General features: G+C 42.5%; 3 gene segments (V, D, J or C); all 3 read right to left on the bottom strand.

Annotated features, from left to right (window-relative positions):
* Positions 1 to 14,448: 14,448 nt before the first annotated feature.
* On the bottom strand, positions 14,449 to 14,935 carry LOC130022791 (immunoglobulin lambda variable 9-49-like). The segment is given in 2 exon segments: positions 14,449 to 14,774; positions 14,887 to 14,935. Coding segments are annotated over 2 exon segments (375 nt in total).
* A 13,329-nt stretch (positions 14,936 to 28,264) lies between these two features.
* On the bottom strand, positions 28,265 to 28,739 carry LOC130022877 (immunoglobulin lambda variable 9-49-like). The segment is given in 2 exon segments: positions 28,265 to 28,578; positions 28,691 to 28,739. Coding segments are annotated over 2 exon segments (363 nt in total).
* Positions 28,740 to 57,693: 28,954 nt separating this feature from the next.
* On the bottom strand, positions 57,694 to 60,104 carry LOC130022793 (immunoglobulin lambda variable 5-39-like; the record flags this gene model as incomplete). The annotated part of the segment is given in 3 exon segments: positions 57,694 to 57,704; positions 59,639 to 59,944; positions 60,053 to 60,104. Coding segments are annotated over 3 exon segments (363 nt in total), but the record flags the coding sequence as incomplete, so codon positions are not given.
* Between the last annotated feature and the right edge of the window lie 11,985 nt (positions 60,105 to 72,089).

A 72,089-nucleotide genomic window follows, 5' to 3' on the forward strand; every position in this document is an offset into this window, starting at 1 on the left:
GTCTCCAATGGAGATGTTACTGGGCCCGCTCGAGCAAATCGATGATCAATGGGAGGGCCTTTACTTTACTTTACTTTACTTCCCAAATACCTAACTTTTGGCTGTTTACTTTATTGGTAAAATTTGCCCCAAGTTTTTGGTGTCTGGCCAAAGGCACAGCAGCAATTTTAGGGTATCTGGAAGTCTGAAGGTGCCATCAGGCTGCTGATGCACTCACCTCACAGGTACTGATTGACCTGCTGGCGGCACCATACCCCCATATGGGGTTCTTTTTAAAAAAATTTTATTTATTTTGTAAGGTGGTTCACAATATTTGATTATAGCTAATATTCAAACAGCAATTCCATCACCATTACACCTTCCCACCACCAAATTTGGGATGTTTTCATCCTAAGCCCCAGTCCCTGTTCCAAAGCAGGGATATATTTTGTATTGTTTGTTATGGAAAATAGCTGAAAATGCTAAAAAAATAGTTTCCATAAAGGAGACACTGTGAAGATTGTTCTATTTTGGCAGGGGCCATTAAGACATTGTTTAGAATATCAGTTACATGTTGTTAAAGGTTGAGTGATGTGAGCTTTCATATATATATTTTAAACTATGTATATTTGCATATATATTTACCTCCATGATTGGTTGCCTACTATTTGAACCCCATTAGGTGTGGTGTGGTACTTATGGAGAATGGATAGGGTGTGTCTTATGACATGTCCACCATCCACGAATGAGGCCACGCAGCCCAGGAATACGTTCACTTTTACATGAGGCTCATCCAGAGCGTGTGGGGAACAACATTGCATGTGGTGGAGGTTGGGTTGTGGAGGTTTTCGGCTGCTGAGGCTGAATCCCATGGGGCGGGGAGGCCTCTCACTCACCCCCCTCTGGGGAACCTACAGGGTTCTTTTCAATACGATTGAAGAGTCCACAATGAACTCATTTGAAACCCCGCCCTTGTCTTTTCATTGCTCAAGCTGAATGTGTCTTGCAAGTTCCCTATAACTTGCTGAGACCAGGGAAACTGTTGGATTTTAAGTCTCACATAGAAACTTCTCTGGAGCAGTGTGAGCCCTGAGGCTCCATTTCCATGCTGTACAGTAATAATCAGTCTTATCCTTAGGTCTGAGCCCAGAGATTATCAGGGTGGCCACATGGTCTGATCTGGAACTTGAGAAACTTTCGGAAATCCTAGAGGGTCCGTGGTTGTCTGTGGATATCACAGCTTTGGGTGTGTCGCTGGGTGTTGCTGCACCCATACTGTTCTGTGATATCCAAAAGTGTTGCTGTTCCCAGTGTTGGTGAGCATGGCCATCTGTCCAAGGGTCTGTGTTGGCTGTTGGCTGCTGAGTCTGTTCTGTCTAGACCATGAACCCTGAGGGGAACAGAGGAGAGTATGCATGCGGGACCCCAGATGAGTCTAATGAGATGGGTGGTGCTCACCAGAATTGGGTATTGATGGTTTTCCACAGGTAAAGTCAACACTTACCTATGCAGGAAGTAAGGAAGGTGAGGAAGAAAGGAGCCCAGGTCTTGGAGAAGATGTAGACTCTGAAGGCTAAAGCTTTGTTTTGGAGATGAAAGAGTTGCCTCAATTCTCTCCATATCTTCCTATTCTGCATGGGGTAGAGTTGGGGCATTCAAATAAGCACCTGGGACTAAGAATATGATGAACAAAGAGGATTGGTGACCTGATTCAGGGATTACATTACCTGATCATGTGACCAGTGAAACTTGTGAATAAACAACATACCATGCAGGTTGGGTGGGATCTATGCAGGCAAGGTGCATCTCAGGAGTGTGCCAACTGTCCTCAATCCAAATATTCTCAGAACATCTAAGCACTTCATCAAATTGACTTGTGTCCTGTTCATCATTTTTAAGCTTCCTGAAATGACAGATGTACCCAGAGAACCATGTACAATAGTTTGGCAAACCTGTGGCTCTTTCTCTTCATAGACACTTACTCAAAATAGCTTGTCTCTCTGCTGAATCTACATAGCATGTTCTGTTCATTCATGTGGCAGGTGATTACTATAGCCTCCCATAAGAACAAGTGGAGTCCGTTTTCTCTTTCAGAATGTTGGAGACTCTGGATTAGAAATAAAACACTGCTGGTTTCTTAACCTCGTTATCCAAAGTGAAATTTCTTATTATTCCCAAGGTTGCTATGCTTCATGGGGTAGTTTATATATGTCCATGACAATCTAACAAGCATGAAACATCCTATCCTTGCATCAACATTATTTTTCTGTAAAAATTTTTGCGCTAGTTCTTTGTGGAGCTTTCTCCCATAAGGATTAGAACTGGTACAGTCTGGTGTGAGAATTAATCCATCTGAAATCTGTATGGTATTAGAGATGGGGACTTTTTCAGATAGTCGCCATGGATTAAATTTACACCTGATACTGGTGTTAGGGGTGAAAACCAGCAGAAGAGAGAGTGGTGAGTCAGGAGCTCAGGAATTCCTCCTGGGCACAAAGCATATGTGTGCTTTGAGTCTCTTCTATGATGCGGAACATGATAACCATGCCCTTGGCCTGGGCCCATGTAGTATTCTCAGGAATCAACAATATTGGGAACAATCATTATTCAAACCCGGGACTTCGCTTTCCCCAAGTATGCGTCCCAGGCATCCTCTAGGACTCTGGGATGCCTACCATCCCTGAGCCTCTTCCTGTTTGTCCCCAAAGCTGTGCCCAGTCTTCTCCTCCCAGGTCAGTCATTATTCTAACCCAGGACTTTGCTTTCCCCACGTACGCACCCCAGGCCTCCTCTAGGATCCTGGGCTGCCTACCATCCTTGAGCCTCTTCCTGTTCATACACAAAGCTGTGCCCGGTTTTCTTCTCCTCCCAGGTTTTACCCCCACCCCCACACCAGGTATTTGTAGGGAGCATGATCTCTGCAGAAGTGGGCGTGGCCTCTGTATAAGTGGGCATGGCCTAATTTTGGACCAGCAGCTACTCATGTGACCACAGGTAAATTCCTCATACCCAACAATCTCATCTAACATCTCAGTCTGCATACCACCACACCAACATGAAGAAATAATACAAATCCCCACCATGAGGAGAGGATGATGAAAAGAGCCCAGAAGCCTCATTAGGTGTTGCTCACTTAAGGGAGCTCTCTGAGAAAGAATTCAGATATGAAGTAATGAAGATGTTCAATGAACTTAATGAAACACTGAGACATATATCCGGTAAATTAAAGGAGGATATGGAAGAAACAATCGAGAAAATACAGGAAGAAATGAGAGCAGAAATTGGAAAGCTTCGCATAGAAATGTCACAAATAAAAGATTCGGTAGATGAAATAAAAAACTCAGTGTGTGCCCTCAAGAGTAGAATGGCTACAGCTGAGACAGAATCAGTGAGCTGTAAGATGAGCTGCAGGAAGCCTAAAGGCAACAACAAACAATGGCAAGAGACCTCAAAAATAGTGTGAATCAGAGTTCTAGGGGATGATTCCAAGAGGAAAAACGTTAGAATCACTGGAGTACCAGAAGGTTAGGGAAACAGTCCCAATGAAAAAGCCACGGTTAAACAAATCATTGCTAAAATGTTCCCAGAGCTGGACAATGTAGGCATCCAGGTTCAAGGAGCCCGAAGAGAGCCAGCTAAAAGAGACCATAACAAAAACACTCCAAGACATATTATAGTTAGAATGATCAATGCCATGGATAAAGACACAATACTGCAAGCATCAAGGTCAAAGAAGGAAATCACATACAAAGGAGCACCCTTTAGATTCACAGCAGACCTATCAGAGGAAACCCTCCAAGCCAGAAGACAATGGTGGCATAGTGAAAAAACTCAGTGAAATGAATGCTTCACCAAGAATACTTTATCCGGCTAAACTCTCACTCAAACTCGAGGGAATGGTAAACTATTTTCTGGATAAATAATAGCTTAGGGACTTCATACACTCAAAACCAAACCCAAAAGAAGTGCTAAAGGGGCTACTATAAGACAAGACAAACCCCTACAAGTACAACAAACCCTTACAGAAAGATGATTAAAAAACTCCTTAACAACAATCTCTCTCAACATCAAAGTTTCTTTAATCAGTCATCTATTCTCAGGGTACTCGGGTTTTTTACCAAATTTTGGCTATTGTGAACAGTGCAGCAATGAACTTACAAGTGCAAATGACTTACAAGCAGTCAACATGGCGGACGCGAGTTCAATTCCTCCACCCCTCTGGGAAAGCCCGGTAAGCTACCGAGAGTATCGAGCCCACATGGCAGAGCCTGGCAAGCTACCCGTGATGTATTCTATATGCCAAAACACAGTAACAACAAAGTCTCCAATGGAGATGTTACTGGGCCCACTTGAGCAAATCGATGAACAATGGGAGGACAGTGACAGTGACAGTAAAATTGTAGGCTATAAAATCAATACCGAAAAGTCCATGACTTTCCTATATGCAAATAATGAGAGAGAAGAAAGCAACATGAAAAAAACAATCCCGTTCACAATTGTGCCCCAGAAAATCAAGTACCTAGGAATCAGCTTAACTAAGGAAGTAAAGGACCTGTACAAAGAAAACTACAAAACGCTACTTCAGGAAATAAAAGAGGACATGAGAAAATGGAAATATATCCTCTGCTCATGGATCGGGAGAATTAACATTGTCAAAATAGCAATACTCCCCAAAGGATTGTACAAATTCAACGTAATCCCTATAACAATACCCAGGACATTATTCAAAGAAATGGACCAAACACTCCTTAAATTCATATGGAACAATAAGCATCCACAAATAGCTAAAGCAATTCTTGGGAAAAAGAAAATGGGAGGAATCAACCTCCCCAACGTCAAATTCTACTACAAAGCAGTAATAATTTGAATAGCATGGTATTGGAACAAAGGCAGAGCCACGATGGTAATCAAAGTTGTTGACCAATGGAACAGGGTTGAATATACTGACAACTCCCACCAAACATATGATCATCTAATCTTTGAAAAGGGAGCTAGAAATGTGAAGTGGAGCAAGAAAATCCTCTTCAACAAATTGTGCTGGCAAAATTGGACATCTACATGCAAAACTATGGGCTCAGATCTCTACCTAACACCATGTACAAAAGTCAGATCAAAATAGATTAAAGACCTCAACATCAGACCGGAATTCAGAAGGTACTTTGAAGACAAGGTTGGCAAAACCCTTCACGACATTGAAGCGAACGATATCTTCAAAGATGACACACCACTAGCCAAGAAAGTGAAGATAGAGATAGACAAATAGGACTATTTTAAACTAAGAAGCTTCTGCATCTCAAAAGAAACAGTGACCAAAATACAAAGAGAGTCTACAGAATGGGAAAGGATATTCGCCCAATACCCATACAAGAAGGGGTTGATATCAAGGATATACAAAGCACTGCTTGAACTCCATAAGAAGAAAACATCCAACCCCATACAAAAATGGGGCAACAAAATGAACAGAAACTTTCTCAAAGATGAAATCCGAATTCAAAAAGGCACATGAGAAAATGCTGTACATCACTAATCATCAGGGAGATGCAGATAAAAAAAACAATAAGATACCATCTCACATCACAAAGGCTGGCCCACATCCAAAAGAACAAAAGCAACCTGTGTTGGCATGGATGTGGCGAGAAAGGGACCCTCCTTCACTGTTGGTGGGAATGCCGACTGGTACAGCCCTTTTGGAAAACAGTATGGATGATTCTCAAAAAATTAGAAATTGAGCTCCCGTTTGACCCAGCAATACCACCCCTGAGAATATGTTCCAGCGAGACCAAAAAGTACAGTCGAAATGACATCTGCACTTCTATGTTCATTGCTGCACTGTTCACAATAGCCAAAATTTTGGAAAAAAACCCAAGTGCCCTGAGAACAGATGACTGCTTAAAGAAACTTTGGTATATCTACACAATGGAATACTATGCAGCTGTTAGAAAAGATGAAGTCGAGAAATTTACATACAAGTGTTACTACATGGAAAGTATCAAGCTCAGTGAAATGAGTCAGAAAGAGTGGGACAGACATAGAAAGATTGCATTCATCTGGGAATTATAAAGTAACAAAATAGGAGACTAATATACAAGAATAGTCGAGACAAGTACCAGGAGGTTGTTGACTCCATGGCTTGAAGGTCAGCTGCACACACTAGTGGAAAAGGCAGCTCAGATAGAGAAGGGAACACCAAGTAAAGGATGTTGAGAGGATCCTCCCAGGATGGGAAATGCACCTGAATGTAGACTATAGACCGAACAAGATTGCCATTCAATGCCCCTTTTGCAAACCTCAGCATCCAAAAGGAGAGCAAGAACAAAAGGGAATGCTCTGCCACAGAGGCGGAATGGGTTGGGGAAGATGGATGTGGGAGGGATACTGGGATCATTGGTGGTGGAGAATGGGCACTGGTGGACGGTTTGAGGGTTCTCAATCCTTGTATAACTGAAACCTAAGAACGAAAGCTTGTAAGTCTAGTGTACCTAATGATGTTTCACTAGTAAATAATAATCATTCACTGTCACTGTCCTCCTGTTGTTCATCGATTTGCTCGAGCGGTCCCAGTAATATTTTGATACTTGTTACCGTGTTTTGATATGTTTGGCATGTCGAATACATCACAGGTAGCTTGCCAGGCTTTACTGTGAGGGCGACATACTCTCGGTAGTTTTTCGGTCTCTCTGATAGGTGCGGAGGAATTTGGGTAGGCCATAAATAATAAAAATAACAATAATAATAAATGAATAAACACATGATTCAAAATTTTAGAGTATGACAATATTGTCTAAGCTAAATGGGAGGATTGCCCATTGCTTTTTTAAAAAGCTATTTATTTAAAAAATATATTGGGGATTTAGTTGAAACACGTTTTTTTTTATTTTATTTTATTTTTTTTTTATTTATTGAATCACTGTGGGAAAGGTTACAAAGCTTTCAGGTTTATGTCTCAGTCATGCAAATATCAAACACATTTCCCTTTACCAATACTTATTTTTTACCATGAAGAACCCCAATAAAACCCCACCCCCCACCCCTCCCCGTCCCTGTGAGGCAGATGAATTCTAGTTAACACTCTATCTGCTTTGATTAGATTCATTGTTTCAATAAAAGATTCACCACTATTATTTAGAGTTTACCCCCCCCCCCAAATCAGACATGCTGAAAAAGCATTGTGAAGTGATTTGCTTTCTACAGCTGGGTTCAAGAATTAAATGTTGGTTTTGGATTTCTGCTATTTTACCTATTGATCCTGGAAGTATTTCTACTGAAAGTCAGATAGTTAAGAAATTGGTTTCTGTGTTCTGGAGTCGTGGCCTTGCTGGAAAGCCGCTCGCGGGGGGCAACTGGTGGCCTCGGTAGGGCGTGAAGGGCGGAGCGAAACGCCCCCCTTCCCATGAGGTTTTAGTCGCCCCCACACTCCCGGCTCATACCTGCTGTCCACAAGGCTCCCATGTGGCCGCCATCTTTCTTTCCAGAGGGAGGAGGGCGGAAGGGAGCAACACCCTTTCCCCTCTGGGCAGAAATGATTGCCTGGATTAACGCATAGTCCTTTCACTTTTCTGCTCCAAGCTGCTGGGTTCTGCATTAGGTCATTGTGCTTCTGGGGCTGTGGCCGTGCTGGAGAGCCGCTCGTGGGGGCAACTGGTGGCCTCGGTAGGGTGTGAAGGGCGGACCTAAACGCCCCCCTTCCCATGAGGTTTTAGTCGCCCCCACACTCCCGGCTCATACCTGCTGTCCACAAGGCTCCCATGTGGCCGCCATCTTTCTTTCCAGAGAGGAGAGGGCGAATGGGGCAACCCCCTTTCCCCTCCGGCAGACTTGATGGCCTGGATCAATGCATAGTCCGTTCACTTTTCTGCTCCAAGCTGCTGGGTTCTGCATTAAGTCCTTGTGCTTCTGGGGCCGTGGCTGTGCTGGAGAGCCGCTCGTGGGGGGCAACTGGTGACCTCGGTAGGGCGTGAAGGACGGACCGAAACGCCCCCCTTCCCATGAGGTTTTAGTCGCCCCCACACTCCCGGCTCATACCTGCTGTCCACAAGGCTCCCATGTGGCTGCCATCTTTCTTTCCAGAGAGGAGAGGGCGAATGGGGCAACACCCTTTCCCCTCTGGCAGACTTGATGGCCTGGATCAACGCATAGTCCGTTCACTTTTCTGCTCCAAGCTGCTGGGTTCTGCATTAAGTCCTTGTGCTTCTGGGGCCATGGCTGTGCTGGAGAGCCGCTCGTGGGGGGTGACTGGTGACCTCGGTAGGGCGTGAAGGACAGACTGGAACGCCCCCCTTCCCATGAGGTTTTAGTTGCCCCCACACCCCCGGCTCATACCTGCTGTCCACAAGGCTCCCATGTGGCCGCCATCTTTCTTTCCAGAGGGAGGAGGGCGGAAGGGAGCAACACCCTTTCCCCTCTGGGCAGAAATGATTGCCTGGATTAACGCATAGTCCTTTCACTTTTCTGCTCCAAGCTGCCGGGTTCTGCATTAAGTCCTTGTGCTTCTGGGACTGTGGCCGTGCTGGGGAGCCGCTCGTGGGGGGCAACTGTTGACCTCGGTAGGGCGTGAAGGACGGACCGGAACGCCCCCCTTCTCGTGAGGTTTTAGTCGCCCCCCACACCCCCGGCTCATACCTGCTGTCCACAAGGCTCCCATGTGGCCGCCATCCTTCTTTCCAGAGAAGAGAGGGCGAATGGGGCAACACCCTTTCCCCTCTGGGCAGAAATGATGGCCTGGGTTAACTCATCGTCCGTTCACTTTTCTGCTCTAAGCTGCTGGGTTCTGCATTAAGTCCTTGTGTTTCTGGGGCTGTGGCCGTGCTCCAAACTTAACTCTGATTTTCAGGGAGAAAGATTGGGTGGTTTACTTCTCATTGATCACTTTGTATATAGAGAGATGTCGCGCGGCCACATAAGCGGCCGCGCGGTTTTGAGAAAAAGTCCTCGTTCCCGCATACTCGAGCTGTGTTTGTAGAGGCTTCTGGTCACCGGGGTTCCATGTGGGGGAGGCGGGATGCGGCGCCTACTCCATCTGGAACTTGCCGGTGATCTCGGCTCTTTTTGGAACCTGTTTTTTCTTTTTTTTTTCCCTCCGGGATCCCGCACCCTCCATGTGTTCCTTCTCTTATGCTGAACGCTTCAAAGATGGCACTGGGGGGCGGGCTGTGGGCGTGACTTCTGGAATCAGAGGTTACCTGGGAGGTGTAGTCCGGCAGATTTGAGAAAAAGTCCTCGTTCCCGCATACTCGAGCTGTGTTTGTAGAGGCTTCTGGTCACCGGGGTTCCATGTGGGGGAGGCGGGATGCGGCGCCTACTCCATCTGGAACTTGCAGGTGATCTCGGCTCTTTTTGGAACCTGTTTTTTCTTTTTTTTTCCTCCGGGATCCCGCACCCTCCATGTGTTCCTTCTCTTATGCTGAACGCTTCAAAGATGGCACTGGGGGGCGGGCTGTGGGCGTGACTTCCGGAATCAGAGGTTACCTGGGAGGTGTAGTCCGGCAGATTTGAGAAAAAGTCCTCGTTCCCGCATACTCGAGCTGTGTTTGTAGAGGCTTCTGGTCACCGGGGTTCCATGTGGGGGAGGCAGGATGCGACGCCTACTCCATCTGGAACTTGCCGGTGATCTCGGCTCTTTTTGGAACCTGTTTTTTCTTTTTTTTTTTTCCTCCGGGATCCCGCACCCTCCATGTGTTCCTTCTCTTATGCTGAACGCTTCCTGAAACACGTTTTAGAGCACGAACCATCCCACAATATTAGATTCCATTATTCTTGATTCTTCTAGCGCAGGAAATGGAGATATCTTGCTCCAGAACACCAGAAAGTGATTATGAATGGGTGAGTAGAGCCAGTGTCTGGACCATTACCCAAAATAGGATCATACAGATGGAGACTTAGGGCTCTAACCACTAGGCACACAGAGCTCTGAGGAGAAAGAAACATCCATGTTCTTTGGAGAGACTCTCTAGAGAAATCCAAGCAGTTAGGAGGAAGCAAAGCACAGGCTATATGGTCAGCGTAGGGACCTTGCAGACCTTTCTCTTTTTTAGAATAACACATTTACCAGGATTTCTTCTCTGGTTGAACAAGAATGAAGTCCTAAATATGCCCCACCCACTCTTTCTATCCTGCCCTGAGTAAAGAATCATGATTCAGTTGTTTCCTACTTTATAGTTTGTTGAAAACAAATGCAAAAACACTTAGTGTGACTCTCACTGGTATGGGAGACTAAAGCTGCTGGGTTCAAGGAAGCAATATGTAGAATCCTGGCACCAGCTAAGCAAGCACCAGGTTGTTTAGCTGTTGGAGTCAAAGCTGTGGAGTCAAAGATGTGGGCACACCACATGTGGTCAAATAGGTACAGAGACCCCTTCTTGCCGTGGTGAATTGTAACCACTGAGTTGTCTTCCAGTATCCCAGCTGTTCTCAAGGTTTCTGTGTGAATGTTAGTGCTCCCACGGTCATGCATGCCCACACACAGCTTCTCTCTCTCTCTCTCTCTCTCTCTCTCTCTCTCTCTCTCTCTCTCTCTCTCTTTCTCTCTCTCTCTCTCTCCCCTCCTCCTTCCCCTCTTCCTCCTCCCTTGATCTCTTAAGAGGTATACACACAGATCACAGGGCAAAGTCAAATAAACCAAGTGTTTTCTAATGCTCATCAGGTCAAATTTTCTACTCATACACCTCTTCTCTGATCTCTTGGAAGATTGTTGCAATATACTCTATGTGATGCCCATGTTCCTAACTCCCGGAGGAGTACTTATAGATGCTAACTGTAAAAAAAAAAATCTAATTAAGGTGTCACAAACACCTAAGATGATTATCTATTTAGGAAAATGTTTAGTGTTTTTCAAGACCACAGTTTTGAGTATATTTAGGTCATTTTTCAAAAAAAATAGAATTTTTTAAAGTTGAGCAAGGTAAGTATAGCTGCAAAAGCTACCAACTCAACACTCTTTTGAATTCATCAACAGTTTTAAGTATTTGGTAGAATCAACCATGAATAATGATCCAGGAAAAACAAAAAGATTAGGTAGTCTGCTCGAGCGGGCTCAGTAACGTCTCCATTGGAGACTTTGTTGTTACTGTGTCTGGCATATCGAATCTGTCACGGGGAGCTTGCCAGGCTCTGCCGTGCAGGCGAGATACTCTCGGTAGCTTGCCGGGCTCTCCGAGAGGGGCGGAGGAATCGAACTCGGGTCGGCCATGTTGGCTGCATGCAAGGCAAATGCCCTATCGCTGTGCTATCGCTCTGACTACTTATCTGAGTCTTAAGACACATATCTTTATGTTTTGTGATAAAGTTTCCCTTTGCTTATTATTTCTTTGTTCTCTGTGCAAATATATTTTGGAGTTTTATTTGAGTTTTGCTTAGTTGCTAGATAAGTTGTTCACTTTGAAAATAGTTGATTATTGGCCATATCTTTTCACTCATTATTTTAGTTTAGGAAAAGTTCATGTGATATTTTAGAATTTTTTTCATATGACTGAAATTTTTTTTAACCAAATGTAGACACATTTAATTGTGCAGACACCAACTGTCTAAAATCACACAAACCTTTACATTACTTAAAATATTGTTCTTTTCCTTGGCCTCTATGTGCTCAAATTTCCCAGAGGGTTGTTTTATTTTCAAATCATGTGAGTAACCAGCTGACTCAACTTCTTTAAAGAGTCTGGGACACATAAAATTGATATCACTCATATGTGACATAGCACTGTAGCACTGTAGCACTGTAGCACTCTCCTCCATTGTTGTTTGATTTGCTCGAGTGGGCCCAGTAACATCTCCATTGTGATACTTGTTGTTACTGTGTTTGGCATATCAGATACGTCATGGGGAATTTGCCAGGCTTTGCCGTGTGGGTGAGATAATCTCGGTAGCTTGCTGGGCTCTCTGAGAGGGGCGGAGAAATAGAACCTGGGTAGGCCGGGTCGGCCACATGCAAGGCAAACACATACCAGAGCAAGGACAGACCTCAGAGGGGGAGAGAACACGACCCCGGCCCCGGCCCTGGCCCCCACCTGGATATGTGACATATACAGAATAAATAAGGATATGAGCAATGTCCATTGATAAGAAACCATGGACACTGGATTAAAGATATGAGAGGGAAGGGTGGAGGGGAGAGAAGGAGTTGTGAAGACACAAGGGGGCAAATGTGTTGGACATAAACACATAAGGGGTGGCCAAGGGAGCATCAGTATGCACCCAACCCATCATTGTCAACCAACAAGGAATGTGTATATGGGTGAGGTGGAGGGATTGTTGAAACAGAGGTGATAGTGGGTCACAGAGAGTTTGATGGTGGTGCTGTTTGGTAAATTATACACTAGGATCATAAATTTAATAACCACTGTAACCTAACCCTACTACTTAAAATATAAAAATGGTAATTAAAGGAAGCAGAATAAATTTAAGAAAACAATAAAATCACAGATATACATACACTAAGATTCAATTACAATATACAGAAATTATGAACATACATTACTGACTAAAGCAAATGAACAAACATTTCAAAGAATATCATCAAAGAAAATGATGATACCAATGTTTCCATAGATTTACCACATAAAGAATCTAAAAATAACTACAGCAAGGAGGAAAATCTTTAAAATTTACACCATGAGGCATTATGCTTAGTTGTAATTTAGGGTTCTCAAGGGCTCTCCTTGATTTACAGGTGGTTTGAATAGATGCTGGGGTAGTCAGTGGGCAGAATCTGTGGCTGACAAGGCGTTTTCACTGGCTTGCATCTAATATTGTCACTGACGAGCATCAGTTGCCTAATGGGAAGAAAGGTCATCCTGTTACTCTGTAGGTTTCCAACTTGGAGCCACTGTTCCTCACATTTCTTTCTCTTTTTTTGTGTTTGGGCATTACACCCATCAATGGTCGAGGGTTACTCCTGGCTCTTCACTCAGGGATCACTCCTGGCAGTGCTTGGAGGACCATATGAGATGCCAGGGATTGAACCTGGGTCAGCTGTGTGTAAGGCAAATGGCTCCCCCTCCCCAATTCACTGCTGTGCTATTGCTCAGGCCACCACCTCACATTCCTTGAGACAAACATTTCCCTACATGTAGCAGTTCTTCATTTTTGGATTCACCAAACTGATAGAGGACAAGGTAAGGGAAAGTGCTGAGTGGGCACAATTAGCCTGAATAAGCCCTCTCTTCTTAGAGTGAAGAATAAGACTCAGAGTAAACTTATCTATGATATCGCTATGGTGCTTTGTTGAGGAAGAAAGTGTAGACAGATCTAGTGGCAAACCAAAATGTTTTTTATTGTCATGGGGATGAGAATAAGGCCAGGGATCCAGCCCAAGACCTCTTACCTGCAAGACAGGTGCTCTGCACCAGAACCATGCCCTCCTGCCAACACCAGTTATACTGTGCATTTGAGAAAGAGGGAAAAAAACCATTTTCAGGACAGCAAGGTAGCTCATAGCTTGAGCACATGATATGTAGGCAAAAGACCCCGGGTCAGTGCCCCGAATATCACTGGGGCAAATCCTGCATGCCAAAATGCCATTTTTACTTTGGAACCGGTGAATGCGTAGGAGAATGAAAAAGTGAATTCTTTATGCTAGCCACTCACTCTTGGACTAGGATAAAGTTCTGAGATTATTGGGGGCAACAGACATAGCCCAATGACCAAGCATATGCCTAGCATGTTAGATGCTCCGAGTTCCATCCCTGGCACCAAATGCCCAGAAGAATGTGGGACACCAGATACCCATCCCAGTTCTGCTGAGGGTGGTCCCTTAAAGAAAGATTACTACCAGAGTGATAGTACAGCAGGTGGGACTCATGCCTCGCATGGGATTGACCTGGGATTGATCCTCATATGTAGCTCTGAGTACCACCAGGAATGAGCTGTAAGCCCTGAATACTAGCAGGTGTGGCTTAAAACAAAGGCATTAAATTGCTTTTCTATACCAGCTTTGGCAGGCTGGAATGATAGAACAGCGGTAGGGCATTTGCCTTGCACACGGCCAGGAAGACCCGGGTTTGATTCTTTTGCTCCTCTCGGAGAGCCCGGCAAGCTACCAAGAGTACCTCACTTACACGGCAAAGCCTGGCAAGCTACCCATGACGTATTCTATATGCCAAACACTGTAACAGCAAGTCTCACAACGGAGATGTTACTGGGCCCATTCGAGCAAATCGATGAACAACGGGAGGACAGAGCTACAGTGCTACAGTAACTTATAGATATTTTATATGAAAATGATAGAACAATTATCTTATGAACATAAAAAGTTTAATCCTCAAAAACCCACACCTTTATTTTAGCATCATTTAAAAATAATGATAGGTCACACCAGGAAGAAATGATTTCTGATCAGCAATAATGGTTTGAAACGTGGACCTTAATGCTCCAACCATATTAGCAGAATGAACATTGGGCCAGAGTGAGATACAGGGTTATGAGAGGCTAGGGACAGTTTTTGTCTCACTTCTCCTCTGCCTGTGTCACTGTGGGTTAAACAAAGCTGCTCCCACTACCATGGTCAGCACCACAGTAGTAGTCGGCCTCATCTTCTGCTTGGATGTTCTGGATGGTCAGAAATCGGTCCAGGCCAGATCCTGATCCCGAGAAGCGATCAGGGATCCCTTCTCCCTTGGATCCTATCTGACCATTAGGACCCACACGCATTACAAACCGGGGACCTTTTCCTGGGCCTTGCTGGTACCATTCCACACCATAGTTACTGTACCCACTGCTCAGGGTACAGGTAAGCTTTACTGAGGTTTTCAGAGAGGCAGATGCTGAAGGCGCTTGAGTCAGAACAGGCTGAGAGAGGGACCCTGAAAACACAGACATCTGTTAAACCCTTTCAAAAGGTCAGCAAAGAAGAACATTACTGCTGTGTGGGGCAGGAAATTTTCTGTAGTTTGTAATGAAGACAAATACTCTCACCTATGCAGTGAAGGAGGAAGGAGAGGAGAAAGAGTGGAGTCCCGGCCATGGTGCAGAAATGCAGGACTCTGTGAGACAGGTTTGTCTCAGGTTTCTTATACCCTCAGACTCAGGGAAAAGCCCCCCACCGCCCCCCCATGCAAATGTGCCCTTCCTCTCTGGTCAATCAACCTCCTTCTGGCCCCTTGGTTCCCTCCCTAGTCTCAAATTTTGCTGCACTGCCTCTGGGTTGATTTTGATAAGAAAATACCCATGGGGATAGTGAGAAATCGGTGGCTGGGTCCAGTAGCACTGAGAAGGGACCAGATGACAGGTGTCTGATTCACTGGCTAACAGCCTCCTCCACATCACTAAGACAAGGTGCACAGCGCCCTCTGCTGCCTCGGATTGATAACATCTTTCACCAGAAAGTTGGTGACTTTCACAGAGGCCCCTGCCTCCCTCAGAGCTTGACCTCCTCCCATTTCTGCACATCAAAGAACAAATTTCTTAATATATGCAGCCACCTACCCCATCTCATTCAACGCTCTTCTCTTTGGTTTTTCCCTGGAATCAATAACAGACCAGCTTGTAAAGAGTGATAAGAGAAGGGGGTGTCTTAGATTAAAAGTACATGGATAAAAGCACAGAAGAGAAGAAAAAGGTAGTTCAACCATGAACCACTTTCTAGGCTGCTCAATAATCAACTTCCCATTTCCCACATGATCCTCACTAGATCTACCTAATAAACTCTAATGAGTGTTTGGAATTACAAAGAAACTTGGCATTTTCTAGGAAAAGGGATCAACAAAATGCACCTTGAAGGTTTTTATTAATTATTTTTTTAATTATCAAAAGATAAATGTTTATTCCTATAGCACAGCCATATGTATGTCTGGGGAACCTTGCAAGAACATATATTTCATTTCATAAATTCTTCTGCATATACAGGCAAAAAGGTTGAGGAATTTATTGTTCTCTAACTTGTTAATCAGTTGTGGGTTCAAAGCCCCAGTTTGGATATACTTATCTTCAAACTATCCCTGAGCACATAGGAAAATATTACCTAAGAAGGATTATGTTGAGAAGAGGTGTTCAAAGTATCCTTGAATCTAAGACAATGAGCTTTAAGTGAGTAGTTATTTCTTCCTGATTTCTGGAACATAACTGGTCTGTTTAGATTTTCCACTTGCTTGTCATTAAATTTTATAAGGTTGCATAACACATGATTTTTCCAACTTTTCTAGGTTCTCCAGTTTACTGGCATGCAGTCATTCATAAAAACATTTAGGATCTTGGTATTTTTGAGATAGTTATTGTAATTTTTGCCTTTTCACTTCTCATTTGATTTATCTAGTTTTTATTTTCTCCCTACCTGAAGGTTAGTCAGATTTGTTTCTTTTGTTCTGTTCTAGACATTTCTCTTATTCTCCGAAGATATAAATTCTCTCATTCAAGAACAGATAAAGGGTTTTCAAATTGTATACTTTGGGGAAAAGGGTGGAAGTATATCTAGAAGTGCTCAGGGCTTGATCCTGGCTCTGTGTTTAGGCAACTGTGGTGCCAGGGTTCAAACCCTGGTTGGGCATGTACAAGCCATGTGCCTTACCCTCTAGACTCTCAGGTGCCATAAAAAATCTACCCTTAAATGCATTTGCTCAGGAATAATTGGCCATCGTAGTTTTTGAATTGGTATCTACTCTTTTAAATTTTAGGCATTGTGATTTTAGGCACTGTTAGTGGTAGTGGTGATGAATAAAACATTTCACATCCTCCACTGCAGTGTCTACCTCCCTCCACCATTGCCCCAGTATTCCCCTTTAGCTTTAGCTTACTGCTAAAGACCAGTTCTCAGTTTCTGTAGTCTTTTCTCACTTGTTCTTTCCTTCCTGTGTTTCCTTGTATTGTCACACAAGTCGCTCTGTGAAGGTCAGTCCCTTACTGATCTTCCATCTGGCTGGTATGTCTAATGCTAAGAGAAGGGTCATTGGGTTGATCTCAATGTATATCAGCGGGTCAAATAGTAGTGACTTAATAAAATTTTCTGCCCTTTCTTTTGATGTTTAAGTGTTTTTTTATTTTTTTTTAATTTTTTGAAAATTTTTATTAGTGAAACACCATGAGTTATAGCTGTAGACTTACAAATTTTTGTGCTTGGGTTTCAGTTATACAATGATCCAGTGCCCATCTCTCCACCAGTGCCCATTCTTCATCAGTTACATTTTTTAAAAAATTTTTGTTAGTGAAACACCTTGAGGTACAGTTGTAGACTTACAAATTTTTGTGCTTGGGTTTCAATTGTACAATGATCAAACACCCATCCCTCCACCAGTGCCCATTTTCCACCACCACGGGTCCCAGTGTCCCTCCCACCCCCCATCATCCAGTCCCACCCTGCCACTGTGGCAGGGTCATTTACTTTCCATTGATCACTTTGCATATAAGGTGGCTTACGCAGCAGCGTGGTTCTGAAAAAATGTCCTGGTACCCTATGCCAGAGCCATGCTTGTAGAAGCTCAAGGTCACGGGGATTCCATCTGGAGAAGGTGGGATGGCAGCACCTACCCCATCTGGGACCTCCCGGAGATATTGGCTCTGTTTGGGGCCTGGAGCATTCTTCCTACATGTTTGTTTTTAATCAGGAACTTTTATTGCTTAAAGAAAAACAGTTTGTGTAATTTTTGCTGCTTGAATCATTAGAATGGAGACTTCAATGAACATACTCCTAAAGGAAAATTAATTTGTGAGAACAAAAGAAATAAAAACAAAACAAACAAACAAAACCCTTTATCTGTTCTTGAATGAGAGAATTTATATTTTCCTCTTTAGGAAACCATTTTGCAAATTGTTATATGGAACTAAAGAATTTTGCATATTCAGTTCATTCAAAATACACATCAATAATCACAGTACAGGTATTATCACTACACTACATTGTACTCTGATTCTAATTCCTTTATTATAGTTAGTTTCTTTAAATTAATTTTTTATATTCTAATTTCTAGAACCTTTTTTAAAAATATTTTAATTTTTATTAGTAAAACAAGGTGAGATACAGTTGTAGACTTACAAATTCAAATTTTTGAGCTTGGGTCTCAGTTATACAATGATTGAGTACCCATCCATCCACCGGTGCCCATTACCACCACCAATGCGTCCAGCATCCCTCCCACCACCACGCCCCCCATCCCACCCCACCCTTGTGGCAGGGCATTCCCATTGGATCTCACTCTCCTTTTCGGTGCTGTGGTTTGCAAAAGAGGCATTGAGTGGCTATCATGTTCGGTCTATAGTCGATTTTCAGTATGCGTCTTTCACCCTGGGAGGGTCCTCCCAACACCCTTTGCATCGTGCTCCCCTCTCTATCTGGGCTGCCTTCTCCCTCAGCATGTGAGGCTGGCCTTCAAACCATGGAGTAAACCTCCTGGTACTTATCTCGGTTATTCTTGGGTGTTAGTCTCCCCATTTGTTACTTTATATTCCCCAGATGAACGCAATCTTTCTATGTCTGTCCTCTCTTTCTGACTCATTTCACTTAGCACGATACTTTCCATGTAGTACCAGTTGTATGTAAATTTCATGACTGCATCTTTTCTAAAACCTACATAGTACTACATTGTGTAGATGTACCAAAGTTTCTTTAAGCAGTCATCTCTTCTCGGGCACTCGGATTTTTTCCAGATTTTGGCTACTGTGAACAGTGCAGCAGTGAACATAGAAGTGCAGATTTCGACTATACTTTTTTGTCTTGCAGGAATATATTCCCAGGAGTGGTATTGCAGGGTGAAATGTGAGCTCAAATTCTAAATTTTTGATGATCGTCCATACTGTTTTCCAAAAGTGCTGAACCAGTCGGCATTCCCACCAGCAGTGAAAGAAAGTCACTTCCTCACCACATCCATGCCACACCGGTTGCTTTTGTTCTTTTGGTTGTGGGTCAGTCTCTGTGGTGTGAGATGATATTTCATTGTTGTTTTGATCTGCATCTCCCTGATGTTTAGTGATGTAGAGCATTTTCTCATGTGCCTTTTAGTCATTCAGATTTCTTCTTTGGAGAAGTTTCTGTTCATTTTATCACTGCATTTTTTGATGGGGTAGATGTTTTCTTCTTGTGGGTTCAACCAGTTCTTTGTATATCCTTGATATCAACTCTTTATCAGATGGGTATTGGGTTAATATCCTTTCCCATTCTGTAGATTGTCTTTGTATTCTGGTTATTTTATCTTTTGAGGTGCAGAAGCTTCTAAATTTAAGATAGTCCCGTTTGTTTATCTCTGTTTCCATTTGGTTGTTCAGTGGAGTGTCGTCTTTGAAGATACCATTAGCCTCAATATCTTGGAGGGTTTTGCCGACCTTCTTTTCAATGTATCTTATGGATTTTTGCCTGATGTTGAGATCTTTAATCTATTTTGATCTGACTTTTGTGCATGGTATTAAGTCGAGGTCTAAGTCCATTTTTTTTCATGTGGTTGTCCAGTTATGCCAGCACCATTTGTTGAAGAGGTTTTCCTTGTTCCACTTCACATTTCTTATTCCCTAGTCAAAGATTAGATGTTCATACTTTTGGGGTTGTGTGTACGGATATTCCACCCTATTCCATTGGTCTATGGCCCTGGATTTGTTCCAGTACCATGCTGTTTTAATTATTACCGCTTTGTAGTAGAATTTGAGGTTGGGGAGGGAGTGCCTCCCCATGTCTTTTTCACAAGAATTGCTTTAGCTATTCGTTGGCGTTTGTTGATCCATATGAATTTCAGGAGTGCTTGATCTATTTCTTTGAATAATTTCATGGGTATCCTTATAGGGATCGCATTGAATCTATATAATGCTTTCGGGAGTATTGCCATTTTGACGATGTTGATTCTTCCTATCCATGAGCAGGGGATATGTTTCCATTTCCCCGTGTTCTCTTTTATTTCATGGAGTAGCATTTTGTAGTTTTCATTGAAGAGATCCTTTACCTCTTTAGTCATACTGATTCCAAGGTATTGGATTTTCTGGGGCACAATTTTGAACGGGATTATTTTTTTCATGTGCTTTCCTCTCTCTCATTATTTGCATAAAGGAAGGCCATGGATTTTTGGGTGCTGATTTTATAGCCTGAGACTTTACTGTACAAGACTATTGTTTCTAGGAGTTTCTTGGTCGAGGATTTAGGATTCTCGAGATATACATAATATCATATCATCTGTGAATAGTGAGAGCTTGATTTCATTCTTTCTTATCTGGATACATTTAATGTCTTTTTCTTGCCTAATCGCTATTGCAAGTAATTCCAGTACTTTGTTAAACAGAAGTGGTGGTATTGGGCATCCTTGTCTTGTGCCTCGTTTTGGAGGAAAGGTCCTTAGTTTTTCCCCATTGAGGATAGTGCTTGCCATGGGTTTGTGGTAGATGGCTTTGACTATCTTGAGACAAGTTCCTTTAAAACCCATTTTGGTGAGAGTTTTCATTATAATCGGGTGCTGTATCTTGTCAAAAGCTTTCTCTGAATCTATTGATATGATCATCATGATCACTATCATGATAATCCTGTTGTTCGTCGATTTCCTCGAGCAGGCACCAGTAACATCTCCTTCTTCCTAGCCCTGAGATTTTAAAAGAGCCATTTCAATGATCTTTCAGGATTAGGAGAATGAGACCCATCATTGTTACTGGTATTTGGCACGGGAAGTTTGCCAGACTCTGCTGTGGGCAGGATACTTTTGGTAGCCTGCCAGGTTCTCCAAAGGAAGAATAAGATAATAAGATGTCCCATGGCTGCGAATGCGGCCATGCGCTTACAGGAGCTGGGTCTCTGCGTCTTGGCTGTTGATGGCCCTGGCGGCAGCTGGTGGGTGTGACGCCTACCTACTGGAAGATGGGGGCTCTGGGTGCAGAAGCCCAGTCCCAATCCGAGTAGGCTTGGAGACCTCAGCCCCGGAACCCGCATGCCTGGGTTCCTCTGCCAGTTCTTTCATGCATGAGGCCCATCTGGACGTGTGGAGAGTGGTTTCCCAGTATAGCTGTAGCTGGCTCCAGAGGGCCTCAGCTGCTGGTGCTCTGCTCAGGGCGTGGAGGGGGGAAGAAAAACTCAACCCTCCCCTCTCCAAGGGGCCCCAGTGAGGACAGCCAGTCGCAGGGGCAGGAGACTCTGTGCTATTCACCTCTGGGAGCTGGGTTTTATAGTCTCTGCGTCTTGGCCATTGATGGGACCAATCTGTCGCTGGTGGCAGCTGGTGTGTGTGGTGCCTACCTACTGGAAGATGGGGTATGGTCATATGGTTTTTATTTTTACTTTTGTTGATATGATGGATTATGTTGATTGATTTCTGAATGTTAAACCATCCTTGCATCCCCGGCATGAATCTCACTTGGTTGTGGTGTATGATCTTTTTGATGAGTTGTTGGATTCTATTTGCTAATATTTTATTGAGGATCTTCACATTTGTGTTCATCAGGGTTATTGGCCTATTAGTTTTCTTTGTTGGTGGTGTCTTTGTTGGCTTTAGGTATCAGGGAGATATGTGCCTCATAGAAGCTGTTTGGGAGAGTTCCCGTTTTTTTCAGTTTCCTAGAAAAGCTTGAGGAGAACTGGCAAAAGGTCTTCTTTGAATGTTTGGAAGAATTCACTACTGAACCTTTCTGGGCCTGGGCTTTTGTTTTTTGGAAGACTTTTGATTACCGCTTCAGTTTCCTTGATATGAATGGGTTTATACAGGTATCCCATGTCTTCCTGGTTCAATCTTGGGAGATTATAGGAGTCCAGGAATTTATCCATTTCTTCTAGGTTCTCTTGTTTCTTGGCATACAGACTCTCAAAGTAGTCTCTGGTGATCTTTTGGATTTCATTGGTTTGTGTTATAATATCCCCTTTTTCATTTCTGATTCTGTTTGTTAGGGTTCTCTCTCTTTCTTTATGAGTCTTGCTAGAAGTTTATCAATCTAATTTATTTTCTCAAAGAATCGGCTCTTGTTTTCATTGACCTTTTGGATTGTTTTTTTGGTTTCCATGTGGTTAATTTCTGCTCAAAGTTTTATTATTTCTTTTTTTTGGCCAATTTTGGGTTCCGTTTGTTGGTCTTTTTCTAAGATCTTGAGTTGTGTGGTAGGTTATCTATGTAGGCCCCTTCTTCTTTCCTTAGGAATGCTTGCAACACTATAAATTTTCCTCGTAGCACAGTTTTAGCTGCGCCCCATAGGTTCTGGTAGCTCGAGACTTCATTCTCATTTGTTTCCAGGTATCTTTTCATTTCATCCTTGACTTCCTTCCTGATCCACTTTTTGTTCAACACTGAGTTGTTTAATTTCCAGGTGTTTGATTTGTTTTTCGATGTCTGTGTGATTCGCTTCTATCTTGAGCACATCGTGGTCTGAAAAGATTGTTGATACTACTTCTATAATCCTTATTCTATTGAGGTATGTTTTGTGGCCTACCACGTGGTCTATTAGGGAGAATGTTCCGTGTGCACTGGAGAAGAATGTGTATTCTTTCTTTTTGAGGTGTAAAACCCTATATAGGTCTATTCACCCTCTTTCTTCTATTACTTCCTTCAAAGCCAATGTTTCCTTGTTGAGTTCTGTTCTTATTGATCTATCCAAAGGTGAAAGGCAATATTGAAGTCTCCAACTACTATTGTGTTGCTAGCAATGTCCTTCTTAAGATCTGTTAGCAGTTGTTTTAAGAATTTAGATGTTCTGTTAGAAAAGATGGAGTTATGAAATTTACATACAAGTGGTACTACATGGAAAGTATCATGTTAAGCGAAATGAGTCAGAAAGAGCGGGATAGACACAGAAAGATTGCATTCATCTGGGGAACATAAAGCAACAAAAAGGGAGACTAACACCCAGGAATGGCTGAGATTATTACCAGGAATTTTGCTCCATGACTTGAAGGCCAGCCACACGTGCTAGGTGAAAAGGAAGCTCAGATAGAGAAGAGACCACCAAATAAAGGGTGTTGTGAGGACCCTCCCAGGGTGGGAGAAGCATGCTAAAAGTAGTCTATAGACCAAACATGATTGCCACTCAATGCCTCTCTTGCAAAACACAGTACCCAAAAGAAGAGAGAGAGAACAAGGGGGAATACCCTGCCACAGAAGCAGGGTGGGACGGGGGGGATGGGGGTGGGGGAGATGCTGGGACCCGTGGTGGTGGATGATGTGCACTAGTGGAGGGATGGGTACTTGATCATTGTATAACTGAAACCCAAGCACAAAATTTGTAAGTCTATAACTGTACCTCATGGTGTTTCACTAATAAAAAAAGAAAAAAAAACACCTCGATATCAGATTTAAATCTTTAAGTTACATTGAGGAAAACATAATGTCTATGGCATTAAAGCTAGAGGCATCTTTTATGACTCAACAACATTTCCCAAACAAGAAGAAACAGAGCGAAATGAGACTAAAAAAAGAAAAAGAATTTAGCTGTTCCCTCATTAAGTGCGTATACATTTAAGAGTGTGATTTCTTCCTGTTGTACATATACCTCGATAATAGAAAATGACCTTGGCTGTCCCTTCTAATCTTTTTTAACCTGAAGGGTTTCCTCTGATAGGTTTTGCTGTAAATGTTAGGGGTGCTCCTTTGTATGCGATTTCCTTCTTTGACCTTGCTGTTTGTAGTATTGTGACTCTGTCCACAGCATCCATCGTTCTGACTATGATATGCCTTGGAGTGTTTTTATTTGGGTCTCTTTTAGCTGGCACCCTTCTGGTTTCTTGGATGTAGATGTCTGCATTCTTGAACTCCGGGAACTTTTCAGCAATGATTTCTTTGACTGTGGCCTTTTCATTGGGGTGGCCTCCCTGTCTTGAAGATCATATTTCTGAGGTGTTTTTGGAGTTGTTTTTCTCTGTGCCTGCTCCTGAGACCTGTATTCCATGGATGTCTATATAAACCCTTGGTTTTAAGCCCTGGAGGTCAAGCTCTGACCTGCTTCGTCAGGACAACTCTTGGCCCCAACTAGTTGGAATAATAAAGTCTCAGTGTGTATTTTGCAATCCTGCTGCACTCTTTGTCTCTCGGATTACTGAGGGGTGGTCTCGGTCCTAACAACATGAACATAAAGATTGATGCTGGGGGCCAAAGTTATATTGTGATTGAGATACATGCCATGAAAACAGTCAACCCCAAATGGATTTCTGGTATCACATTCCCTCCAAACTCTACCAGGAATAATTTCTAAGCCCAATGCCAGGAGTCCAACCATAGCACCTCTAAGCATGGCCCAGAAACCTCCCTCCACCCCAATATACAAATATATTGTTGTTTTGGGCTTCCATTTATATTTGTTTTGACCATATACACCGAGCATAGAGGCCATGTAGTGTTAGGATCAAAACTGCAGTTTCATAATTAAAGTTTTTTCTCCAGCACTCAACCATCTTCTTAGCCTGGCATTTAGACTTTATGTTGATTATTTGGCACAATTTGATTCATGGATTGCCAACAAATTTTCAAATATGAATCTCTATAAAAATAGTTAAAATACAAGAAAATTTTCTTCTTAAATATTAGAGCTTTGGGGCTGGAGTGATATCACAGCGGGTAGGGCATTTGCCTTGTACGTGGCCAACCTGGGTTCGATTCCCAGCATCCATCTGGTCCCCCAAGCACTGCCAGGAGTGGTTCCTGAGTGCAGAGCCCCTGTGCATCGCTGAGTGTGACCCAAAAAGGAAAAAAAAACTTAAATATTAGAGCTTAAAAATCCCCTGGCAAAATATTTAAACAATCTTGGCACATTAACAGGTTTCATGCCCTAGCTCCTGAAACTCGTCTTGCTGCCCCACACTTGCAGGTGAGATTCATCTCTTGGTTGCCATCCCTGACCTTATTCAGAACAGAAGGCAAATCCCCTCCTTCAGGTTGGGCCCTGGAGCCTTCATATCTGACCTCCACAATACTCAAAGACCTAGAGTTACATCTCCTGAAACTGGAGGGTCTATTAAGCACGTTTCAAACTGCTCACAGTAATACTTCCTGTCACTGGTTGAAGATGACAAAAAAATATAGAGAGAGCAACTCAGTGCTTAAATCTTTGGTATTTAAGAGCGCTATAAAAAAAAAAAAGAGCTCTGTAGTACTGTCCTGCCATTGTTCATCGATTTACTCGAGTGGGCACCAGTAACGTCTCCATTGTGAGACTTTTTACTGTTTTTGACATATTGAATATACCACGGGGATCTTGCCAGGCTCTGCTGTACGGGTGAGATACTCTCGGTAGTTTGCCAGGCTTTCCGAGAGGGACAGAGGAATCGAGCCAGGGTAAGCCGCATCCAGGGCAAATGCCCTACCCGCTGTGCTATCGCTCCAATTCCAGGTTTAAAACCATTTCCCTGCCTGTGTATTCCAACTGTAGCCAGCCATGGAGCAATAGTCAGCCTCATACATAGGCTGCAGCCCAGAGATGAGCAGAATTCCTGCATTGGCAAAGGCATCTTTGGATTTAGAAAAGTGACTGCCATAATACTTAGCTATAAGTTAAGAACATGGTCATGGACAAATTCTGTCAGGATCCAAAAGGTAACAACTAGATTAGGACCCTGCTGTGTTAGGAAAGATTCATCTGTCCTGAGCACAGCAGTCTGAGATCTATAGTGAGAGGTCTCCAGGAGAGACACCCTAAACGTTGAATGTATCTCTTACTGTGTCCATACAAAATAATTAATATTAAGAAGTAGAATTAAGATGTTAATTAATTTATTGGACTATGGAAAAGAGAAAAACCCTTAAGTGGAATTTCAACCTTGAGCTGATCTCCAGGCTGCATGAGATCAGAAAGGGCTTTCATATGTTAATTGTGCTACCTGACCTGGGTGTGGTTGTTTCCCCCATGAAAAATGTTGGAAGAGAGACTAGAGAGACAGGTTGCAAGATGGAGCACAGAGAGATTAGCATGGAGGACAGGAAGAGATGGGAATGAGGGGCAGTGTGAGACTGGAATGGGACTTGTAGTGAGACTGGAATAGCAATTGGGAAGAATGGAATAAATGGCAACTGATCACCAACCAGCCTGGTGGCCGTGTTCTCTCCTTTATGAGTCTGATGACCGCTGGAGGCCTGTGTTATGGAAGCAGCAAATGGCTACTGAAAGCACTTGACAGGAGAGAGACTCCACACTGAAGCCAATCACCCACCTTTCTATTTTGTGAATACACAATGTTAGTCCATCTATAAAGGATCTTTCTGTCATGCAAATATTCCCGGAGATCAAAATAAAAATAAATATCAGAGGCATTATATTTATTCATATGTAGAGGATCTTCATGCTATGAGTAAGATGGCCTTTGTATTTCAAACCTGATAATCTCTAGTTTTGTCTGGTGTGACAGATTTGTCTTCTCTACTTTGCTTTATAAATGTCTGAGATTCCAAATTATTCAAGAAATAGACTTGTTTTCATCTACCATAAAGGACTGAAAGACACAATTTTGAAAGGCATTTCTGCTCCTATACTCATTGCAACAATATGCATTAGTCCAAAACTAGAAACAAACTGAGTTCAACATCAAAAAGGAGGATAATGAAATCATAGTATATGTAAAAAATGGAATATTATGCAAGTATAAGAAAAGATAAATCATGCAATTTGCTACTATGTGGATGAAATAAGAGGTTATTATGGTGATTGAAATTAGTCAGAGGAAAAGGACAAAGACACAATAATATCTATTATCTGTGGGATATAAAAGAAAAGAAAATAAGGGAATGTCAAATGGTCAAAAGCAACAAAATCTAACAATTGGTTCAGAGCTTATCTTAACCAAGACAGGGGACAGGGCATGAGTCTCCATGTGGAGTGGATAGCTGGATGAAAGTCTTGGAATAGTAGTGAATGGAAAGAGGTACTCTGGTGATGGTTTGTTGTTGAAATGATGTAGCTCTGTCCTCCCATTGTTCTTCAATTTTCTTAGCAGGCCCAATAATGTCTCCGTTCTGAGACTTATTGTTACTGTTTTTAGCATATCGAATAAGCCATGGGGAGCTTGCCAGGTTCTTCCAGGCAGGCGGGATACTCTCGTTAGCTTGCCGAGCTCTCTGAGAGGGACAGAGGAATTGAACCCAGGTTGGCCGCATGCAAGGCAAACGCCCTACTTGCTGTGCTATTGCTCCAGCACATATGTGGCATGTAAAGAATAAATGAGGCTATGAACAATATCAATTGATAATAAAATTTAGACAATGAATTAAAAACATGAGAGGGCAGGGTAGAGGGGAGGTAAAGAGTTGTGAAGTCATAAGGGAGCATATGTGTAGTGTTTAAACACATGGTGGGGGGGGCAAAGCCGTAAAATAGTTTTTACCCAAATCATCATTGTCAACCAATAAATAATGGGGCTATCGTTGAGGTGGAAGGAAGGTTGAATCAGCAGTGACATAGGAACAGGGATAGAGGGTCACAGAGATTGGTGGTGGTACTGTCCAGTAATTTATACACTAGGATCATAAATTTAATAACCTAACCCTACTACTGAAAATATAAAAATAATAATTAATGGCAGCTGAACAAATGTAAGATCACTTGACCACTTGACTTCCCGTTAATCATCGATTTGCTCAAGCGGGCGCCAGTAACGTTTCCATCTGTCCCTGTGGCATGCTACTATAGCCCAGTGGTGTCTGTTCATTCTACGAACACGAAGAGCCTCAAACCGATCGTTCATGATCTTGATGAAGAAGTCTGACCATCTGGTAGGTGGGCGGCCACGTGGTCTTTTGACATCCCATGGAATGCAGTCGGTAACGGCTCTAGTCCAGCGGTTGTCTCTAACTCTCATTACGTGTCCAGCCCATCTGATTTTTGACGCCTTGGCAAATGAGACAGAGTCCCTGATTCTTTATTGTCGATGGAGGTCGGAACAAATTTAAGAAAACAAATTTAAGAAAAGTATGAAATCACAGATATATATATATATATACACTAAGATTCAATTGCAATAACACAGAAATTATGAACATACATTAATGACTAAAGCAAATGGAGAAGCATTTCAAAAAATATCATCAAAGAAAATCATGATACCAGGTTTCTATGGACTTACTAGAGAAGGAATATAAAAATTACTACAGCAAGGATTAGAAATTTTAAAATCTATACTATAACGCATTGAGCTCAGAACTATAGACATTTTATAATATTTTATATTTTATAATATGAAAATGATAAAACATTTATCTCATGAACATAACAATTTAACCCTCAAAACACAACACCTTACTTTCAGCATTGTATTAAATAATGATAGGAAACAACAGGAAGTTTTGATTTCTGGTGATCAGTAATGATTCAAAATATGAACCTCAATACCACAACCATATTATCAGAATGAACATAGGGCCAGAGTGAGATATGGGGTTATGAGAGGCTAGGGACAGTTTTTGTCTCACTTCTCCTCTGCCTGTGTCACTGTGGGTTAACCATTGCTATCACCAGCTCCACAGTAGTAGTCGGCCTCATCTTCTGCTTGGATGTTCTGGATGGTCAGGAACCGATCCAGGCCAGATCCTGATACCGAGAAGCGATCAGGGATTCCGTCTCCCTTAGATCCATACTGACCATTGGGACCCACACTCATCACAAACCGAGGGCCTTTTCCCGGGGTCTGCTGGTACCATCCCACAATGTAGCTACTGTAGCCACTGCTCAGGGTACAGGTGAGCTTTACTGAGGTTTTCGGGGAGGCAGATGCAGAAGGTGTTTGAGTCAGGACAGGCTGAGAGAAGGACCCTGAAAACACAGACAATGGTTAAGCATTTTCAGAAGGTTAGCTAGAAAGAGCATTACCATTGTGAGGGGCAGGCAATTTTCTGTAGTTTGCAGTGAAGATAAACACTCTCACCTGTGCAGCACAGGAGGAAGGATAGAAGAAAGAGTGGAGTCCAGGCCATGGTGCAGACACACAGAACTCTGTGAGACAGATATGGTTCAGGTTTCTTATACCCTAAGACTCAGGATAACCCACTCCATGCAAATGTTCTCTTCCTCTCTGGCCAACTAAGCTCCTTCTTGCCCCTTGGTTCCCTCCCAATATTCTGGCCTCAAATCTTGCTGCACTGCATCTGGGTTGGGTCTGATAAGAAAATACCCATGGGGATAGAGAGCAATCGGTGGCTGGTTGCAGTGAGCACTGAGCAGGGACCAGATGACAGGGGTTTTCTTTCCTATTTCACAGCCTCCTCCACACCACTAGGGTAACGTCCACAGTGCCCCCTGCTGCCTCAGATTGATAATGTTCCTGAGCTTGTCTCTCAGAAGTCTCTGCCTCCCTCAGATCTTGACCTCCTCTCATGTCTGCACAAGGAAAGAACAAATCCCTTTACACATGCAGCCTCCTACCTCACCTCATTCAATTCTTGTCTCATTGAACTTTTACTGGAATTAATAGCAAACCAGCTTGTCAAGAGTTCTTAGAGAAGGGAGTGCCCCAGATTAAAAATTCACGGATAATAGCACAGAGGAGTTGAGAAAATGTAGTTCATCCATGAAGTATTCCTAGGTTGCTCAATAATCAACACCTCCCATTTCCTATATGATTCTCACCAGATATACCTAATTAACTCTAATGAGTGTTTGGGATTACAAAGAAACTTGGGATTTCCAGGGAAAAGGGAACAATCAAATGCACCTTGAAGGACATGATTTTGAGGTTAGGAAAAGTATGATTAATAGATTTGAAACTATTTCAGGATTACAGAGTCTGAAGAGCAGGTTTAAGTGTGTTATCTCCTTTTAGAGGTAGATGCCATGAATTTCCTAATACAAAGACCTCGATGATTATCTAAGAGGGTGACTCTTGAGGGAGGATCTAGACCTAAAGGGAGAGATCAGGAACATTCACAAGAAGTGTGGACACAGTGATAGTAGTTGGGTGGGGGGTTTATACTGTAGAGAACTTTGAAGGAGAGGACAGTAGAGCATATGAGTAGTGGCTCAGGGAGATGATAAGAAGATAAAGAAATGCTTGTGGCCAAAGTGATATTGTGGTTGAGATACTTGCCTTCAAAGCAATCAATCCTTAATGATATTCTGGTATCATTTATTCTGAAAACTCCACCAGGAATAAATTCTAAGCCCAGTGCAAAGAGTCAAGAAGAATCTCCTTCAAGCATTCCCAAGAACATCCTCCCCCCAACACACTAACACACAATATATTGTTGCTTTGGGCTTCCATTTATATTTGTTTTGACTATATACAGTAAAGCACGAAGACCATGTGGTGTTGGTATCAAAACTGCAGTTTCATATATATAGTAATTTCTCCAGCACTCAACCATATTCTTAGCCTGGCATTTAGACTTTTTATTGATTATTTGGTACAACTTGATTCATGGATTGCTATGCCAACAAATATTCAAACGTGAATCTCTATAAAAATACTTATAATACAAGTAAATTTTATTATTAAATAGTAGAGTTGAAAAATTTCCTGGTAAACTCTTAAAAGAATCTTGCATATTAACAGGTTTCATGCCCTAGCTCCTGAACCTCTTCTTGCTGCCCCACCCTTGCAGGTGAGATTCATCCTTGGTTGACATCCCTGACCTTATGCAGAACTGAAGGCATATAGCCTTCCTTCACGTTGTGCCCTGGAGCCTTTACACCAGACCTCCACAATACTCAATGGCCTAGAGTCACATCTCCTGAACCTGGATGATTCTACTCAGCAAGTTTCACACTGCTCACAGTAACAATTCCTGCCACTGATAGAAGATGCCTATATATATACATACACACACACTCACACACACACACACACACATATATATATATATATATATATATAGAGAGAGAGAGAGAGAGAGAGAGAGCGCAATTCAGTGATACTTAGTAGAGATTAGATTTTTTTAGGATTCTCTTTAATTTAAAATCCCTGGTTGTCTAAATCAACAAGAACAAGAACAGCAGAGCAAGCATTTGACAATATCCAGAACTCGTTTATGATGAAATCCCTTGACAAAATGGGGATAGAAAGGACTTTCCTCAATATAGTTAAAGCCATTTGCCACAAGCCTATGGAAAGCTGTCATGCAAATATTCCCTGATATCAAAATCAAAAGAAATATCAGAGGCCTTCTATTTATTTATCCTCAATGGTGAAAACTAAGAGGCTTCCTTCTAAGATCAGGAATGAGGCAAGGATGCCCACTCTCTCCACTGCTATTCTATATAATACTGCAAGTACTTGCAATAGTGGTCAGTCACGAAAAAGATATTAAGGGCATTCAGGTAGGAAAGGAAAAAATCAAGCTCTCACTATTCGCAGATAACATGATACCATACTTAGAGAACTCTAAAACCTCTTTTAAGAAATTCTTAGAAATAATAGACTTGTATAATAAGGTTGCAGGGTGTAAAATCAATATCCACAAGTCCATGGCTTTCCTATATGCAAATAATAAAAGAGAAGAAAACACTCCTGAAATTCATCTGAACAATAAGCACCCACAAATAGTTAAAGCAATTCTTGGGAAAAAGAAAATGGGAGGAATCAATCTCTCCAAATTTAAACTCTACTACAGAGCAGTAATAATTAAAATAGCATGGTACTGGACACTACTTCCACTACCCAACAGTCGCCACACTCCAGAACGCTTTTCGGACCCGCGTGGCAGCTCCAGCCGAGACCCACGCACGACTGAAACCCACAGAACAAGATAACCGGAACACTCTGAGACACATCATAAGACATAAATACCCATCTTCCGGAATTGTCGTACCATATTTGATAGGGTTCAAATATGGTAACACCTACAAGGGTGATTAGATGTCGCCCCAAAAGCCTCTATCCCTCTCGGAAAGACTGGCAAGCTACCGAAAGTATTCCACCCGCACGGAAGAGCCTGGCAAGCTATCTGTTGTGTATTCGATATGCCAAAACCAGTAACTACAACTGGTCTCATTCACCTGACCCTGAAGGCTTCACCGACATGGCAGCACTGAGAAGGATGAGAAAGGAGAGGCCGACAAAATCTCAAGGCCGACCTAGGCTGCCACAACGAAGGAAGATAAAAATGATCGTCTGTACTTTCAATGCACGTACGCTAGCATCAGATGCATCCATCGAGGATCTGATGGTACAAGCGCAAATGATCAAGTACGACATCATTGGTCTGACCGAGACAAGAAGGCACGAATCTCACCATGCCGTTTTCGACACTGGAGAAGAATTGTTCCTCGGAACATGCGATAAAAGAGGTGTTGGAGGCGTCGGTGTCCTTGTCAACACAAACTTGGCTAAGAGCATTGATTCATTCGAATGCCTAACAACCCGAATCGGAGGTTTACATTTGAATAGATGTGGCTCACTGCCTGCAGTTTCTATCTTCGTTGTCTACGCACCAACATCTCATTGTGATGAAAGAAAAATCGAGAAGTTCTACATGGAGCTAGAGAAGTTGTATAAAGAAGACCACACCTTCTACAAGATCATTGTGGGTGATTTTAATGCCAAGATAGGACCGAGAAGATCAGCTGAAGAACTTCACATCGGGACCCATGGCCTAGAATGGAATGAACAGGGTGAGAGACTGTCTGAGTTCATCATGTCAACCAAGACCATTCATGGTAACTCACAGTTCCAGGAGGCAGAATCTAAACGATGGACATGGGAGTCTCCCGGTGGACGATTCCACAACGAAATAGACCACATCATATTCAATCAACGGTTTTGCCTGACCGATGTCGCTGTTGTCCCAAAATTTCGAACGGGATCGGACCACCGTCTCCTTCGTGCAAAACTCTACTTCACAGAGCAGAGAAAAAGGGCTGCAAAGTTCAAAAAGAGAAGTTCCAGAATGACCACCAACTGGGAATTCTTTGGTACTATTGCGGCAACATGGGAAGATGCCATTGTTGACAACATTGACGAGGAATACGATCGACTGGTTCAGCACCTCCATGAATGTGCGAGGAACGCCAAGAGAGAGATAGCCACAAAAAATCGCCTATCTTCGAAAACTCTTGAGCTAATTCGCCAGCGTGGTTTGGCGCATGCCTCAGGCAACCGCAAGCTAATGTCCGAGCTCGCAAAGCAGTGCAGAGATGTGATCAAGGAAGACCTCAAAGAGAGAAGAGCAGAAGTACTGGTAGATGCGGCAGAAGCCGGAAAAGTATTCGTAATGCCCGCCTGTCTTTCGCCAAGTAAAGACCAAGATGACTGCCCTCTGACGTCCTGATGGATCCATCACATCCTCCAGAATGGCAATGGAGAAGATTATCCATAACTTCTACTCAAATCTCTTCGATAGCCATGTCCACTTGCCGACATACCAAATTCCACAGGATGTATATGTCGTTCCCAACGTTCTCCCTTCCGAAATCCGACACGCCATTTCGTTGGTAAAGAAACAAACAACACCTGGCCCAGAAAAGGTCAGACCTGAACACCTGAAGAACCTGCCGTCAGTACTCATCAATACACTGGCTCGGCTCTTCATTCGCTACCTGACTGTATGCAAGGTTCCGTCCCAGTGGAAAACCAGCAGGACCGTACTACTGTTCAAGAAGGGAGACATCCATGACATTGGCAACTATCGCCCGATCTGCCTATTGTCTGTCATCTACAAGTTGTTCACTCGAGTCATCCTAAATAGGATTGGCAGAACACTAGATGAAGGACAACCATGCGAGCAAGCAGGGTTCAGCAAAGGATTCAGCACCATCGACCATATCCACACGATAACCAAGCTTATTGAGGTTTCTCGGGAGTTCAAGATGCCGCTCTGTTTAACGTTCAATGATTTAAAAAAGGCCTTTGATTTTGTTGAGACGGAAGCGGACATCGAAGCCCTAGCCAATCAGGGCATTCAAGCCCAATACGTCAGGATCCTCCGTGAGCTGTATTGCGGATTCACTACCAGGATCTCACCATTCTACAAAGAAGTGATTGTTGATGTCAAGAGAGGGGTGCAGCAGGGTGATACCATTTCACCGAAATTCTTCAGTGCCACCCTCGAGAACATCATGCGATGACTGGAATGGGAAGGAATGGGAGTGAAGATAGATGGTTGGCAACTACACCACCTCCGCTTTGCTGATGACATTGTTTTAATAACACTAAACATCAGCCAAGCGGCACAAATGCTGGCCGACTTTGACCATGAGTGTGGAAAGGTAGGACTACAACTGAATCTTACAAAGACAATGTTTATGAGAAACAGCCTCGTTCCTGACGCCCCATTCGCTCTCAACGGAATGACCATCTCTGAATGCAACAGCTATGTGTACGTAGGTCGAGAGGTCAACATGACAAATGACCTGCCAACCGAGCTGCGCAGGAGGAAGAGAGCGGCTTGGAACGCCTTCAAGAACATCGAAGAAATAGCTAAGAGGATGAAGAACCTCCGACTCCGGGCACATCTCTTTGATTCCACTGTTCTTCCTGCATTAACATATGCCTCAGAGACCTGGGCCCTACGCAAACAAGATGAGAACACTATTCAGGTCTCCCAAAGAAGAATAGAAAGAGCTTTGCTTGGAATATCACGTTTCACTCAAATGAGAGAAAGAATCCGGAGTTCTGACATCCGTCGACGATCAAGAATCAGGGACGCTGTCTCATTTGCCAAGGTGTCGAAAATCAGATGGGCTTGTCACGTAATGAGATTTAAAGACGACCGCTGGACTAGAGCTGTTACCGACTGGATTCCACGGGATGTCAAAAGACCGCGTGGCCGCCCACCTACCAGATGGTCAGACTTCTTCGTCAAGATCATGAACGATCGGTTTGAGGCCCTTCATGTTCCCAGAGCTAAGAGATGCTATTGGGCTACACTAGCACGCGACAGGGACAAATGGAGACGTTACTGGCGCCCGCTCGAGCAAATCGACGACTAATGGGAAGTTAACTGATTAAGTGTGACTGGAACAAAGGCAGAGAACAATGGAATAGGATTTAATATACTGACATCTCTTCCCAAACATATGATCTTCTAATCTTTGATAAGGCAGCAGAAATGTGAAGTGGAGCAAGGAATGCCTCTTCAACAAATTGTTCTGGAAAAACTGGACATCTACATGCAAAACTATGGGCTCAGATCTCTACCTAACACCATGTACAAAAGTCAGATCAAAATGGATTAAAGACCTCAACATCAGACCGGAATCCAGAAGGTACATTGATGACAAGGTTGGCAAAACCCTCCACGACATTGAAGTGAACGATATATTCAAAGAGGACACGCCACTGGCCAAGCAAGTGAAAACCGAGATAGACACATGAGACTATTTTAAACTAAGAAGCTAAAAAAAAACTAAAAAAAGTAAAACAGTGACCAAAATACAAAGAGAGTCTACAGAATGGGAAAGGATATTCGCCCAATACCCATACAACAAGGGGTTGATATCAAGGATATACAAAACACTGCTTGAACTCCACAACAAGAAAACACATGAGAAAATGCTGTACATCACTAATCATCAGGGAGATGCAGATCAAAACAATAATGAGACACCATCTCACACCACAAAGACTGGCCCACATCCAAAAGAACAAAAACAACCAGTGTTGGCATAGATGTGGCGAGAAAGGACCCTCCTTCACTGCTGGAGGGAATACTGACCAGTTCAGCCCTTCTGGAAAACAGTATGGAGGATTCTCAAAAAATTAGTAATTGAGCTCCCATATGACCTAGCAAAACCACTCTTGTGAATATATCCCTGAGAGGCTAAAAAGTACAGTTAAAATGACATCTGCACTTCTAAGGTCATTGCTGCACTGTTCACAATAGCCAAAATTTGGGAAAAAATACCGAGTGCCCAAGAACAGATGACTGGTTAAAGAAACTTTAAGTATATCTACACAATGGAATACTACGCAGCTGTTAGAAAAGATGAAGTCATGAAATTTACATACATGGAAAGTATCGAGCTAAGTGAAATGAGTCAGAAAGAGGGACAGACATAGAAAGATTTTATTCATCTGGGGAATATAAAGTAACAAAATAGGAGACTAATATTCAAGGATAGTCGCGATAAGTACCAGCAGGTTCACTCCATGAGTTGAAAGCGAGCCACACATGCTAGGGGAAAAGATAGCTCAGATAGAGAAGGGAACACCAAGTAAATGGTGTTGGGAAGATCTTCCCAGGATGGGAGATACATGTTGAAAGTGGACTATAGAACGAACATGATTGCCACTCAATGCCTTTTTTGCAAACCTCAGCACTCCAAAGGAGAGAGAGAACAAAAGGGAATTCCCTGCCACAGATGCGGGATCGGATGTGGGGGATGAGGGTGGTGGTAGGGATACTGGGATCATTGGTAGTGGAGAATGGGCACTGATGGAAGGATAGGTACTTGATCATTGTATAACTGAAACCCGAGCACAAATACTTGTAAGTGTACAACTGTACCTTATGGTCTTACACTAATAAAATTTTTTTCTCTCTCTCTTTTTTTTATTAGCTAAACACATGAGGTACAGTTGTAGACTTACAAGTTGTTGTGCTTGGGTTTCAGTTATACAATGATCGAGTACCCATCCCACCACCATTGCCCATTCTCCACCCCACCAATCCCAGTATCCCTCCCACCCCTCCCATCCCCCATCCCACCCTGCCTCTGTGGCAGGGCGATAGCACAGCGGGTAGGGCATTTGCCTTGCATGCAGGCAACATGGCTGACCCGAGTTCGATTCCTCCACCCCTCTCAGAGAGCCCGGCATGCTACCGAGAGTATCTTGCCCGCGGCAAAGCCTGGCAAGCTAACCGTGACGTATTCGATATGCCAAAACACAGTAACAACAAAGTCTCACGATGGAGATGTTACTGGGCTCACTCGAGGAAATCGATGAACAACGGGAGGACAGTGACAGTGACAGTTGAGGTCTTTGATCCATTTTGATCTTACTTTTGTACATGGTGTTAGGCAGAGATCTAAGCCCAGTTTTTTGCATGTAGTCGTCCTGTTTTGCCTGTACCATTTGTTAAAAAGGCTTTTCTTACTCCACTTCGCATTTCTTGCTCCTTTATCAAAGATTAGGTGATCATATGTTTGAGGGGAGATGTCAGTATATGAAACCCTGTTCCATAGGTCTGCAGCTCTGCCTTTGTTCCAGTACCATGCTGTTTTAATTATTACTGCTTTGTAGTAAAGTTTGAGATTCGGGAGGTTAATGCCTCCCATTTTCTTTTTCCCAAGAATTGCTTTAGCTATTCGTGGTGGCTTATTGTTCCATATAAATTTAAGGAGTGTTTGCTTCATTTCTTTGAAGAATGTCATGGGTATCCTAAAAGGGATCGCATTGTATTTGTACAGTGCTTTGGGAAGTATTGCCATTTTGACAATATTAATTCTCCCGTTCCATGAACAGGGGATATTTTTCCATTATCTCACGTCCTCTTTTATTTCAAGAAGCAGCTTTTAGTAGTTTTATTTGTACAGGTCCTTTACTTCTTTAGCTAAACTAATTCCTAGGTAGTTGATTTTCTGGCTTACAATTATGAATGGGATTGTTTTCTTCATGTCATTTTCTTCTCTCTCACTATTTGCATATAGTAAAGCCATGGACTTTTGGGCATTGATTTTATAGCCTGCAAATTTACTATATAAGTCTATCGTTTCTAGGAGTTTCTTGGTAGAGGTTTTGGTGTTCTCTAAGTACAGTATCATATCATCTGTGAACAGTGAGAGCTTGATTTCATCCTTTCCTATTAGGATGCCCTTAATCTCTTTTTCTTGCCTAATCACTATTGCTAGTATTTCCAGTACTATATTGAACAGAAGTGGAAACAGTGAGCATCCTTGTCTCTAAGTTTTATTATCTCTTTCCTTCTACCTGGGCTGGAGCGATAGCACAGCGGGTAGGGCGTTCGCTTTACAAACAGCCAACATGGCCGACCCGAGTTCGATTCCTCCGCCCCTCTCGGAGAGCCCGGCAAGCTACCGAGAGTATCTCGCCCGCATGGCAGAGCCTGGCAAGCTCCCCGTGACGTATTCGATATGCCAAACACAGTAACAACAAAGTCTCCAATGGAGGCGTTACTGGGCCCGCTCGAGCAAATCGACGATCAACGGGAGGGCCTTCTACCTGGTTTGGTAGTTCAACCAAACCAAACCTCGTTGTTCAACATTTTTTTTTACTTGAGTTTTTCTATTAAGGTTAAAATAAATTCTTAATGGTCCATGTTACTAATAAAAGACAATTTCTAACACTCAAGCTCGTAGTATTTTGGCATTCTTTTAAATTTCTTAAACATTGCTGTCTTGGAATTTTGTATTTACATGGGTATTTTTATTTTTTACAGTCATATAATGGATTTTTTTACTTTTTTTTTTATTAGTGAAGCACCATGAGGTACAGTTGTAGATTTACAATTCTTTGTGCTTGGGTTTCGGTCACACAATAATCAAATACCCATACCTCCACCAGTGCCCATTTTCCACCACCATGGATAATATCCCCCCCACCCCCCCACCCTGCCTCTGTGGCAGGGCATTCCCCTTTGTTCTCTCTCTCCTTTTGGGTGTTGTGGTCTGCAAAAGAGGCATTGAGTGGCAATCATGTTCAGTCCATAGTCTAATTTCAGCATGCATTTCCCCTCCTGGGAGGATCCTCCAAACACCCTTTATTTGGTGCTCCCTTCTCTATCTGAAAGGCCCTTTCCCCTAGAATACCCGGCTGGCCTCTAAGCTATGGAGTAATCCTCCTGGTGTTGATCTCAGCTATTCTTGGGTATTAATCTCATATTTTGTTTCTTTATATTCCCCAGATGAACGTAATCTTTCTATGTCTATCCCTCTCTTTCTGACTCATTTCGCTTAGCATGATACTTTCCATATTGTACCAATTTTATGTAAATTTCATGACTTCATCTTTTCTAAGAGCTACACAGTACTCCATTGTGTAGATGTACCAAAGTTTCTTTAACCAGTCATCTGTTTTTGGGAACTCCGGTTTCTTCCAGTTTCTGGCTATTGTAAAGAGTGCTGCAATGAACAAACAAGTGCAGATGTCACTTCGACTACACATTTTTGCCTCTCTGGGGTATAATCTCAGGAGTGGTATCGCTGGGTCAAATGGGAGCTCAATTTCTAATTTTTTGAGAAACGTCCATACTGTTTTCCAAAAGGGCTGAACTAGTCGGCATTCCCACCAACAGTGAAGGAGTGTCCCTTTCTGGCCACATCCACGCCAGCATCGGTTGCTTTTGTTCTTTTGAATGTGGGCCAGTCTCTGAGGTGTGAGATGGTATCTCATTGTGGTTTTGATCTGCATCTCCCTGATGATTAATGATGTAGAGCATTTTCTCATGTGCTTTTGTGCCATTCGGATTTCTTCTTTGAGAAAGTTTCTGTTCATTTCATTGCCCCATTTTTGGATGGGGTTGGATGTTTTCTTCTTGTGGAGTTCAACCAGTATTTTGTATATCCTGGATATCAACCCCTTGTCAGATGTGTATTCGGTGAATATCCTTTCCCATTCTGTAGACTATCTTTGTATTTTGGTCACTGTTTCTTTGGAGGTGCAGAAGCTTCTTAGTTTAAGATAGTCCCATTTATCTATCTCTGTTTTACTTGCTCGGCCAGTGGCGTGGCATCTTTGAAAGTAACATTAGCCTCAATGTCATGGAGGGTTTTGCCAACTTTGTCTTCAATGTACCTTATGGTGTCTGGTCTGATGTTGAGGTCTTTAATCCATTTTGATCTTACTTTTGTACATGGTGTTAGGCAGAGTTCTGAGCCCATTTTTTTGCATGTAGCCGTCCAGTGATGCCAGCGCAATTTGTTAAAGAGGCTTTCCTTACTCCACTTCACATTTCCTCCACCTTTATCAAAGATTAGATGATCATATGATTGAGGGGAGATGTCAGTGTATTCAACCCTGTTCCATTGGTCTGCAGTTCTGCCTTTGTTCCAGTACCATGCTGTTTTAATTACTACTGCTTTGTAGTAGAATTTGAAGTTCGGGAGGTTGATTCCTCCCATTTTCTTTTTCCCAAGAATTGCTTTAGCTATTCGTGGGGGCTTATTGTTCCATATAAATTTCAGGAGTGTTTGCTCCATTTCTTTGAAGAATGTCATGGGTATCCTTATAGGCATTGCATTGAATTTATACAATGCTTTTGGTAGTATTGCCATTTTGACAATGTTAAGTCTCCCGACCCATGAGCAGGGGATATCTTTCCATTTCCTCATGTCCTCTTTTATTTCCTGAAGTAGCGTTTTGTAGTTTTCTTTGTACAGGTCCTTTACTTCCTTAGATAAGCTGATTCCTAGGTACTTGATTTTCTGGGGCACAATTGTGAACGGGATTGTTTTTTTCATGTTGCTTTCTTCTCTCTCACTGTTTGCATATAGGAAAGCCATGGACTTTTGGGTATTGATTTTATAGCCTGAATCTTTACTATACGAGTCTATTGTTTCTAGGAGTTTTTTGGTGGAGGTTATTGGGTTCTCTAAGTATAGTAACATATCATCTGCGAATAGTGAGAGCTTGATTTCTTCCTTTCCTACCTGAATGCCCTTAATATCTTTTTCTTGCCTAATCGCTATTGCAAGTACTTCCAGTACTATATTGAACAGCACTGGAGAGAGTGGGCATCCTTGTCTCGTCCCTGATCTTAGAGGGAAGGCTCTCAGTTTTTCCCCATTGAGGATGATGCTTGCTGTAGGCTTGTGGTAGAAGGCTTTAACTATGTTGAGGAAAGTCCCCTATATACCCATTTTGGCTAGGGTTTTCATCATAAAGGGGTGCTGGACCTTGTCAAATGCTTTCTCTGCATCTACTGATATGATCATATGCTTTTTATCTTTTCTTTTGTTGATATGGTGGATTATGTTGATTGATTCCCGAATGTTTAACCATCCTTGCATCCCAGGGATGAATCCTACTTGGTCATGGTGTATGATCTTTTTGATGAGCAGTTGGATTCTATTTGCTAGTAGTTTGTTGAGGATCTTTGCATCTGTGTTCATCAGGGATATCGGCCTGTAATTCTCTTTCTTTGTGGTATCTCTGTCTGCTTTTGGTATCAGTGTGATATTCGCTTCGTAGAAACTATTCGGAAGTGTTTTTGATATTTTAATTTCGTGGAAAAGCTTAAAGAGGATTTGGAGTAAGTCTTCTTTAAAGATTTGGAAGAATTCACTAGTGAATCCATCTGGGCCAGGGCTTTTGTGCCTGGGGAGACTTTTTATTACCATTTCAATTTCCTTGATGGTGATAGGTCTGTTCAGGTATTCCAGGTCTTCTTAGTTCAGCCTTGGGAGTCTGTAGGAGTCTAGGAATTTATCCATTTCCTCGAGGTTTTGATGTTCCGTGGCATAAAGCTTCTCAAAGTACTCCCTGAGGATCCTTTGAATTTCTGTAGTTTCTGTTGTGATGACCCCCTTTTCATTTCTGATTCGGTTTATTAGGGTTTTCTCTCTCTCCTTCTTTTTGAGTTTTGCTAGAGGCTTATCGGTCTTGTTAATTTTCTCAAAGAACCAGCTGTTGGTTTCATTGATCTTTCGGATTTTTTTTTGGGTTTCCATCTCGTTAATCTCTGCTCTGAGTTTTATTATTTCCTTCCTCCTGTTCGGGTTGTGCTCCTTTTGTTGGTCCTTTTCCAAGCTCTCAAGCTGTGAAGTTAGTTTATTTATGTGGGCTTGCTCCTCCTTTCTGAGGAATACTTGTAGAGCTATAAACTTTCCTCTTAAGACAGCTTTTGCTGTGTCCTGTAAATTTTGGTAACTCGTGTCCTCATTTTCATTCGTTTCTAGGAATCTTTTGATTTCCTCTTTGATTTCCTGTCTAAGCCACTCGTTGTTCAATAGCGCACTGTTTAATTTCCAGGTGTTTGATTTAGTTTTCTGTTTTTGTGTGTGATTTACTTCTAATTTAAGCGCATTGTGGTCTGAGAAGATTGTTGATACAATCTCTATCTTCTTAATTTTATGGTGGTATGTTTTGTTGCTCAGCATGTGGTCTATCTTGGAGAATGTTCCATGTACGCTTGAGAAGAATGTATATTCAGCCTTTTGAGGATGAAGTGTCCTGTATATATCTACTAAGTCCCTTTCTTCCATTGTTTCCCTCAGATGAAGTATGTCCTTGCTAAGCTTGAGTCTGGTTGATCTATCAAGAGGTGACAAAGCGGTGTTGAAGTCTCCCACTAGTATTGTGTTGCTATTGATGTCTTTTTCCAAATCTATGAGTAGTTGTTTTAAGTACTTTGCTGGTCTCTCATTAGGCGCATATATATTTATTATTGTAAGTTTTTCCTGTTGTACAGATCCTTTGATCACTAAGAAATGGCCTTCACTGTCTCTTATGACCTTCTTCACTCTGAAATCGATGTGGTCTGATATTAAGGTGGCTACCCCAGCTTTTTTATGGGAGCTGTTTGCCTGTAGGATTGTTTTCCAGCCTTTGACTCTGAGTCTGTGTTTGCTTTGACTATTAAGGTGTGTTTCTTGCAGGCAGCAGAATGTTGGGTTCAATTTTCTAATCCAACCTGCCACTCTGTGTCTTTGAATTGGTGCGTTTAGCCCATTGACATTGAGAGAGATTATTGTTATGGGATTTTGTCCCATTGTTCTGTTGAAATTAGGTGTATTTGAGGGGCCTGTCCTGTCTTAAAGTAGCCCATTTAGTTGTACTTGTAGCCATGGTCTTGAGTCTATGAAGTTGCTGAGCTGTTGTTTGTCTGTGAAACTGTGTGTTGTTCCTTCTGTTATGAATGAGAGTCTCGCTGGGTAAAGTATTTTTGGAGAGGCATTTATTTCATTGAGTTTTTTCACTATGTCCCACCACTGTTTTTGGGCCCTGAGGGTTTCATCAGAAAAATCAGCTGTGAATTTTAAGGATGCTCCTTTGTAAGAGATTTCTTTCTTCGATCTTGCTGCTTTCAGAATTTTGTCTCTGTCTAAAGTTTTGGTCATTTTGATCAGGATGAGTCTTGGGGTATTTTTGTTCGGATTTCTTCTAGCTGGTACCCTTCGGGCCTCCTGAATGTGGTCACAAGTTTTCTTCAGCTCTGGAAATGTTGTAGCAATGATGTCTTTGACAGTTTCTTCTTCATCAGTCCCTCTGGGACTCCAGTAATTCATATGTTACCCCTCTTGGCGTCATCACGATCTTCTCTTGCCATCTGTTCCCGAACTGTGAGTCTCTTTTCCATTTTCTGCTCTTTTCTGGCGAGTCTCTGAACTTCATCTTCGAGCTCACTGATTCTGTTCTCAGCAGCTGTTACTCTGCTTCTGAGGCCTTCCACTGAGGTTTTCAATTCGCCTACCAGGGTTTTCAGGTCCGACATATCCAATTGCATTTTTCTCATTTCTGCCTTCAAATCCTCTTGTCTTTTATTGGCATTGCTTTCCATTGTTTCTTTTAGTTCCCTAAGCACCCTAAGTAGTTCCCTTCTGAATTCCTTGTCAGAGAGTTTGTCTAACACTACAATACTTGGTGTCTTCTGGGCTAGCCTCTTCAATAAGAAAGTTTGGTGGGCTTTTGCGTTGCTTTACCATTGTGACCAGTGTGCTTTAGTCCTTCACGTTCACTGTTACTATTCTGGTCGAGTGAGGAGAGAGTTCCCGGATCCGTTCAGCTTTGTTGCTGCGGGATGTGATGTTGCCTCAGTTCCCGTCCCGCGCAGATCAAAGAACATTGCTCTATGGTAAAACATAAAAAAGCTATAGGGGAATGAGAAAAGCAGGTACAAATACACAGCACTTCAAATACAAAGCAGTACAAATATGAAGTTCAGATTTACCAAAAAATTTGGCTTATAAGTAATCAAAACTGACTCGAAGAATTGTGACAATGAGAGGTAAAATACAAAGGAAAGGTTAAAGATAAAATTTAACTAAATGAGGGATGCTAGCAAGAGCATATTAAGCTTCTCTGGGAGGAGGAAAGGGGCAATTCACTGGTGAAGCCTAAAACACTTGGGTTGATATCCAACAGTAAAGGGAAACCTAGTTCAGGAGAAATCCCATCCAGGTCATTGCCTAACAATACTCACATGATGCAGTTTCCATATTATTCGGCTGGACTGTTGCATTTCAAGGTTTTCTTCATGCCTGGTAAATAATTAGGAAGAGAAGGTGCTTCCTGCAAATCAGCTTCCTCTTTCCTCCTCTTTCCCCAGTGTGACACTAGATCTCCTGTATGAATCACGAATCACGACCATCCTGTTATCCATCGATTGCCTTGAGCAAGCCCCATTAAAGTCTCCTTCATCGTAGCCCTGAGATTTTTAAGAAAGTGCTATATTCAAGGCTCTTTAGTAGAATGAGACCCATCATCGTTACTGGTATTTGGCATATTGGGTACTCAACGAGGAGTTTGCCAGACTCTGACGTGTGGGCAGGTTACATTCGGTAGTATGCCAGTTTGTCCAAAGTAGGAATCAGATAATAAGATGTCATAATAAGATGTACGGGAGATGTTTTTTATAGTCTCTGAGTGTTGGCCATTGATGGGATTACACGGCGCCAGAGGGCCAGTTAGGGGTGTGACCCCCCGCCTACTGGAATTCGGAGAATCTGGGTGGAGGATGCACAGCCACGATGCGAGTAGGCTTGGAGACCTCAGCCCCGATCTCCTGTACATGCAGTGAAAGAGGAGGGACTTCAACAGGCATTGACAGCTCTGTGATTATGACTCTGAGTGATGGGGAATGATACCCCTGTATCCAGTAAATCTCATGATTCACCTCAGTTACCTCAGTTTCACATTTCTTCTATGGAAAATTTAAATTTGAGTGATGAAACTGCTCCTGCAATCCAGCTCATCTCAAATCTCACTCATTCCTGAAAATATTTTTTCTCTGCCTCACTGAAACCAAAAATCTTTACCCACTGTGCAACCTTATTTTAGTCTGGGGTTACAGTTCTACTGTCACTAATTTCCACATTTTAATAACTTTGTAACAGTTACAAGCTGTGTAGCACTGTAGCACTGTGGTCTGGTTGCTAAGGATTTGCATGAGGATTTGCTCGAGCAGGCATCAGCAAGGTTCCATTGTGAGACTTGTTGTTACTGTTTTGGGCATATTGCATATGCCATGGTAGCTTCCCAGGCTCTGCCGTGCTGGCAGGATACTCTCAATAGCTTGGTGGGGTAGAGGAATTGAACCCTGGTTGGCTGTGTGCAAAGCAAACACCCTACCTGCTGTGCTAACATACACACACACACACACACACACCCATTAAAATTCTCACAGAGTAGATGGTACAAGCTGTGTACTAAATTTAATTAATTGTCCTTTGAAACAAGCACCCTATGAATAATACGGGAATGACTTTCATTGTTGAAAGCTGGAAAACAAGGTAAAACTTTATCTTCAATACAGGTTTCATGAAAGGCATTACCATAGCAGTCTCTGCCCAGGCACATTCCCATGTTAATGCAGATGCTAGTTCTGGGTCTAGGAATCCCTACTGGATGTGGTGCTTAACCTCTTTTTTGATTCACATGGCTGACTGCCCAGCATCACTGTGAGGGTTCTCTGTGTACACTTACAGTGCCCCTGATGGCGTTTGCCTTGAGCACAATCGGCCTGGCTGAGCCGAGTTTGATTCCTCCGCTCCTCTAGGAGAGCCCATCAAGCTACTGAGAGTATCTTGCCCGCACAGCAAGGCCTGGTAAGCTACCCGTGACGTATTCAATATGCCAAACACAGTATCAACAAGTCTCACTTTGGAGACGTTACTGGGCCCGCTTGAGTGAATCGATGAACAACGGGATGACAGTGACAGTGACAGTGACACATTATGAGAAAATGATGGAAAAGTATACAATTCATTATTTGAAATTAGTACAACTAGAAAACCAGAGCCTGGTTAGGTAGAGAACAGAGGAAAATATATGAAGAGAGAAGTTCTTAGCACATGTAGTTTCCTGGAAAGGGGGTTTTTATGTGTTCATATTTTAGTTTTACCAAATTGGAGCAATTGAATGCATAGGCCTTGATTTTCATCATGTGATCTCCATGTAGTGTATCATTTAAGATATCCTGCTCGCCCAAGACAAACATCCAAAGGAAAACAAAAGAGAATAACCAGTCCAATCCATTATATCTTTATAACCATTAACTGAGTCAACATTCCATTGTTTCTCTTCTACTTATTTTATAAATAGGTTAAAAATGGTTTACTTTGGGGCGGAGCAATAATACAGCGGTAGGGCATTTGCCTTGCACACAGCCAAACTTGGTTCGATTCCCAGCATCCCATATGGTCCCTCGAGCACCGCCAGGAGTAATTCCTCAGTGCATGAACCAGGAGTAACTCCTGTGCATCGCCGGGAGTGTCCCAAAAAGCAAAAAAAAAAAATGGTTTTCTTCTTTTGAATATTAGTACCTAATTTACTTCTTTTTAGCACAGTAGGGTGATTGGCTTAAGCTTGAATGCACCAAATTACATGCCTAATTACTTTAACATACACCACACCATTATGTATATATATGTATGCGTATATAAACACGCATACACACATATATAAATATATATACATATATATGTATTGGGTTGGAGCGATAGCACCGATAGCAATAGCAATAGCAGGTAGGGCATTTGCCTTGCATGCGGTTGGCCAGGGTTTGATTCCTTTGTCCCTCTTGAAGAACCTGGCAAGTTACCAAGAGTATCATGCCCCAATGGCAGAGCCTGGGAGTATTCGATATGCCAAAACAGTAACAAGTCTCACAATAGAAACGTAACTGTTGCCTGCTCAAGCAAATCAATGAACAATGGAAGGACAGTGCTAAAGTGCTATATTGATATATATTGAACATATACATGTTCAATTAAAATTTGCCTTCTTTATATACTCAAAAAAATTTTACTTGGCATTTTTTAACCATTGTTGAGAAAACAGCTGAGCATGTAATAGTTCACTAATGTTATTGCCCGTGCTGTCTATCTGACCCAGAGCTTCCGATCATGGAAACCCTTCTGATTTCTCTCCACCCAGAGCACTCTATGCACTCTACACTCTTTTCTGTGTGGGTTCACTGTTAGAGTCGCTGACTCATGATGCACTGCTCATTTCACCCATGACAATGAGAATTGAGGAAGGTGACTTCAGAAAGGTGTGTTCACCACTTTGTACAGGTTTCCAACTATGAATATTACCTAGAAGGTGTCTAAATGTCACTCACATGAGGTTTCCTATGCGTGACAGTTTCTCCTGGTCATGTCTCTTTCCTGCTTTCTCCAATTCTCAAGCCCTGTTACTTAGATAGTCTCTACTCAAGGCAGGGATCATACATAGACTTGAAAGTCAGGAAATGGGGATCCCTGGGGTCTACCTTGTGGCTATTACAAGTCTGCAGTCTCACCCTAAAGGTTCATATAACTGTTATATGGCCTACACATTTCCTAAACTTTGTGCACAGGTTTGTACTCAAAAATACACACTTAACACTTTTGTCTTTACACACAAAAAGACAAACTTAATGTCATATGAGATTCAAAGAAACAAGAATTTTTAAGGGAAGGTATATTTAAAATTCTAGAATTCTAGAACAGCTTTGTTCCCTCACTGTTGGCAGGCATAGTTTTCTTTTATCATGAACCTTAGAAAGAAAATACTGTAGACTAACTGGTTTATTTGAGCACATGGTACACTCAGGCCTAGAGGGTGAGACTAAGTCTGGGTTTATGACTCAGGTACACACCTGCCCCTGCCACTATGGAAATACTTACTGAAAAACAGAGCACAGAAATACTCAGCCTCATCATCAACCTTGACTCCAGTGATGGTGAGGGCAGCCTTGTTCCCAAGCCGGGAGCCAGAGAATTGGGCAGAGACCCCTGACAAATGGATGCTGGAATCATATATTAAACCTTAATGTTACTGCTAGGATTTCTGTTGGACCCAATGGGTATTATTACTGGTGGTGACAGTACCAGCACTTGGATCACAGGTGAGTATAGCTGTCCCTCCAGATTTTGTGAATCACTATGTTTCTTGAATCACCTCATTCTGGGAAGTGACCCCTGAAAACACAGGTGAGACCAAGGTCAGAGCTGAAACAGTACCATAAAGGTGCAAGGTATCCTTTCCTGTTTTTGCCCACCGACTTAGAACGTTCCCCTGACCTGAGCAGTGATCCAGAGCGTGAGCAAAAGAAGAGCCCAGGACATAGTTCAGACACCACAATGCAGATATCCCAACCTTTTAGCCCACTTCCAACCTCCAACTCCTTCTTAAACCTCCTTCAGCAGGGGATCTGGGGATTCATGCAAATGAGCCCTTCAGGAGAAGTTGGCTCCTGATCACATGAACTGAGTTGTTCTACATGACTAACCATTTGCTATTGGACCTGGGCATTCTGAGGCTGCATTTCACTGCTATCTTGCTCTACTACAGCCTGGTGCCTTGTCCCTTCTAGTGTTCACTGAAGGAAACATGCATACCTGCAAATCTGTCTCCAGATCGTTGCTCAGGTATGGAGTTTTTAGGTCTGTATGTAGGTAAAAGTTTAGCATAATTTTTTAGGCCTAAACTAAAGGATTGTATTTAGGGGAAAGGAAACTACATGAATTAGTCAATGTCTTTTTTACTTCAATTAATTTACCTTTGCCATCTTTACTAAACAGAGGTTTTATGGATAGAATTGTTCTTGGTTCCTCAAAAACCCACCCAATAATAGAGATACCTTTTCACTTGTATCATTAGTTTTGTCATGATCATGTTTGCTTTCTCCCAGTAATGTATAGTAGCACTTGAGAATTTCTTTTCTGAAAGGTGTTTGCTTCAGCACTGTTCTGAAGAGAGAGGATAGCATTGTGATTTATCTTTCGATTTCCAAATACGTTTGTGTGTGTGTGTGTGTGTGTGTGTGTGTGTTTTCTAGTCTGAGCCACATAACTTAGCTGCATTAGAATCATCTGAAAATGAAGGTGGGCAGGTTTTCCAATAGTGATTATCAACTTTCAAAAGAAAAAAGCCCAACTCAATGTAGTCTTCTTTCTTAAAATACAATAATGTGTCTTGTTCTAAGGTTTGATCTGTTATATTTTGATTAAGGATCTCATGAATATAATTCCCTTTAAATTGTCTATTTAGGTTCTATTTAAAACACTTGTTATCCCGTGCCATCAGACCCCATGCCAGACTGTTTCACTCAGGGCACCGGAGGGGGTGGGTTAGAGACCTTCCCACCCCAAGAAAACCAGCTCCAGCAGTAGAAAACCTCCAGAATGCAGCCGCCGCCATGCGCACAGCTGCTCTCCACATGCTCAGGCTGAGCCTCACCCATAAGTGAATCTATTCCTGGACAGAGCGTCCCTGATACCTCAGACAACACACCATACCTGTACTCCAAGATTACTGCACCACACATAATAGGGTTCAAAATATGAGGCAACTAATCTTAGCAGGAAATATACATTTTTTGCAGATATATATACATATACATACACACATATACATATCCATACATATATATGTAAACACACATGTATATACACACATATATACATATATACATATACATATATACGTATATACACATATACATACATATATACATATATATATACATATATATATATATATAAAGCACACAATGCTTAACCTTTAACAACATATTAGTGATCTCCTATTTGACCCCTGGGTGAAATACAGAAACCTTCACACTCGTTCCTCTAAGGATACTTTTTTCTATCATTTTCAGTGGTTTTTCATAACTGTAGCACTGTTTGCACCCACACGGCAAAGCCTGGCAAGCTACCCGTGACGTACTCGATATGCCAAATACAGTGACAATTGTCACAGTGGAGACGTTACTGGGCCCAATCGAGCAAAATAGATGAACAAAGGGAGGACAGTGACAGTTTTTCATAACAAAAACCACAAAATATATTATTTTGTTTCTACTTGGGGCAGGAATTGGATACGGGGTGGAAACATCCCAAATATTTTGGTGGGAAAGTGTAATGGTGGTGGGATTTGTGTTTGAATATTAAATGTAAATGTAAATATTGTGAACTACTTTATAAAATAAAATAAAAATTAAGAAATCACTTGTCATGAGAAATGTCTTTACGCAACTTTCCACCTCTCATTACATTGTCTTTAACAGTATGAATTACTGTGATATTCTGTAGAATATGCAGTTGATCCAGTTCCTCGGGATTCTTGAAAGAGGAAAGTATTGCCCTTCTCGAAGAAAGTCTTCAAGTTACTTTGATGTATATTCTATTAATATAGATTAACTTTTGGGCTGGAGTGATAGCACAGCGGGTAGGGCGTTCGCCTTACAAGCTGCCAACATGGCTGACCCGAGTTCGATTCCTCCGACCCTCTCGGAGAGCCCGGCAAGCTACCGAGAGTATTCGATATGCCAGACACAGTAACAACAAAGTCTCCAATGGAGACGTTAGTGGGCCTGCTCGAGCAAATCGACGATCAACGGGAGGGCCTTTACCTTTACCTTAAAATAAATTACATTCACTAAATAAGTGCCAATATATAGTATAATTCTAATAACTTGTTTTCCTCAGAAAATATTCCCTGAGCTGGAGAATTTTCTGCAGAATTTTTATTGTGAATACCTATACAGAATATGGAGATGATAGGGACTACGACGTATGGTAGAAAAAAAATGCCTTATATGCATGAGGCACTGAATACAACCCCAAAGGTGACAGCACCAATGCTGGAGCCACAAATGTAATTGTGCCGCCAGCAATTGTGACCATAGTGATGGTTCTTGAATCACCACATTCTGAGAAGTGACCCTTGAAAACAGAAAAGAGACCAAGGACAGACGATGAGACAATGATATAAAGGTGCAGGAGGGTATTCTTGACCATTTTCTACCACCAACCCAGAGAGTCTCCCTGACCTGTGCAGTGAGCCAGAAATGTGAGCAGGAGAGGAACCCAGGCCATGGTGGAGAAAAGACAATGCTGTGATTTCTCAGACCCTTTAGCTCAGGTTCGGCCTCCAAACTCTCCTTATACCTGCTTCCACCAGTGGAGGTGGGGTTGTCAGGTAAATGAGTTCCTCAGGCTCACTCAGCACTGTGAGCATGGCAGAGTTTCTGAGTTGTTTTAAGTCAATGACAGGTACTAGAGGTCCCCAGGGCCATTGCAGAATTTGATCTCAAAGCAAGACACACAGCCCCCTCTAGTGTTCACTGATGGAAAGAGTCACTCCTGCTTGTCCTTTTCCCTACTTTCCTACCCTTCCTCCCATATGAAGTTTTAGGTCTCAAAGAATCTAAATTCAGTGTCTGTGATTCCCCAGGAAGGAACTGGACGAATGAGGTTTGAGGAGTCACCTGCAGGAATCAGCACTTTTCTTCTTCCTTACCCTTGCCCTCTTTCCTTAGACAACTATGTTGAACAGAGACTGTAAGGTCAGGATTCTTGTTTGTTAATATATGCAATTTCCTGAGAGACTTGTGGAATAATGTGGATACTTAATCACATCGTTAATTGATGATGTTACATGTGTATGCTTAATCTCTGCCAGTGACTTTTATATCTGAGTGTTGTTTAGTTCTCATTTCTTAAAAGAAAACAAAACTTCAGTGAAGATTAAAGGGAAATTGAAGTTCATTGCATCCTGTAAACCTCTGACTGAGTATCCCACCCCCAGCTAAAGTGCTTGAGAATGTGGGAGGGATTGAATACTCTCAACTACTGGGTCTGACCCCACGAATGGGGGACAAGCATTAAGCAAGGTTTGTAGGGCTTTTAATTTCTTACTAACATTATTTGGCTCATGCTCCTTAAAAACCATATAAAACTTGTATCTTATTTAAAATACTTTAAGTTATATTTACTTATGCAACCCGTAACTAACGTTTCATCTGAAGATTAACATCACAGCAACCTCTCCTCAATTGGGGGGAGGGTTGGGGTTTGCATTCAATACCATGATTTTAAAAAAATCTAAAATAGGCCATTGTATTGGAAACAACTGACTCTTGACCTCCAAATATTAGACTCATCCCCTAGATGTGAGGTCAGCCTGTATTGATTAGGAACTGAGTTACTTCTATAGGAGTAAAAACCTTCTGGCACTTCTCCTTTAGACCAGTGAATATAGTATGGTTGGGGATGCTCATTCAGTCTGGATTTGCTGCAGGCTGTATTCACTTCAAAAGTGTCATGGGGCTGGAGAGATAGTACAGTGGGTAAGGCCCTTAGCATGTGGCTGATCAGGTTCTATCCCTGGCATCCCATATGGTTCCCTGAGTTCATATCTAGTAGTAACCCCAAAGCATTCTAGGTGTGTCACCCAAATAAATCAAAAACAAAAAAGCTCTCAAACCTCCACAATTGAAAGCATCAGTTCCTCCACATGCTTTCTTCATATTGACAATTTTTTTCAGTGTTTCAGAGCAAAGGTTCCTTTATTTCCTAAGTATTTTTCAATGTTTTTCCTGAAATTAATGACGACAGGAAATAATTTGAATGAGTTTTAAGATATTGCATGTATGATTTATGTTATATATGTATGTATATGAATTTATAGCAGTACACACACCTAAATTGTATTAAACGCTTTCTAATAAAATAGATGTTATAAATACATAAGGTGATTGTTTCTTTTTTTACCCTTAGTGAAAATGGACATTGTTAGTGATGCTACTTCTGGAGAAAATGTAACTGACTCATTACTCATTAGCATTACTTATTCATGCCTGACAAATGTCCTAGACTCTGTGTTTAGTTTGTATATGGAAATACAAACTACAGTAAATCCTAACCAAATGTCAAGCGAGGTCCTTGAACACAAGTATTTAAGCGAAGGACTTGATCAAGTTGCAATTGAAACATATTTTAAATTTTTATGGAATAGTTGTTATTTTTCATAAACAGCATCAAGAAGACCTTGAACTAGGTGACTTCACTAGAGGAGCTGCTATACTCAGCAGCAATAGATGAAGCTTGGCAGCTGGTGAGAACAGTTCTTTTTTTAGCTGTTTCCATTCCACACTTTAACCAATTCAGCAAAATCTTGGACTCTTCTCATAGAAGGGAAGTTCCAAACTTCCCAAGGTAAAAATTCCATCCCAGAGTTTAGGCTCACTGAATACTATAAGAAAATGAGCAATAGTAAAGACGAATGGCCAATTACATAACGCAACACACATAAAATCAGTCAGGTAGCTGAGAAAGATCCCCCTATCTCCAAAGTATGCTTGTCACTTGGTAGGTAACACAAAGATCCAATTTTTCAATTAAATCCCACACAAATGAGCCATATATAATTTAGTCCTATAATAAGCTTCTCTGCTGCTGGGGAGTTTCTTTTCCCACCTTAATTTCTAATAAACTGTTCTATTTTCTAACTGTGAGAATCTTTATTAACAATATTTTAATCCTTAAAAACATTAAATAATCTAGGAACCATGTAAAGAACACAGAGACCCGCTTTCACTGTGCTTGCATCATTTCTCTGGCTGGGCACCAAAGAGTATGAGGGCAGCATTGTTCTCAAAGAGAGAGAATAACAATCAGGCCAGAGTCCAGCAGTGTTTTGGGTGTGTGTGTCATAAATAATTTTTCTGGAAACCTAAGCAAGCTTCTCCTGGAACCACTAAGATAGTGACCATCAGTGACTGCTCCAGGATTGGGAACATAAATGAGAATGATAGTACCTCCTGGGTTCATGGTCAGTGAAGGCTCCTGGGTTACCACAGCCTGAGAACTGGACCCTGATTTTGAAACAGAAGCATGTAAGTAATGAAAATAGAAGTCAGAGAAATCCTCCAAAGGCGGTCACTGAAATCTCCATGAACCTGGGCAGTGAGTAAGCAGGAGGAGAACAAGGAGAAAGAAAAGAAGAATCCAGTCATGGTATAAACTTTCAAGGACACTCTGGCCCTGCAGCTGACACTGGATTTCTGGGGCCTCTTTTATGTCCCTCTGACCCTGGGAGAAATGTTTATGCTGGGTGTGTTTACTGCAAATCTGAGCCCTTTAGCATGCTTACCCTCCCCAAATTTTGTGTCTTCAATGCTTGACTAACTCTGCTGTGAGTGGGGAGCCTGGGGTGGATGGAAGCTGGTTTAGTTCCTTTGAGGAAGCACCTGTTGACACTTCAAGGTCAAACCAGAGTGCTTTAGTCTTAGTAGGACTCATTTAGACTACGATTTGCTGCACTTTGTTCACTTCAAAAGTATCATGGGTTGGGGATATAGTACAGTGTTTCAGGTGCTTGTCTTGAATACAATTTGATAGAGAAGGGATCCTCTAAGGCAGTGGCAATGGATGCCCCGGGAAATTCCCCAGCAGTTGTAATTAGAGATGGTTCTTGAGTCACCGCGTTCTGAGAAGTGATCCCTAAAAACAGACAAGAGATCAAGGACAGAGAATTAGACAATGATATCAAGGAGCAGAGTATCCTTTGCTATTATCCCCATGCAACCCAGAGAGTTCCACTGACCTGTGCAGTGAGCCAGAAATGTGAGCAGGAAAGGAGCCCAGGCTATGGTGGAGACAAGCCAATGCTATGATTTGTCAGACCCCCTCAGCTCAGGACTAGCCTTCAATCTCTCCTTATAGGATTGTTTTGTATCAATTGATGCATTTGTGCCAAAAGCCACTGGGTTTCAAGATTTGATTCTGAGTCTCTGGGATCATAGCCATTAATCACCTTGATCAGGAGCCAGAGACTCTGTTTGTAGGCGGTGATTCAGGGTCTCGCTGGGATGGGGAGAAAGAATCAACTCCACCCCTATGTGGTGAGGCCCTGTGTGTTTTGTCACTGCAGGCCCAAACCTGACTGTCCAGTGGCCTCTGGAGGATGGTGGTCACAAGGCCACCAGGGGGAACAGGCTAAGGCACGAAACTATTCCCACCTGGAGTGACCCAGCGCCAGTAATCTACTGCAGGAAGAGGACGCATTTCTGCCAAAAGCCTTTGGGTTCTGAGTTTTGTTTCTGAGTCTCTGGGATCATGACAATTAAGCAGTTCAATCAGGAACCAGAGAGGCCATGCCTCCAATTACATAGCTGAGCCGGAGGTGGTTTGTGGGTATGACTCCCACATACCTAACTTTTGGCCGTTTAATTTCTTGGTAAACTTTGCCCCAAGTTTTTGGGGTCTGGCCAAAGGCACAGCAGCAATTTTGGGGTATTTGAAAGTCTGACATTGCCATCAAGCTGCTGACGCACTCACCTCACAGGTACAGATTGACCTGCTGGCGGTACCATACCCCTATATGCATGTAACGTTTTGAAAATTGGTTACACAATGGAGATATGGCTCAGAGGTAGAACGCCTTCTTTTTTTGTGGTCAAGCCAAGCATGATTTCTAGCACAAGAAAAGAAGAAAAAAGGTAATTGGCTACAGCCCTGTGAAAATAGCACTTATGTTTATTTCTTATTGGAATAGTTACAATATGTAGCAGCCAAGTGCTAAGACCCTTTGGTTCCAGGGATAGAAAGTCACCTATAAAGAGGGCATTTTTCGGGATCATGTTGATTGAAGCCCTGTTTTGAATCCTGTTACCAATTAAAACGACAAACCTTGTCTTTAATAAAAGTGTCATTTAAAATTTTTGTCACTAAAAATTAAATATAATCATAAATGTAATAGTAAAAACGACAGTGACAACATGTAGGAGCGAAGTGCTAAGATCCTTTGGTTCCAGGGATAGTAAGCAACAGATAAAGATGGCACTTCTGAGGATCATGCTGATTGAACGTGTAGGCTGAATTTTGCTGCCAACTTGCCCACTGATAAATCTTGTCATTAATAAAAGTGTCATTTACAAGCCTTGTCAATAAATAATAAATATACTAATAAAATTGTATGACAATAGAAATAATCACTGGACAAAAACCGACTTGAAAGTTGGTAAAATGATATACATGATTCCATTTAGTATCTGTATTGCAAACTATAATGCTCAAAAGTAAAGAAAGAGTAAGAGAGAGAGAGGGAGAGAGAGAGACAGAGAGAGAGAGAGAGAGAGAAGAAAACTGCATGCCATAGAGAAAGCTCATCTCTGCATCAAGTGTTATGTTACGCAGATCATGTGTTGTATCCACTCTCATACCCATTACTGGGATTGTATTCATCTAGTGTGACTCCTATTCTACAAACTCTGCATTCTTCAACCACCACTCAACGAACCTGTCCACAGTTATAGACACCAGAATGGTATGGACACTATAATCACCAATCTGACAAGAATGCTCATCCTTAAAACTGAGAGCCTTCTCTAAGATCAGGGATAAAAGTATGCCCACTCTCTCCACTGCTGTTCAATAAAGTACTAAAAATACTGGCAATAGAGATTAGGCACGAAAAACATATTAAGGGCATTCACATAGAAAAGGAAGAAATCAAGCTCTCGCTATTCTCAGATGATATGATACTATACTTAGAGAACCCTAAAACCTCAACCAAGAAACTCCTAGAAACAATAGACTTTATAGTAAAGTTGCAGGCTATAAAATCAATACCCAAACGTCCATGGCTTTCCTATACACAAGTAGTGAGAGAGAAGAAAGTGACATGAAAAAAACAATCTCTTTCACAATTGTGCCCCCAAAAATCAAGTACCTAAGAATCAGATTTACTAAGGAAGTAAAGGACCTGTACAAGAAAATTACAGGAAATAAAAGAGGACACGAGAAAATGGAAAAATATAACCTGCTCATAGATGAGGAGAATTAACATTGTCAAAATGGCAATACTTCCCAAAGCATTGTATACAAATTCAATGCGATCCCTATAACGATACCCATGACATTCTTCAAAGAAATGGAGAAAACACACCTGAAATTCATATGGAACAATAAGCCACCACGAATAGCTAAAGCAATTCTTGGGGAAAAGAAAATGGGAGGAATCAACCTCTCTAACTTCAAACTCTACTACAAAGCAGTAATAATTGAAACAGCATGGTGCTGGAACAAAGGCAGAGCTGTAGACCAATGGAACAGGGTTGAATATCCTGACATCTCCCCTCAGACATATGATCATCTAATATTTGATAAAGGAGCAAGAAATGTGAAGTGGAGTAAGGAAAGCCTCTTTAACAAATTGTGCTGGCAAAACTGGACAGCTACCTCCAAAAAAATGGGCTTGGATCTCTGCCTAACACCATGTACAAAAGAAAGATCAAAGTGGATTAAAGACATCAACATCAACCTGGAATCCATAAGGTACATTGAAGGCAACGTTGGCAAAACTCTCCATGATATTGAAGGTAATGGTATCTTCAAAAATGTCACACCACTGGCCAAGCAATTGAAAACAGAGATAGACAAATGAGACCATCTTAATGTAAAAGGCTTCTGCACCTCAAAAGAAACAGTGACCAAAATACAAAGACAGACTACAGAACAGGAATGGATATTCGCCAAATACACTTCTGACAAGGGGCTAATATCAAGGATATACAAAGTACTGGTTGAACTCCACAAGGAAAACATCCAGACCCATCAAAAATGAGGGCGACGAAATGAACAGAAACTTTCACAAAGAAGAAATCCGAATGGCAAAAAGGCACATGAGAAAATTTTCTACATCAATAATCATCAAGGAGATACATTTCAAAACAACAATGAAATATCATCTCACACCACAGAAACTGGCCCACATCCAAAAGAACAAAATCAACCTGTGCTGGCACGACTGTGGCAAGAAAGGGACCTTCAATCACTGCTTGAGGGAATGCCGACTGGTTCAGCCCTTTTGGAAAATAGTATGGATGATTCTCAAAAAATTATAAATTGAACTCCCATTTGACCCAGCAATACCACTCTTGGGAATATATCCCAGAGAGGAAAAAAAGTATAGTCAAAGTGACATCTGCACTTGTTTTTGCATTGCAGCACTCTTTACAATAGCCAGAATCTGGAAAAAAACCTGAGTGCCTGAGAACAGATGACTGGTTAAAGAAACTTTGGTATATCTACACAATGGAGCACTATGTAGCTGTTAGCTGTTAGAAAAGATGAAATCATGAAATTTACATACAAGTGGTACTACATGGAAAGTATCATGCTAAGCGAAATGAGTCAGAAAGAGAGGGACAGACATAGAAAAATTGCATTCATCTGGGGAACATAAAATAACAAAATAGGAGACTTACACCCAAGAATATCTGATATAAGTACCAGGAGGTTTACTCCATGGCTTGAAGGCCAGCCACACATGCTAGGGGAAAAGGCAGCTCAGATAGAGAATGGAGCACCAAACAAAGGGTGTTTGGAGAATCCTCCCAGGATGGGAGAAGCATGCTGAATGTAGACTATAGACCGAACACAATTGCCATTCAATATACTCTTTTGCAAACCACAGCACCCAAAAGGAGAGAGAGAACAAAAGGGAATGCCCTGCCACAGTTGCAGGGTGGGACGAAGGGGATGGGGGGTGGGAGGGATACTGGGATCCGTGGTGGTGTAAAATGGGTACTGGTGGAGGGATGGGCACTTGATCATTGTATAACTCAAATCCAAGCACAAAAATTTATAAGTCTACAACTATACCTCATGGTGTTTCACGAATAAAAATTAAAAACAAAAATAAAAAAAAAAGAGTGAGGTTAGATAGTACTGGGGTACATATCTCAAATGCTTACAAAAATATATTCCAAGGGCTATAGAAGGATATTTATGTGTACCATGGTGCTGGTGATCTGAGCAATGCAGGCTTAAATTAGAATGTAAATAATCTTTTAAAATGCAGCCCAATTGGTTTTGGTTGAGCACTCACTTCACTACCCGCGACCCCAAATCCTATGCATTTTACTTAAACACGGATTCCTCTGCCCCTCTCAGAGAGCACGGGAAGCTACCGAGAGTATCTCGCCCACACAGCAAAGCCTGGCAAGCTACTCGTGACATATTCAATATGCCAAACACAGTGACAACAAGTCTGACAATGGAGAAGTTACTGGGCCCGCTGGAGCAAATTGATGAACAACGGGAGGACAGTGTTAAAGCACTACCAGGTTTAGAGGGTTGATCATGATGACTGATTACAGGCATTCAATATTCCAACACCCATCCCACCTTCCTCTCACCAGTCTCCATTGTCCCAATCACTGCTCAAGCCTGTGCTAATAGCATGCAGACAATAATTTATTTGAAATTCCTTTTTTTAGTCCCTAACAAAATGATCAAAAAATGTTTGTGTAGAAGAATATTTGTGAAAATTTTGTGTCTCACCATGGAAACATAAAGTCCTTGTCTGAGGGCTTAATTAAGCTGTTTTTGCAAGTTAAACTTTGTTGTTAATGCTCGAGATTGGTTGGTCTCTACTTTGCATCCCATCCATCTCCTACTGGCAAATCAGTAATGTAGATGATGAACATGTATTTGCTGCTGCGTGTTTCTAGAAATTCAAGCGCTCTAAATGGGTTGTTCGGTTGAAGGTCAATGTAATGTGGTTTATAAGTGTGGGAGTGACTGTAAGGTTTTTTTATGGGCAGGAGATGGCCCATCCATACCCCTCCAAGAACATCCCAACCTCTCAGTCAAGAATGAATTTTCAGACATTTTTTTTAATCCTTTGTGGCTAGGTTATCTCTTTTGAGATTTGTTTGAGTCTCTGGAACAGAAACAATAGATGAGGATCTTACATAGTTGCAGAGGTGGGAAGTGAGTGCCTTTTAAAGTTTAATTACCCAGTAAAGCATTTATCGCTGCATGAGTTCCTTATTGTTATGGAAAGTTCAAAAGAAGGTTTAAATTCAACTAAGTTAAATACAAAATTGTTGGATAGATCACACTGAAACAGTAAGTGCTTCCAAATCAAATTGCTACATGCTTAAAGAGCTTTGTATTGAAACAGTTTCATTATCTTGAACTTCAAAACAGATGAAAGTTTTTGTACTACTTCCTCATCTGCCTGTGTCACTGTGATTAGCATTACTGTACCAAATCTCACAGTAATAGTCAGCCTCATCTTCAGGCTGCAGCCCAGAGATGTGCAGGAGTCCCGCATTGGCCGAGGTGTCTTTGGATCCAGAGAAGCGATTGGAAACTCCAGACCCCAACTCTGTATTTGTGTAGTAATTAAGGAGATAAGTGGGTGAGTTCCCAGTCTTCTGCTGGTACCAGAATATTCTATAGTTGCTAACACTGATACCACTCTTCAGGGTGCAGGTGAGTTTGGCTGTTGATCCAGGAGATGCTGAGACTGAGGGCTCCTGAGTCAACACAGGCTGGGAGAGGGACCCTGCAAAGAAAGAGTTGTATTATCTTCAGGCAAGAATCGGGTTCAATTCATCAATACTATGAACAAGGAGGAAGTTCTATCAGGCAGCCCCTTGAGTGCTATCCATACCTGTGCAGTGAAAGAGGAGCGTGAGCAGGAGAGCAGCCCAGGCCATGGTGCACATCACCCTCTGATCCTACAGTGGGCACTGACTTCGTTATGTCTACTTTACTCCCTCTGTCAGAGGAGGAGCTGTACATGCAAATCAGGTAAATCTTGTAACTGCCTATTTCCTGCTGTGCATATTGATGGGGCTCAGCTGGCACTCCAGACAGAATGGACAGTGTTTTTAGAGGTATTTCTAGGAGGAAGCACCTGCAGAGAGCACACACAGGTCCTAGCCCAGAGGACACAGGAGCTGAATCCCACTCATTGTTCACAGGCCCAGGCCCCAGGACTGGTTGCTCTGAGTTAATGGTCCTCACATAGCAGCTTGCTCAGAAAGTAAGGGAGTTCCACAGCACCTCCTGTTGGCTGTGTTTGAAAAGAATAGAAAAAATATCCTGACTGCTTGTATTACTGAATACGTAAAACCCATATTTGTTTTGAAAGATGCAAAATTGGCTGCATTTGAAATAAAACAAATAAAATATCAGTTTTCTTAAGACATGGGAAAATTATTTTGTAGAAAAATTCCACAAAATGTCACATAATTCAGATTTCACAGAAAATTTTAAGATGTTAAATTTTAAGTTTTTCACTCCACATATTTTTTTTCATTTACTCTTTGGTCCCACATCTTGCAGTGCTCAGAATCTCCAGGATCTGTACTCAGGAATCACATCTGGTGATCACACTTGGGAATATTTGGGGTTGCTGGGTTAAGCCCGGTCGTTCATGTGCAAGGCAAATGCTGTATCACTGTGGTGCAGTCAACATAAATTTCAAAGAAGGAAAATATCCTAACTCTTGTGGTGTACTTATAATAGAGGTATATATAGCTTACTAATATTTATGCAATTAAGAAAATTATGCAACATTATATTTTAATATAACTGTTGTAAATAAATTTTAAAAATTCTAATGAAGAATTAATGAATTGTTTAAAAGGACAAATTAGTATTCATGGCAATGACACTTGTTTGATCCATATTAAAATATTTTAAAGTGATATACCATATTAATACTTGAATAAAGTTATTTCTCACAGTTGACTCATAATCAAATTGAAATAAATTCTTAAAAGCCAGTATAGAAATATCACTTCACTTAATCACTTAATCCCCATTATTCATCGATTTACTCGAGCGGGTGCCTGTAACATCTCCATTCATCCTGGTTGCGTGCTAGCGTAGCCCAATGGTATCTGTTCGTTCTAGGAACATGCAGAGCCTCAAACCGATCATTCAGGGTCTTGAGGAAGAAGTCTGACCATCTTGTAGGTGGGCGTCCATGTGATCTTTTGATGTCCCGTGGAATCCAATCAGTAATGGCTCTAGTCCAGCGGTTGTCTGTAAACCTCATTACGTGTCCAGCCCATCTGATTTTTGATGTCTTGGCAAATGAGACAGCGTCCCTGATTCTTGAGCGTTGACGAAGATCAGAACTCCGGATTCTATCTCTCATTTGAGTGAATCGTGATATTCCAAGCATAGCTCTTTCGATTCCTCTTTGAGAGACCCGAATAGTGTTCTCATCCTGTTTTCGTAGGGTCCAGGTCTCTGAGGCATATGTTAATGCAGGAAGAACAGTGGAATCAAAGAGATGTGCTTGTAGCTGGAGGTTCTTTGTCCTTTTAGTTTCAACGCTCTTGAAGGCATTCCAAGCCGCTCTCTTTCTCCTGCGCAACTCAGGTGCCAGGTCATTTATCATGTTGATTTCTCGACCTAGGTATATATAACTGTTGCATTCGGAGATGGTGGTTCCGTTGAGAGCGAATGGAAAATATACATCTAATTTTTTGTTGTTGCTTTCCCTGTTTCTCTTTCTCTCACACACACATCCACACAAACTCATGCATATACTATAGACTTCATGATACAGATGAGACGAGATGAGCTTTGTGTTTATTATTATTCCATATTATTATGAAATTATTAGAAAGTATAAAATAAGTGATGGGAATTGTATATAGTAGTATGTGTGTAGTGTGTGAATGGAAATGTGCTTCTTTTTTGCATTTGTTCTTTAGGCAAGATGCATTTATTTATTTATTTATTTATTTATTTATGTTAATTTTTATTAGTGAAACAACATGAGGTACAGTTGTAGACTTATAAATTTTTGTGCTTGGGTTTCAGTTATACAATGATCGAGTACCCATCCGTCTACTAGTGCCCATTCTCCACCACCACTGATCCTAGTATACGTCCCACAACCACCCCCCCCCCCCCATTCCACCTTGCCTCTGTGGCAGGGCATTCCCTTTTTTTTCTCTCTTTCCTTTTGGGTGCTGTAGTTTGCAAAAGAGGCATTGAGTGGCAATCATGTTCGGTCTATAGTTTACCTTCAGCAAGAGGCATGCATTTTATATGTTATAAAGAGCCATTAAATGTAGGCTAGTTTAAAAAAACTTAATTCCATCCTCTGGCCTTCCAGGGTACTGGCAGTTACTCCCAGGAAATGCCTCTGGGAGCCACTGAAGTGCATTAATGGCCATGATCCAGAGATTCACCAATGAATCTTGGAACAAAGCTGCTCCAGGCATAAATGTTCCAGGACATTGTGCCACAGTGATTTCACTGGGACACCTCAGACTGGAGCAGGCATCCTCTCTCTGTCTGCCCTAATAGAAAGCCCCACATCTATAAACCTCTAGACCCAATCACCACCACCCTACAGCTGATCTTCACAGACTTGTCCTGAGGCCTCCATACTAGAGAATAAATCTGCTGAAAAACCCAGGTATTTGGGACCAGTGACTGAAAACCCCAGGACTCAAGAGGCAGGGACTGGGCCACCCCTTCTTATCTCCCCGCCTTCAAGGTTCCTGCTTTCACTCCCAGGAACTGCCTTTGTGCACCATTTAAGCACAATAATGGCCATGATCCAGAGACTCACAAATGAATCTCAGAACCCAGCAGCTCACTGCAGAAATGTTTCCGGACCCCGGTTATTTAAAATTTTAGAATTCAAGGTATATTTGACACCTTTTGCAGCCACGTATCATCTCATACGATTTTTTTTAACTTTTTTTTGTTGAATCACTGTGAGATAGACCCTTATAGCCCTGTTGTAATATTCATAACAAAGCAATACAAAATCAATCATCTAGCAACTGTCTGTGGGTAGGCTTGAGTTGTGGTAGGAAAATTCAAAATAATGGTGGTGTGATTGTGTGATTGTCTTGAAATATTGAATGCAATCAATCATTGTGAAGAACTTTATGAAAATATTTTTTTAATTTTAAATCACTGTCACTGTCCTCCCGTTGTTCATCGATTTGCTTAAGCGGGCCCAGTAACGTCTCCATTGTGACAACTGTTACTGTGTTTGGCATATCGAATATGTCACAGGTAGCTTGCCAAGCTTTGATGTGCAGGCGAGATACTCTCAGTAGCTTACTGGGCTCTCCGAGTGGGCGGAGAAATCGAACTCGGGTCGGCCATGTTGGCCCCTTGCAAGGCAAATGGCCTACCACTGTGCTATTTTCACCATGATTGCAAAATTGTAAAGCTCTATAAGCATTCCAGTAATTGAGAAAGAGTACAGTTTGTAGGGCAGTCTTCTTGCATGTGGACAACTTGGTTGAAACCTGGCACCCATATGATCCCCTGAGCTCCATCAGAAGTGATCCATGAGCACAAAGCCAGGAGTAAAGTCTGATCATTTCCGGGTGAGGCTGCCAAACCAAAAATATAATAATTTATAATAAATAAAATATTCAAGTCTGTGGGTCCACTTCCCTCCAGTGTACTTCCTTCTCCCAGACACCCTGTGATTAGATTCCTACTGAAGACCAGTTCTCAGTTTCTGTAACCTTTGGCCATTTGATATTCTGCTATTGTGTTTCTTTATATCTGCACATGAGAGAGACGATTTGTGTCTGTCCTTCTTCTTCTGGTTACTTCATTTAGCATGTTGCTCTCCAGATTCATCCATGTAATAGATAACTGCATGATCTCATGTTTTCTCATAGCTGAGTTGCACAAAGGAAAGAAATCCCGTCCTGGGATTTCTTTGATCAAACTTACCCCAGCAAGCAACTCTTCACTATGCTTCCCAGAAAGGCCCTATTAATGTGACCCAGTTACAGAATTACCTCAGGTGTGTTTTGCTGAGGGAGATTCTTCCTCCTGTAGATTCTGACAGGTAGGATGTTTGGGTCAGCAGAGGTTGATCCCTGATTCTGAAGGTACTAAAAGAAGTCCCCCAGCTTCAGAGCCCAGGACAATACAAATATTGTGTTAGCAGAAGAGCATATGTGTCGGAGAAAGGATTCAGCCCATCTTCCCTCAGAGGGACATTCTCTCAGAGACCTGGGGTTGAGTGGCCTAGAACATTATTTAGTATCTCACTCCTGACAGTATTTCTCCAAGGAAACCATACCTATAGTTGATTATCTTAGTCCCACTGGGATTCTGGACCTGAAAACTCACAAGTTTCTCAAAGCCACATCCAATGTGGAAGTCAAGATTTATTTTGGTCCAGAAGAAGGAATTTGGACTTGATCACTTCTGTTAACAAACCCAGAAAATTCAAAGACATGAACATACACAAAGAAGTGAGAAAGTTCCTTTCAGGCAATTGTCAGAGGAAGAAGTAGCATGAGATATGATGGGTCACAGAAGAGAAGAAACGGGTCAGAAAAGAAGAAGGAACTTGTATTTATCTCTTTCAACCACGTGGAGAAAGTAATGAATGCAGCCAGACAATAAAGTCAGCTGTATGCTAGCACTACACACAGATTGTAGCCCACCGAATTTCAGGGTCCTAAGGGGTAAAATCAGAATGAGAATCCTGAGGATCAATCAGCACATACATGATCTTTGTATCTATTTCAATTCAGAGTTCAAATATGTGGGAGCAGGAAACTATAATTTGCCAATCAAACTAGTGCATATTCAGAACATGTGAACTGGATTAGAGTCAGAGATCTGGCTTCTGAACCATTCGAGGTTTTCAATGAATTCCCCACGTGTGTGTGTGTGTGTGTGTGTGTGTGTGTGTGTGTGTGTGTGTGTGACTGTGAGAATTCTAGCTGCAGCCAGTCATGGAGTCTGCCTCATCCTCAGGCTGCAGCACAGAGATGAGCAGAATCCCTGCATTGGCAAAGGTATCTTTGGATCTACAAAAGCGAGGAGGGACTCCAGGGCCCAGACCCTTGTCTGAGTCACTGTGGTAGTTCAGGAGATAACATGGAGGACTTCTTGTCTTCTACTGCTGCCAGATAACTGTGTAGTTTCCAACACTGTAGCCAATGACCTTGGCGCAGGTAATTCTGGCTGTTGTCACAGAAGATGCTGAGAGTGACTGTGGCTGAGTCAGCACAGACTAGGAGAGGGAACCTGCAAACAAAGACACTCATAAGTCTGGTAAAGAGTCAGTGTCTGAATCATCATTCTTCTAAGCAAGGCTGTGGTATATATTGGGGCTGCCTCTTCAGGTCTGACCCTCTGTGAAATGAGAGAGGAATACAAGTAGGAGAAGATCTATTGAAGAAGAGAGGCCCTGGTACACATCAATTCCTCACCCCACCTTTGAGAAATTTTTATCCACGTGCCCTTTTCTTCTATGTCCCTAAGTCAGAATTGGGGCTATCTGTGCAAACAAGTTTCCATCTACTAATTACCCATCCCCTCCCTGGATCTAGAGGCCAACTCTTAGCCCAGCATCAGCAGGATGGAGATTTGCTTTGCCCCTTGGGAGAAACCAAGAGGAAGCACCTGTGGAGACTAAAGTCATGCTCAGGCGACTCTGATAGGCCAGAGAAGGGGCAGCTGCAAAGCTCTCATCAGTGAGCACACAGGTCACAGCACCACGTTAGGCACCAAGTTTTCAGATCTCACTGAACAGAGGAGCACTGGTAGTTCCACAGTGCCCCCTGCTGATTGCATTTGAAAAGAAAAATGAAATTAAAGTAAAATTTAAAAACGTGTCAGACTAGAGTGAGAACTATTTTTAAGTAAGATACAAAATTGTATTTTAGAGAAAAATAAACTGTATGAAAGGATATAGGGAGCTTCTTTATATATTTATAAAATATAAATGAGGATAGTAAATGAACTCTCAAGATTACAGGGTTATTTTACTTCAACTATTTTCGTAAAGGGTGGCATGGTAGACAGGCATCTTTAGAGCCAGAAAAGTGATCCCTAGGCCTGGTCCTTGTCTGAGTCATTGTTCTATCTCAGGAGATACTTCAGAGGGCTTCATGGTTTCAGCTGTGTCAGTTGATCTTGTATTTTTCAACTCTTGTTTTGAATGCAGCTGACCTAGAATCTAGTTTCTGCCATCCCATATGGGTCTTTGAGTCCCCCTGAAAATGCCTAAGTTATCTATGAGATCCCTGAAAATATCCCTGAGATATTTTAGTAGTTGTCACCCCAAAGCAAACAAAAATGTTTTTCATAACATTTTAGAAAAGGAAATGTCATACTTTTTGAAAGGCCATCAAGTATTTGCATTTCTCTTCTTTGTGTCTTCGGTATGTTTTTGGTCGTCATGGCACTATACTATTTTTGCATAAATCGAGAATTGAAAAGTCTTTCTTCACTGTAATAGGGTCTACCCTTCAGACAGATTGGAAAACCAGCTAGGGGCCCCTAAAACCCTCTTCCAGAAAGAGTCAAGGGTTGGTCTAAATGATTGGAGCAGATATTTAAAAATTAATGTAATAATCACTTAATCACTTAACTTCCCGTTAGTCGTCGATTTGCTCGAGCGGGCGCCAGTAACGTCTCCATTTGTCCCTGTCGCGTGCTAGTGTAGCCCAATGGCATCTCTTCGCTCCGGGAACATGGAGGGCCTCAAACCGATCGTTCATGACCTTGACAAAGAAGTCTGACCATCTGGTAGGTGGGCGGCCACGCGGTCTCTTGACATCCCGTGGAATCCAATCAGTAACAGCTCTAGTCCAACGGTCGTCTTTAAATCTCATTACGTGACCAGTCCATCTGATTTTCGACACCTTGGCAAATGAGACAGCGTCCCTGATCCTTGATCGTCGACGGATGTCAGAACTCCGGATTCTTTCTCTCATTTGAGTGAAACGTGATATTCCAAGCATAGCTCTTTCTATTCTTCTTTGGGAGACCTGAATGGCATTCTCATCTTGTTTGCGTAGGGCCCAGGTCTCTGAGGCATATGTTAATGCAGGAAGAACAGTGGAATCAAAGAGATGTGCCCGGAGCCGGAGGTTCTTCGTCCTCTTAGCTATTTCTTCGACGTTCTTGAAGGCGTTCCAAGCCGCTCTCTTCCTCCTGCGCAGCTCGGGTGCCAGGTCATTTGTCATGTTGACCTCTCGACCTAGGTACACATAGCTGTTGCATTCGGAGATGGTCGTTCCATTGAGAGCGAATGGGGCGTCAGGAACAAGGCTGTTTCTCATAAACATTGTCTTCGTAAGATTCAGCTGTAGTCCTACCTTTCCACACTCACTGTTCCACACTTCCACTACCCAGCCGTCGCCACACTCCAGGACGCTTTCCGGACCCGCGCGGCAGCTCCGGCCGAGACCCACGCACAACTGAAGACCCACAGAACAAGGTAAGCGGAACTCTCTGAGACCTTGGACTCCAGGCTCGGCGGACCCAGGGACAGAGCTTCTCTGCTTGCTCCCACCACCACAGGTGACAAAGGGATTCTAATCAGGAGCCCCACCCTACCCTGCCCTGTCTGCTTCCATCAACCACCCAGGGATCGAATTGTGCACAGGAGACCCACCCTACCCAGATAAATACCCCACTGGCAGACTTCCATTCTCGACACTACTTCCACTACCCAGCCGTCGCCACACTCCAGGACGCTTTCCGGACCCGCGCGGCCACAAGCGGCCACGCGACACATCATAAGACACTAAATACCCGTCTTCTGGAATTGTCGTACCATATTTGATAGGGTTCAAATATGGTAACACCTACAAGGGTGATTAGAGGTCACCCCAAAAGCCTCTATACCTCTCGGAAAGACTGGCAAGCTACCGAGAGTATTCCACCCGCACGGAAGAGCCTGGCAAGCTATCCGCTGTGTATTCGATATGCCAAAACCAGTAACTACAACTGGTCTCATTCACCTGACCCTGAAGGCTTCACCGACATGGCAGCACTGAGAAGGATGAGAAAGGAGAGGCCGACAAAATCTCAAGGCCGACCTAGGCTGCCACAACAAAGGAAGACAAAAATGATCGTCTGTACTTTCAATGCACGTACGCTAGCATCAGATGCATCCATCGAGGACCTGATGGTACAAGCGCGAATGATCAAGTACGACATCATTGGTCTGACCGAGACAAGAAGACACAAATCTCACCATGCCGTTTTCGACACTGGAGAAGAATTGTTCCTCGGAACATGCGATAAAAGAGGTGTTGGAGGCGTCGGTGTCCTTATCAACACAAACTTGGCCAAGAGCATTGATTCATTCGAATGCCTAACAAACCGAATCGGACGTTTACATTTGAATAGATGTGGCTCACTGCCTGCAGTTTCTATCTTCGTTGTCTACGCACCAACATCTCATTATGATGAAAGAGAAATCGAGAAGTTCTACATGGAGCTAGAGAAATTCTATAAAGAAGACGACACCTTCTACAAGATCATTGTGGGTGATTTTAATGCCAAGATAGGACCGAGAAGATCAGCTGAAGAACTTCACATCGGAACCCATGGCCTAGAATGGAACGAACAGGGTGAGAGACTGTCTGAGTTCATCATGTCGACCAAGACCATTCATGGTAACTCACAGTTCCAGAAGGCAGAATCTAAACGATGGACATGGGAGTCTCCCGGTGGACGATTCCACAACGAAATAGACCACATCATGTTCAATCGACGGTTTTGCCTGACTGATGTCGCTGTTGTCCCAAAATTTCGAACGGGATCGGACCACCGTCTCCTTCGTGCAAAATTCTACTTCACAGAGCGGGGAGAAAGGGCTGCAAAGTTCAAAAAGAGAACTCCCAGAACGACCACCAACTGGGAACTCTTTGGTACTATTGCGGCAACATGGGAAGATGCCATTGTTGACAACATTGACGAGGAATACGATCGACTGGTTCAGCACCTCCATGAATGTGCGAGGAACGCCAAGAGAGAGATAGCCACAAAAAGTCGCCTATCTTCGAAAACTCTTGAGCTAATTCGCCAGCGTGGTTTGGCGCATGCCTCAGGCAACCGCAAGCTAACGTCCGAGCTTGCAAAGCAGTGCAGAGATGCGATCAAGGAAGACCTCAAAGAGAGAAGAGCAGAAGTACTGGTAGATGCGGCAGAAGCCGGGAAAAGTATTCGTAACGCCCGCCTGTCCTTCGCCCACTATAAGACCAAGATGACTGCCCTCCGACGTCCTGATGGATCCATCACATCCTCCAGAACGGCAATGGAGAAGATTATCCCTGACTTCTACTCAAATCTCTTCGATAGCCATGTCCACTTGCCGACATACCAAATTCCACAGGATGGGTATGTCGTTCCCAACGTTCTCCCTTCCGAAATCCGACACGCCATTTCGTCAGTAAAGAAGCAAACAGCACCCGGCCCAGACAAGGTCAGACCTGAACACCTGAAGAACCTGCCGTCAGTACTCATCAATACACTGGCTCGGCTCTTCACTCGCTACCTGTCTGAATGCAAGGTTCCATCTCAATGGAAAACCAGCAGGACCGTACTACTGTTCAAGAAGGGAGACATCCATGACATTGGCAACTATCGCCCGATCTGCCTATTGTCTGTCATCTACAAGTTGTTCACTCGAGTCATCCTGAATAGGATTGGCAGAACACTAGATGAAGGACAACCATGTGAGCAAGCAGGGTTCCGCAAAGGATTCAGCACCATCGACCATATCCACACGATAACCAAACTCATTGAGGTTTCTCGGGAGTTCAAGATGCCGCTCTGCTTAACGTTCATTGATTTAAAGAAGGCCTTTGATTCTGTTGAGATGGAAGCGGTCATTGAAGCCCTAGCCAATCAGGGCATTCAAGCCCAATACATCAGGATCCTCCGTGAGCTGTATTGCGGATTCACTACCAGGATCTCACCATTCTACAAAGAAGTGATCGTTGATGTCAAGAGAGGGGTGCGGCAGGGTGATACCATTTCACCAAAACTCTTCAGTGCCACCCTCGAGAACATCATGCGACGACTGGAATGGGAAGGAATGGGAGTGAAGATAGATGGTCGGCAACTACACCACCTCCGCTTTGCTGATGACATTGTTTTAATAACACCAAACATCAGCCAAGCGGCACAAATGCTGGCCGACTTTGACCGTGAATGTAATAAGTACCCTACAAAACTTCAGGAAATCCAAGAGGCAGGCCAGTTCCAGAAAGTACTGGAAATTGTCTCTGCTATGGAAATAGAGAAGGGCTGGATCGATAGCACAGTGGGTAGGGCGTTTGCCTTGCACGCTGCCAACATGGTAGACCCAAGTTCAACTCCTCCGCCCCCCTCGGAAAGACCGGCAAGCTACTGAGAGTATCTCGCCCACATGGCAAAGCCTGGCAAGCTACCCATGACATATTCAATATGCCAAACACAGTAACAACAAGTCCCATGATCGAGACTGGGCCCGCTCGAGCAAATCAATGAACAACGGGAGGACCGTGATGGAAAGGGAGAAATCTTCAGATCTGCAATGACTGGCCACCTGAGGCCATGCCTTGATTGCTGAGCATTCTCCACCCAGATCCTCCATATTCCAGTAGGTGGCGGTCACCCACCAACACCCCTCCCCCACCGCCGCCCCCAGCGCCGTGTAGTCCCATCAAGGCCAAGAACTAGAGACTATAAAACCCAGATCCTAGAAGAGAACAGCGCAGAGTCTCCTGCCCCTGTGCCTGGTTGTCCTCTCCGGGGCACCTTGGAGTGGGGCCAATTAAATTTTGCTCCCTCGCACGCAGAGTCCCAGCAGCTGAAGACCTCTGGAACCAATCACAACCATTCTGAGACCACTCTCCACACGCATGAAAGTTTCGGCAGAGGAACAAAGGCATGTGGGTCCTGGGGCTGAGATCTCCAAGCCTGCTTGGATTGTGGCTGAGCATCCTCCATCTTCCAGTAGGCAGGTGTCACACCCACCAACTGCCCCCAGTGCCATGTAATCCCATCAACAGCCAAGACCCAGAGACTATAAAACTTAGCTTCCGGAAGCACGTGGCCATATTTGCAGCTGTGTGAAATCTTATTATCTCATTCTTACTTTGGACAACATGGCAGGCTACCGAATGTAACCTATCCACATGGCAAAGTCTGGCAAACTCCCCGTGGTGTACCCAATATGCCAAATACCAGTAACAATGATGGGTCTCACTCTCCTAACCCTGAAAGAGCCTTTAATGTGGCACTTTTTAGAATCTCAGGGCTAAGACAAAGGAGACGTTACTGGTGCCTGCTTGAGAAATCGACGAACACAGGATAATCGTGATCATGATGGAAAGAGAGAAATCTTCAGGTCTGCAATGACTGACCACCTGGGGCCGTGCCTTGATTGCAACAAGGAACACCACTGGAGTAGGGATTGTCCTCAGTCCCAAAGAGGGATGTGACTGTTCTCCTCTTGAATATCTGAAGATGCCCAATACCACCTCCAGCTCATCAAGAGGACGGATTTCACATCTTACGAATGAGCCTAGGTAATCCTGTCATGACATGTAAAATATTAATGCTATTATTCGTATATCTCCTTCTCTGTCAATCAATTCCTAGGACCTCTCAGTAAATAATAGGGTACCTAAATGGAGAGTTTTGTAATGTTACTGTGTTTATGCAAAAGACATGTTTATTAAGTCATCTGGCAAATTTAATGTGAAGTCGAGAGAACCATGCTTCTGTAACTTGCCTTTTGTAAAAATCAGATTCTAGATTTACAAAGGTGAATGAATAGATGTATTCTAAGAGCCTAGATTTAGATTGTACCCCTATGGGTAATCTGAAGAAAACTTGATTTGATTGCAGCTTGGTTCATGAAGGGACTTTAAAAGCTGCCTATGCTATTGTTAGCCTGA

This window comes from Sorex fumeus, unplaced genomic scaffold (assembly GCF_029834395.1).
Source record: "Sorex fumeus unplaced genomic scaffold, SorFum_2.1 ptg000021l, whole genome shotgun sequence".
NCBI lineage: Eukaryota > Metazoa > Chordata > Mammalia > Eulipotyphla > Soricidae > Sorex > Sorex fumeus.